This window comes from Hevea brasiliensis, chromosome 2, assembly GCF_030052815.1.
Source record: "Hevea brasiliensis isolate MT/VB/25A 57/8 chromosome 2, ASM3005281v1, whole genome shotgun sequence".
In the NCBI taxonomy this organism is placed as follows: Eukaryota; Viridiplantae; Streptophyta; class Magnoliopsida; order Malpighiales; family Euphorbiaceae; genus Hevea; species Hevea brasiliensis.
The window spans coordinates 7,612,881-7,684,969 of NC_079494.1; the positions used below are offsets into that span (position 1 = coordinate 7,612,881).

Sequence of the window (72,089 nt, forward strand, 5' to 3'; positions counted from 1 at the left end):
TTTGAATTAAAGTCAGAAACTGAACCCAAAATTCAAATTCTAAAATGGTATTATGGTAGAGAGGGAAAGCTAAAAAATTGGATTAGCTTTTTCATACCAAATGTTTTCCAACTCGATTTGGTGGCTTTGTTTTGCGGTGTGTTTATTTTAGGAGTATGGATATGCTTACTTTTATTGATCATACTCTGAATTTTGCTGGTTTTGGTCTGCAAATATCATATGATCTTCCCAACTCTGTAATGGTTCTCATATTTCTGATTTTTCTTTGCTTATAGTGATGGTTATCGGATTGGATAAGTTCGCCCAGTTGATGATGGAATGAGATAAAGGGTAAAGAATATTTTGGGACATCTGTGGCTCATGGGTTTTTGATATTTCAGGATTTTATCTCCTAAATTCTTCAATTTAAACAGAATATATAGATTGTGCTATTTTGGAGATTCCCTGTATGCTGCCATGCAAAAGCAGAATATTCTATATTCCAAGGCCTCTTTCGGCTTTGGAACCAGCCTTGATAGGCAATTTGGTTCTAGAATTCTTTATGTAATTCCAACCATGAATCTTTGTAGATGTAATGTGAAATCGTTTCTTGTACCACCCAAAATTCTGCCCATCACCAGGACTGCAGGGTTGGATTTTCTGAAAAACGGCGAAGCTTTGCAACCTGGAAGAATCAAAGGTGTAGCTTATGGAAATCCTGGGGAATTATCTGATGAAGACGAAGATCTGTGTCCTGTGGATTGTGTTAGAGAATTTAAGAGTGATGAGGAATTCTTCAAAATTCTTGAAAATGCCAAAGAAACTTGTTCATTAGTGGTGGTTGATTTTTATCGCCCTTCTTGTGGAAGCTGCAAGTATATAGAGCAGGGATTTGCAAAATTATGCAAGGGAGCTGGTGATGAAGAGGCTGCAGTGGTTTTCTTAAAGCATAATGTGAGTAGTTTTGTAAGCTGAGTTTGTTTGGGTTGCACAAGACCTTTATGGGTATCACCTAAATTTTCAAAGACTTAATTTTACTAACAAGGACTGTATATGAAAAGGACATAGTGTTTGGAAACTAAGAATAATCTAATGTATTCTAAATGATCAATGTACTTGCTACCTAATATGATTCCCCTAAGAAGGAATCAACCAAGAAAGCAGGACACCTCTGATCAATTATAATCTTGAGTTCTTGTGCCAAGTCTGTAATTTAAAACAAGTGAACAACTGACAAGCACTTTGTATGACAGTGTGGGTGTGAATTCTCCAGTGCAGGTTGGGGCCTGTCTTGTTTGGCAAAATCAGTGTCATAAAGTTCTAATGTTAACTGAATTTTTGGTGCTATTTATTGCAGGTAATTGATGAGTATGATGAACAATCTGAGGTTGCCGAACGGCTTAGAATAAAGGTAATATGTAGTATATTTATTTTTATTGATTATTATTACTTTTTTATCTGAGAGTATGTCCTGAATATTGTTGTCAACTTATTATTAGTATTCTGGTCCGTGCTACTCCTTGATCAAAACTACAATTCATTATATTAGATTCACGCTGATACAATCTTGAGGTTTCTCTTACTTGATGCAGACGGTGCCCCTCTTCCATTTCTATAAAAATGGAGTCCTGTTGGAAGCATTCCCTACCAGAGACAAGGAGAGAATTATTGCAGCAATTCTTAAATACACATCTCCTGCATCTAAATCCCACATGAATTAATCAGGTTATGTTCTCAAAATTTGTTCCTGCAGGAAAATAATAAAAATACTTGGAATGAAAGTACATGTGGTTGACTACTACAGAATAGTCGTATGTAATAAATACTGGGTATACCTAAAAGATACTGTCTTTTGAGTGTGAAAAGTAAAATTACGTGTCTTCATACTTGCATTCATTAGCTATTGGATTAATACCATCTCATGCTAGTTTATTGTCCACTGTACATGGGGTTATTCTATGTTGATGTGAAGATGATCCAATGAAGATGTAGATGATCATTTGAAGCACAATTAGATATGAAACCAATAGTTGATTCGGCCATTGTAGTAGAAGTTGCATCTGTTCCAAGGAAGTAGGACAAGAGTAATTTGACTCTGGCAGGATGCCAGCAAAGAAATGGTTATATTGAGCTCATATCTTGTTATGTTCCTTTGTATACTGCATAGTGCTGTTAGTATATGTTTCTTGTTGACATGACCAGATGTTCTTTAGCTTCTGATTAGGAGTGCAGGACTGTGAATGAGTGATGACGAGATTTATTCTGAAATGCTAGGAGCTTCAATATAGGGAATAGGATCAATCCATGTGTTCACGCCCTTTATGAATTCTGAAAAGTTGTCCAAAGTTTTGTTGAAGGCAATCACAAAGACGAGCCGTTTGGCTTCAGTTAAATTGATCTTACACAAAAAAGACTACATTGAAGGATGCAATATGAAAACTTTCAGGAATTGTTAAAAGGGAAAACTGCTGCTGCTTCTTCTTCTTCTTCTTCTTCTTTCAAATCAAGCTAAACGGGTTAAGTTTTTATGGGGAACATGTTCTATGCATACAACCTTTTGTCATTTCCTTTTTAAAAAATAACACGTTCGTACCTGTATATAAGTGGTCTTTAAGAAACATTTACCAAGTTAAATATAGCACCAAGAGGGAACATATGTTGAGAATTAAGAAAGGAGGAGGGCTATCTCTATTTTGTAGTCTTGTTTACAAGACTACGTACACATGTCATGTCTCATTAGGCTTTCGCATAAACCAAATATATAAACGAAGGAAGAAGAAGAAAGAACAGATCAGTCCCTGTATAATGTAAAAGTTGTCCAGGTTGAAGGAAGGCACTATAATATTAGGTCTGCCTTCTAGGAAATCATTTCATCGAGGTTCTGGGTATCTATAAATAGAAAGAGGCCAATCTCACATTATAGACATTGTTAAGGATATGGGTTATTCATGTATCTGCAAACCATGCTTAAAATGGCACAAGGAAAAGCTGCGCTGAACTCGTAGCTTAAACATGTGAGTGAACTTTATGAGAGAATGGTAAACTATGAACCTTAGCCATGGAATGTGGTCACTTGTGCTTTGAATAAGACAAAAATGACTCAATCAGCAGGAGAAAAACCTTGTGCATTCACAGTTATTGGGCCATGGCAAGGTCCCCCAGTTCCTTCAAAATATCATTACACACAGGGTCATCGAGGAAAGTTCAAGTACCATTTAATACTATCGACCTCTAGTAGCCACATCTTTTGTAGGGTCCATACGAAGTAGCAGAATTGTAGGATTCGTAGTCAGCAATCTCTGCGTTCTTTGGAGGGTGCCCTCTCCTCCCAGAGAAGAGACCTTCCCTTTTTCAACTTGGCCAATCACAATATATCGTTTGGCTTTCTTGCAGCCTCCGACAAGTAGCGAGGTGTGGACATGTATCGTCTCTCTTCAAACAGACACGTGGTATTAACAAAAGTGAATGCATTGGATTGCAGCCATCCAAAAAAAGCAAAAAAAAAAAAAAAATGATTCTTGCTAGGAAATTAGATTGATTCTTGCTCCATTATAATCCTTTGAAAATATTACATATTATAGATCAATGTAAAAGATACAAAATAAAGAAAGGGTTGAATAATCATGATGGGATAAGACTAAAATGGAGAGTAGTAAAAAAAAAAAAATCTAAGCATCCACATATGAGTTGTGATTTGGGGATTGCTTGACCCTAAGTGGCAAAAACTAAAAATGCATAGCAGAAAAGAAATACAATCATTATTTTTTTGAAAATGAAATACAATCATATTTGTTTAAAAGAAGGTGATGGCATGGCATCTCAGCTTATTAATTATCTTGAGCCTTCCAAAATCTGGCTGGAAGTCCATTCAAAGGCACTGGGAATGGGCCATACTGAATCTCATTTTGAGATCCTACCACTTCCCACCTGCAATCAAAATACCAAAAAGCCCTTGTCAGTTACTGTACATTTAGCAATCCAAAGAAATCCTCTTTCCAACTGCACCAATAATCTTAAATTTTCTTTATGTTTATTTGCTTTTAAAATAGGCTTTTTTTGCAGATATTATATGCTGCTGTTATTGTGAAGTTCAACAATACCTGAACTTGGTGGTTAAATGGTGGGTAATGATAAGCATTTCCAACTTGGCAAACTCATTTCCAGGGCAAACATGAACTCCACTCCCAAATGGCACAAATGTATTGGGTTTTGGTGCAACCTGCTCAAATTTAGGTAGAGGGAATGAGGGTCTAAAAGCAGATAAATGCATTAGACAATGAAGGTCATAACCACTATCTCTAAAGGAAACAAGATATAAATGTCAATTTATCTGTACCTCAAATCTTGAGGGATCAAAATTATGAGGATCACTAAAATATTCTGGATTGTGATGAATGTTCCTGAATAAAGGCATCACCTTCCAACCTTTGGGAATCAGGTACCCTGTCAAGTAATGTCAATGCAAGTCATTTTCCTTAAATGTGCTTTTCTAAGATAAATAATTAAAGAATTGTGGCAAGTTCCAATAGAATTCAATTTGACCACTCCATATCATCAGCAGGAACATCCAGGGTCTAATATTCCATTGGTTCTTCAGTTCAATTTGACCATCCGTTGAGATTTATAGCTATTTATTAGTAAAGTTTTAGATTTGAATTTCTGTCAGAGATGAGATTAGCAAGATTATTCTTCTTCTAATAATAAGAAAAGCTTAATTGGAGCTATTTCTCTTACCATTGTATTCCACATCAGCCACTGCTTCTCTAAAAGTAAAGGATATAATGCTTGCCATTCTCAGGCTCTCTAAAACAATCTGAAAGTCCACAGTTTTCCACCATGAACCACTCATATAACAAAATCCCAAAAGGCAATTACATATAATAATAACAAAAAATTCCATATTTTTTCTAGAAAATAATTAAAAAAATAAATAAATACCTTGGAAGTAAAGGGCATGTTTCTAGTTTGATTCCAACTCAATGGCTGACTACCTTCACCATTCATTTTGTAAATCTCCTTCTGTTCAGCCTGTAAAATTAACAATCACCAATAATTAACTGTGTTCTTAATTACCAAAAAAGGAAACTCAAAGACAAAGACGAGAAATGAAAGAAGGATAGAATTGCCGCTGGTTTGGCTTTATATCCAGAACATATTCACACCTTTACAGCCTCTAGAAGTTTCGGATTGTCATGGAGGTATTTGACAATCCATGTCAAGGAACTGGCTGTGGTGTCCTGAGCTGCAAAAAGAACTCCGATAATGTTATCGGCGATTTGATCATCTGTTAAGACCTGTCCTTTCTCATCTTTTGAGTTCAGTAGACAACCCAAAAGATCCTTTTCAAGTAATCTTTTCTCCTTTCTTTCGCTGATAATGTCACTGAGAATCTTGCTTAGCCTCTCTCTCGCCTGTATGTGGTCCAGACTCAAATTCAAATGGAGAAGGTTATGATTGAAATATAAGGTAGAATAATTGTTTTTAAGCTTACCGTCTGTGCCTTTCTGTAAGTAGTTCCGGGAAGGCTTGTTGGAAAGGAATTGTAGCCTTTATCAACTATCCTGTAGTTCTTTTTCAATTCTTCTTTATAATGGATCTCCAAATGCCCAAAAATTGCCAGAATACCAACTTCAAAAGAAAACTGCAACACAAGGTGAAGGACCCATGATGAGAGTTATATTGGATACTGGCAGATAATATGTCAATTCTTCTCTGTAATGGGTGTAACAAGCTCTTAAAAGTAGAATAAAAGTACCATTAAAATCCAATCATTTTATATATCAAGTGGTGTTGATATCACTGAACCAAAACTAATGCCAACCTTTTTCAATTCCTGAAAGGTATTTATAACATGTCCGCCAATCCACGAGTCCAAGGCGGAGGCTGCTAGGGCTGAAATATCGACAACCAAGTTTCGAAGTGCATCCAGAGACAAGGAGCCCTGAACCAACTTCCTTAGACGCATATGGTAATCTCCTTGGTGAAAAAAGAGGGCTGATGGGCCGATTAGATGTTCCTTGCTTTTGGGATACGTTGGCTTGAACAATTGAGCTTGGGTCACAAGCACAAACCGAGCTGCCTCAGGGCTGGCCAGCATGACACAAGGGCAACCCAGAATATGGCTCTTGAAGATTTCTCCATATCTGTTTCAGCATATGAACCGCATTCAATTTCATGCAAAAAAACAAAATTAGAAAAAAAAAAAAAAAAGAAGAATTCGTGCTTACAACAAAACAAATGAATTATCATGAAAGAATTAAAAAATACAGAGAAGAAACAAACAAAGAAAGAAAAACCTCTTCTGTTTGTCTGCAAAGAATACATTTGGGTCTCGAGAGTATAGTTGAAGAGTCTCTCCAATGTAAGGCCAACCCATTGAACCTGGAGGAAGCTCAACTCTTTTATAGAGTTCCTTCATGCCTTTTCTTTTGGTGATAAACAACAGCAGACTAAGAACAAAAATGAGAACATAAACAAGAATCCCAACCATTTCTCTTTCTTTGGGATTGTGTTAACTAGAGTGTTTTGTAGTAACAATCCAGGGATTTGCTCTAGTGATCCTATCCTTGACATCGAGAAAGAGGCAGGGTAAGTGAATTTATATAGGTGCACATAGGATGAAGACAAAGAAAGAACAAAAAAAAAAAAAATGGTGGAAATCGCACTTGCCATGTATATATGGCAATTAATATTCGTCCAACACCAACCACAATACAGGAATTTATTTGTCAGAAAATTTTCACCACCCATATAACTTAAGGCAATTAATTAATTTCAAAAAATCTGTATTGCAATTCAATTGTAGTTCACATTTATTTTGGACTTATCACCTAAAATTCTGATTAACAGTATTTTTACGTTATTTATTAATTGTTAAGATAAGAAAACAAAAAAGATAGAAGAATATTGCATACCAAATTAAAATTGTGATTATATATATATATATATATAATTTATTATGGAAATAATTATTTAGAGGGTGTTTGGTTGATAGCTGATGGACATCCAAACAGGTAAATTATAGTGTTTCGTAAGCTTAAAAAAATAGAGCTGATAGTTGAAGGGCAACTGATATGATATTCATCAGCTGCAGTTTGTATCAATTTTATTTTTAGAGCTGTTTCTCATCAACTGATAGCTGATTTAGTTTTATTTTTTATTTTGACTATATTATCCTTTTTTATTTAACTTGAAAATTAATATTATTAATGTTTTTATTTTTTATTTGTAATTTTAACATTTTAATTAACATATTTTAACTTTACTAAAATATTTTTTATTAATAACATAAAATATAAAATATTTATTTATATCTAAAAAAATTATAAATTTTGCTATTAACAATAATAATTATTTTATTATTTTATCTATATTTTTAAAATTATTTAATTATCTTAAAAAAATAATTATTTTCTTATTTCAATAATAAAATAAATGATATAATATAATAGATTAATAATTATATATTTATTTAAATAATATAATATATTAATTTAATAATTATATATTTAATTTAATAATAAAATAAATAATATAATGTAATAAATTTATAATTTTATATTTATTTAAAAATTAAATAAATTATATGATATATACCTTTATTAGTCATTTCACATATCAACAGCAACAACTAAATATAATCTTATCAAACACTTAACATAAAACAGTTATCATCAGCTATCAGCTATCAGTTAACAGTAATAGCTAGCTATCAGTTGTATTCAACAGTTAAACCAAATAAGCCCTTAATAATAAAGATGGAAAAATATTATTTTTTTTAAATAGGAAAGATACTAATTTTTTGCATTTAATAAAATTATCTATAATAATTTTCATGGATGATAATTTATAGGGATAATTAAGTAAAAAAATTAAAGTTACATTTAAAAAGTTAAGTGATGTTAGCTATTTTAATTGTGGAAATAGACCCACCCTTTCTGTATTAGATAATATTAATCATAGTAATTATATGGATCACATTATAAAGGGACAATTTAGTTTAACAATTAAAATAATATTTAAGAAAATTATAGTATTACTCATTATAGTTGTGAAAATAGATTCATCCTTCGCAGCGGGTAAGGTACTCGCAAAAATTACGATATTCAAATCTGATTTATATTTTAAATTTTAAATTTGTCTCAAACCTAATTAAAACTTATTCTTAACTATCCGAATCAATTCCAAACTCGATTATTATTATTCGAAAAATACTCGAATCTATTTAATTTTTTATATTTTAATTAATAATCTATATAAAAAATTATTTTTATTAATAATTTATATTTTAAAATTTAATAATTTCATTAAATATTTTAATTTTATTTTATAAAAAATAAATATATACAAAAATTGATAAATATTATTATAAAAATATATTTTTTTATATTTTAATTAAATATTTATATAAACATATTAATAATAAATATTCAACATATAAAATGTAAACTCATTTTATATATTAAATCTAAAATTTTATTCGTTTTAAATCCTGTTATATTATATCGAAATTTATCTAATTAAGCTTCAATCATATGGAATATTTCATAAAAACGTTGACGCGTTATCAACCTTACTCGTCCTAACACTTTTTATTATCTAATATGCTACTGTTCTCTACTACCTTGTAAAACGAGAAAAAAGAGTAAATTTTTGAAGCCACATGTAATCATTTTGAATCTATAAAAAATAGAAAAAATATACAAACCTGAATGACTGAAAAATTAAAGGTTTAGTGCTGTAAGCTAATTCGACAATTATTAATTAATTCGTTAGTGTTAATCCAATTAATCTGAATTTTGACATAAAAAATAAATGAATAAAAATTAAAATTTTTATAAAAATAAGATTTTAATTTGAAATGATCCACAATCAATAGATTGATCCAAATTCGATCTGAAATCTTTAAATATAGTGACTAGATGGATAATCCAAATCAATCCACAATTCAAAATGTTTCGATTCAACTCACAATTTAAAGTAAAAAAAAAAATTATTATTTAGTCTTGAAATTTTAATAAAATTAATTATTTGATCTCTATAGTTTAAAAAAATATATTATTAAATATCTATATTTTATTTTTATTAAACTATTTAGTTTTTTTGTTAAATTTTTTGTTAGTCAATACATGTTAAACTACTATTTAATCCTTTTATTTTAGTTAAATTAAATGGTTGATTTCTGTAATTTAAAAATTACTACTATTTAGTCTTTTTTTTAAATTAATTTGTTTATTCTTGTATGTTGGAAAACATATTCCTGAATTAAAATGAAAAATTTTGTTATATAGAGACTAAATCTAAATTTATATATATATATATATATATATATATATATATATATATATATATATATATATATATATATTTTAATCATTCAAGTATTTTCAATCAATACCCTCTGCTTCATTTTTGTATTCTCTTTATTAGAACTAATTTTCTTAAATTGTCATCTTAATTACTTAGAGATGTAGATGAATTGATTAACTATTTTACGCGTATAGCTTATACCAATTTTTGTCAAAAGATGAAAAATAGAGAAAGAATGAGGGAGAGCAGGGTGTGGGTACAGAGAAGAAAAAATATGGGGAGAGAGAAATGAGGAGATAGTTGAGGCAGTATGAGTATAAAAAAATAATACGAAAGACTTAAAAATTAATAGATCTAAATTATAAGAACTAACTAGTGTGTTTTTCAAAATATAAAAACTAATAATTTCATTAAAATAGAGAGACTAAATAATAATTTGACTGATATTAGACCTTTTATTAATGAAAATTTTGACGGAAGAACTAAGTTATTTGATAGAAATAAAATACAGATCTTAAATAATATATTTTTCAAAATATAAAGACTAAATAGTTAGTATCATTAAAATATATAGATTAATGATAATTTTCCCTTAAAGTAATCAACTTCAACTCTATAAAAATTCTATAATTTTTCTTTATTTTACTAGAAAATGAAACATGGGACAAAATCTACCTCAAGAAATTTGAATGTGAAACTTATTACAAATTATGGTCATGCCAAGAGATTCATATCAAACACAGGGGAATAGATATGGGTAGGTAAGGATCAATGGACCATTTTATTTGGTAGCTAGGCCAGGTAATTAATCAAAATGTAATGCCACCGCCCACTTTCCATATCTCTACACATTCCCCACAGCAAAGAAATAACTAGCATTTTCTTCTCGACTTTGACAGCAAGAAGTCGAAAGAATACGAAGGAATAGATTGCATATTTGATTGGTACATACATCAAAATGGTTGTTTTAATTTCTTGTCTTGCACATATTTTTTATGGTTATATTTCACCTATTGTTTTGAATTTAGAGCACTCCAATAGCATTGACGAAGCGTTGTTATCATCTGAAGCAGCGTGGCTTAAGAAAAGAGCACACTCTACATGCAAAGAGTGAAAATTTTATTAAATGAAAGCTGAAAATCTGAAACTGAAATACTAAAATTTGGAGTTATTTGTAGATTTTTTAGGCTCCTAAATTGAATAGGAGAATAACTCCACTAAATAAAATAGAAAAATTAAACTTACCCTAGTTGAAGTGGGAGATTAGAACTAACCCTAAATAAAATAGGAAATACAAAAAAAAAAAAAAAAAATCTGAATTAATATATATGCTAGATTAGGATAGGATTGCTTTTGGAGGAGTTTCCGACGGAAAAACATCAATTTCTGCTGTTGGACACTCTTCATGCCGTTGGGACAAAACATCGCACGCCTTGGGCATGTGAATAGAACCTAGTACGCCAATGGCATGTACTATTCTATGTCATGTTGCTTGCCTTTGGTGGAATGCCCTGTTTGGCCCTGCCTTCTTCATTTGCTTCTTTCCTTGTTGTTTTTCCCATTTTCTAAAGAATTCCTCACTAATTTATTACACATCAAGCGTTGTTCTTAAATTTTAATTGATAATATAAAGCCATCTAAACATTAATTTCAGTAACAATAAAGTCCTTATAACATAAGATAACTAGTTTCCCAATTAATTTGCCAAAGTGGTAAAATTTTAAAATAAAGGCAAATAGCCTATTTTGGCCTCTAAACTATTGGCTAAAAGTTAAATAAGCTCTCAAACTCTTTTTGGGTTCAAAGAAGCCCTTCAACTATTTAAAATAGCACATTTAACACTAAAATTAACATAATTACTCAAATAAGCCCTTAAACTCTTTTTTGGTTCAAATAAACCCTTCAACTATTTAAAATAGCATGCTTAATACTAAATTAATAGAGTTACTCGCCTGTTTCATTTAAAAGTGAAGCATGCCCATGTATTAATTTAAGAGAACGAAAGTTATTCAGTTTCTTTTCAGGCATCGCAGCTTTTTACCTTCCCTTATGCCTGGTTCTCTTGATCAATTCTACTCTTGTTTTGATTGGTTATCGAGTGTAATATCTCTTCTTAACAAATTATATTTCATCTCTTTCCTATACCCATGTCTTTTTACTCACTATTGTAGCAAGAAACAATATGTGTTGGATCAACATAGTTTGCTATGTAGTTACCATTCAGAACTTCCCCTCTTATAGCCAAGTGGCGGCGGGATTATCCATTAGCTATCAAGGATTAAATGATAAGATACATATAGTACCTATCGATGCTTTGTTCTCTTAAGAGCTAAAGCTTATCATCTTCTTAACTCCATCTTATCATTTTTGGTTAGTGTGCTAGCTACACCGATAGTTAAAGACATTAATATTGGAATTGGTAAGAACACGAAAAGTGGGTTCATGGTAATGTTTATTATAACAATAGCCATTGGAATTTATGTTGTGATCACTTGTTTGAGGTCCACACCAAGTGGGTTACCACCATTTTGTAATGCAATTGGTGTTCTGGTGTTTCTCTTGGCTCCCATTGTAATCCATTGGCGATGAAGATCAGAGAAATTTTAAAAGCAAAATAGGGGTTAAATAGAGAGACGAAGGTGTATAATTTTTCTATAGAAGAGAATGTTAATGTGGAAAGACTTGAGAATGGGTTGAAAGAAGGAGATGATATAAGGGAAGCTATTAAGCTTATGATAAATAGCTATAAAGCCTTTTTTTTTTTTTCCCCTTTGTATTTGTTACAATTTTTTTCAAGTACATGCATAAAAGGTATCTTGAAGGGCGGCAAACCTAAAAAAGATGAAGCACAACCTATCATAGTGTAAGGGTGGGGGGCGTGAGGCGAAATATCATCCATTGGAATTATATAAAATGCACCAGGTAATGCCCAGGAAAGATGGTGGAGTCACAATGGTCTCACTTAAGTACCACCTCCTTAGACAGCATTTCCTAGACATGCACTTCATACAACCCTAATAGAATCAAACCACTGATAAGTACCGTTTTCCCATAATACTACCACGGTACTAAGGATTTATGCCACGAATGTATAGATAAACAGGAGTCGCCACCCGGGTAATAACTGGGACATATTCAGTGTTTCTTCCGAGGGTCATGGATGGCAACTTACTCCTTGCAGAGTTTCCACAATCGTCATTACCATAGCCCAATGTCCAGGTTCAGGATAGTGGGTACGTAAGGGGAAGGTGTTAGGCACCCCTTACGCCTGGTCTAACCTCATTGATTTGAGTGCCAGTCCTCTACTAATGTTTCTAGAAGTCTTATTTATTATTCATTTATTAAACTTTATCCTAAAAAATGCAATTCTAATCCCACACATGCAAGTAATTCACAAAAGGGTTGTTGTTTACACACAATTTTCATGCACAAGTAATTCCTATCTATGGGGTTACTAATTATTTAAATAATATTTACCAGATGACTAAAATTAATTTATTATTGAGAATTTAATTTACAAACAAATTCAATTTCAAATAACCCTACGTTTCTATTTAACCTAATTAATTAATTTTCACTAAGTTACCCCAAGGATAATTGAACTAAGTTAATTATTTACATGTGTAATTTATTTTAATATCACATAAGGTCCAAACAATCACAACCTAATAAAGACTTTTAACATGCAAATTTATTTTACAATTACCAAGTATTAAATTAAATTTATTTACATGCCAATATTAGTTTAATTTACAAACAATATTAATTTTAATTTATAAAGTATTTATTTAAATTAATTACATGTAAATGTCAGTTAAATTAAAAACAAAGTTAATTTTAATTTACCAAATAAAAGTTCTATTATTATTACAATTCCATGCCAATGGTTATTTGAGAAGTTTAGAGCTACTTACCTGTTGATAAATGCAGTTGCCATTGGGGCAAGCTACCCTTAAAAAAGGGTCTTCTCTTCTAGTATGGCAATGATATCCCTGGCTTACTTCTGTTTAGCTCTATATAAGCTCCACGCAAATGCCCTCTTTGGTACTTACCTTAGAACTATTTACCAATTTTGTTTGTAATAAAAAATAAAGAAACTAAAGAAAATAAAAGAGATAAAGAAAATATTAATAACAATTTACATTAGATTCTAACTCTAGTCTCCTAAAGGGTTAAGATTCCTAATTAGTTATAATTACCTAATGGTCTAAGTCTTCTAACATGATCCAAACACTTCATAACACTTCTTGAATTAAAAGAACACAGGAAAATAGATCAAATATCAATTAAAACCCAAGAAAATACAAGAACATTCATAAATATATGATTTCTAAATTCTGGCAGATTAACGGTAGCAAGAAATTCGATTTTTTAAAAATAGTTATACATGCCTAAAAATCATAAAAAAATTTCAGGAGACAGCCTACATATCATACAAGATCATAAAATTTATAAATCAAATAAAACCCTAGCCGAATGGTCTACATAAATCGTAACTTTTCTAAATGATAGAATCGTACTATTTTTTTGTAAAATTCATAACTCATTAACCACAACAGATATGAATGCAAATCCAATTGGAAAAGATTCATAAGATTCCGAAGTTAATTTTAGATACTAGATTTACACAAAAATATTAAGGAACAAGGGAGATATGGGCTTCACAAATCGGATATCCTGCAAATCAGATTTTACAGGAACCCTAACTTCAAACATCCATAACTTACAAAATATTAAAGTTTTTTTAGTGATTCTTGAGCACAAAATTAATGCAATTTTGTGTAGAATATGAATATAAATTTTACAAATTTTTTGCAGATTCAGAAAATAAAGAAAAATAATAAAAATACAAGAGACAAAAACTAAATATGTGCAGAGTTGTGTATCCCCTCAAATTAAGCATGATTGCATGATCTATATGAACATATAAAATAAATTGAAGACAAAGAGCATAGAATTAAAATATTGTGTGGCATAGATCTTGAAAAGAAAACAATAAAAATTAACCTTCCAGAAATCTTGTATGAAAATCTTCTTGAAGAGAAGAAAAAAATAAGGAAGAACTCAAAGAGTCTTGAATATCTCTAAATTTCCTATAGCTCTGAATTTTCTCTCCCTCTTTCCTCCCATCATCCTTCTTCCCTTTTCTAGTAGGGTACTTATAGGGTTTTGGGAGAGAGGTGTGATAGGGTTTGGAGTCTTAGGGTGATAAAGTTTAGATGACTTAAACAACTACGATTGTAGAATTTGAATAAGACTGGGATATGGGTGAGGTGTTTCAATCAATAGGAAGACAGGAAAAAATGAAAGTCACCAATAGGGAGTGAGGAAGAGGTATGGTAGGATTTGGAGTCCTAGTGTGATAAAGTTCAAATAACTTAAATGACTAGGATTGATGAATTTGGATGAGACTAGAATATGGGTGAGGTGTTCCAACCAATAGAAAGAGAGGGAAAGGGAGTGACACCAATAGGGAGTGAGGAAGAGAGTGGGGCCAAGGAGGAGAGAGAAATTTTTATTATTTTAATTTTTAGAAAATAATTAAATGGGTTCCATTTAAAATTCCTAACTAGGCTTTCTTAGACCCATGGAGCCCAATTAAACTTAATTAGTCCATTTAAGAACTACCCATATTAAATTTAAACAAAATTAAATTTTATTTAAATTTAATTAAATTAATTTTCCCAAAGCTTTATTATTATTATTATTATTATTATTATTATTATTATTTTTTTTTTTCAAGATCATGCCACAAAATTAATAATTTAGCTCCATGCCTCCAATTACATCTTACAGTCATATAATTTTTCATCATCGGGTTTCCCACGGCCTCAATGCACATACTCATCACAAAATAAGGGTCTACACATAGCAACAGAACATGCACGTATCTCCCATAGTTAACGAGCTTTCCATAGTCTTTGTCATAGTAGATGATCTCTTCCTCAATAATATATGATGCTGAGCATTTATTACTCCTATTTGTTAAGTTGCTTGAGATAGCATATGCAAACGCTAAAAAGGATACACAGATGGAGTTGTAGCAAAAATTTGTTGACTTCTCAAGTTTCTGTGGAAAAACCAGTCCTTTTTCTTGTAATGACCCAAATTAAAGGCCATTACAGGCGCTAGAGATCGGGTCAGCTTAAGACTATCAAAACTCATAGCAAGCCTAAAATTTGAGAAACATACATATATTTCTGTATCTCACCATTTAAACATAATTCAAGCTATTACACCTTAGTCTTTTCATCCATAAATAAACATTCATAACATAATAATGGTTTATAATTTGAACCTTAACATACGTAAGATCCAAAGTGTAATGGTTCAATATGTGCACCCTCAAAAGGGATTAACACAACATATACATTATCATACTTAAACAAATATTACATATTTTCTGTTTCTTTTAATCACCAGTACAATACAATTCATTCATAAATTACATGTCCATCTATCCAAACATCTTACATAAAGGGAAAGGTTAAAGCTACTACTAATGCTTTCTCTTCAAAGCACTCTGCAACCCTGCACTTGGGGGTTAAGGGAATAGGGTAAGCTTACACAAGCTCAATGAGTAAACTAACCATCATTAATTATATTATTCATTCATACATGTGCAATGTATCATTCATATGGAATTTCACATCATAAACATTTAACGTAAGATGGACGTTATCACCAGTAACTCTCCAAACTTTTCCTTTTAAACATGACCTATGTCACATACCCTGCGACAAGTTACAAATCTCCCTTGAAGGGAAACTTAAAAGATCTCCCGATAGGATTTACATTATGGATCCATAACATAAGTAACGTTACGTAATCATAACATGGGTGGAGTTAGTGGGTTATCCAACATCCATCAATGCACCAACAATAAATTATGCAATTATGCAATATCTTCGTTTTCTAGATACATATATCCTAAAATAAATATAACATGATGCAGGAGGATGCTCATTAATTACTTGTAAATAATTTTCATTTTATTATGGTTAAAGTTACTTACCTCTTGTAGCCTATCAACCTCCTTACTCGAACAGGAGCTATCCTCGGATCCTTACCCTTCCACGTCCCTAAAGCCGAATCCTATAAAATCGGATCCTACAGTGTTACACAAGGTTCTAAAAATTTATACATATCATAAACATCCTATTCTAAGCCCATGGAATCATGAAACCATGTTTTGGAACCTTAGAAAAAAAAGGATGAAAAAGTCAGGTAGAACCCACTTCTGCTGCCAAAGTCCTGAACTTTGGCTGTCGAAGTCTTAGGCTTCGGACAGCACTTCTGTCCAGTGTTAACTTAGGCTGCTGAAGTCTGTTGAACCTGAAAATTTTCCAGATTTTCTGAGAAACTACATGTTTATGCTGCCTAACCTCCTGCTTTCGGCAGTTGAACGTAAGAATTTTCAAAATTCTCAAGTCCAAAACCTGTAGATTCCTTCTCTCATCAACACCCAAATTCATTTCAAGGTTCCAAAAACATAATCCCATCGCATTTACTCATCTTTGGAGCCTAAAAAAACTTGAAAACACACTTAAAACCCACATATATTCATCAAAAACTCAAATCCTAGGTTTCCCCAAAACTTAACTTAGCATATACATGGATTTCTTCAAATCTATGAAGGGAAACTAGACATTTAAGGCCCATAACTATTTTAACTATAAAACATGCAACTTTAATAGAAGATCATAAAACCACCCTAACATTCATAAATTTTTCCTAAAACTCAACTTAAAACAATTTTTTTCATGAAATTAAAGTTATAGAAATCTCATCCCTCATTAACTTTTTTAGATCTGCCCACTCGATCAAGAAGAAAAGAAAATTACCTCTTTTCTTGGAGCTTGGAGGTGAGAGAACCAAAACTTCAAAATTTAAATCTACTCTACCACACTTCTAAATGGAAGAGTCACCCTCTAGATCTTCAAAAATCTAAGGAAAACTCTTCTAAGAGCTCCATGTATGCCCTAGTAGTTGAGAGAGAAAAAAAAAAAGAAGGAAAATGCAAGAAAAAAAAAAGAAGGAAAATGCAAGTGTTTGAGGTAGAAAACGAGTTGTGGTCCTTTTATACCCTTGACAGTCGAGGGACTTTTAGCTGTCGGAGTCCGTTCTGTCCAAATAGCATCCAAACCATAAAAAGGACTTCAGCTGCCGAAGTTCCTTCTGCCCAAAACATCCACTTTATGAAATAAAACTTTTAAGCATTTTTTGTTTTTAAATACATTTGAACACATCACACTTACATAAACATATTTTCACATCTTCCTGCCACTCCCTTGTCAATGAAGTTTTTCCTTTAACTAGAATATCCTATCAATGACAGATATTTCGATATTAAAAAATAATGGGTATTACATTTTCCCCCTTTTAAGAACATTCGCCTCGAATGTTAAAATAAACACATAAAAAGCAAACATAACATACCTAAAAAAGTTTTTATCACAGGTTTCCCACGTGCACTCTTCTATGTTGTTACAATTCCATAGTACCTTAACTATAAGTATCTCTTTGCTCCTCAACTTCCTTACTTGAGTGTCTACAATCTGGACAGGCTATTCAATATAAGAAAGATCTTCCGAAATTTCCATGTCTTGTTCAATTATAACCTTATTCGGATCTGACAAAAACTTTCTTAACATAAAAACATAGAACACTGGATGGATTCTCTCTATTTCTGGTGGCAGAGATAACTTATAAGATACATTTCTGACCCTTTGCAACATTTCATATGGTCCAATGTACCTTGGAGCTAGTTTGCCTCTTTTTTTAAATCGGATGACACCCTTCATTGGAGATATCTTCAGAAGCACCATGTCCCCTTCCTTAAAAACCACTTCTCTCCTATGGAGATCTACATAACTTTTTTGTTGACTGGCTACTGTCTTTAACCTCATCCTAATTAAGGGTATGGCTTGATTGGTGACTTCCACTAACTCCGTTCCCGCTAAGGCTCTTTCACCTACTTCTTACCAACACACAAAAGACCTACATTTCCTCTTATACAGAGCTTTATATGGTGTCATTCTGATACTAGAGTGGTAGCTATTATTGTATCCAAACTCAACTAGGGGAAGGTAGTTTTTCCATGATCTACCAAAGTCAAGTACACACATTCTTAGCATATCCTCTAAAGTCTATATGGTCTTTTTTTATTGTCCATCTGTGTGAGGGTGAAAGGCCGTGCTGAAGTCTAACCTGGTGCCTAACTCATTTTGAAGATAGTGCCAAAACCTTGAGGTGAACTATAGTACTCTGTCGGAGACTATTATTACTGAAGCTCCATGTAACCTTATTATCTCTGCCATGTACACTTGAGCCAACTTATCCATAGAATATTTAGCTCTAATAGGAATGAAGTGAGTAGTCTTGGTCAACCTGGCTGCTATAACCCATATCGAGTCATGTTTGTTAGAGGTTACTAATAACCTTATAACAAAATCCACAACTACATTTTTCCATTTCCATTTTAGAATGGGTAATGGGTTGAGCATTCTTACTAGCTTCTGATGTTCCAGTTTTACTCTTTGATAGACCTCACAAGCAGTCACAAACTATGTAATCTCCTTCTTTATAGAAGGCCACAAATACATCTTCTTTAAGTCCTAGTACATTTTGGTGGCTCTAGGGTGCACACTATACTTAGCATTATGAGCTTCCCTCATAATGTCTCCCCTGAGTTGGAACCTCAACACCCTTTTTTCTTTTAAAATGGAACTCACTGCTCTTACCTTTCTATACCACTTCTACTATTTTCACCTCACAATCTTCATGCTGCTTCTCTGCTATTTGCCTTAGGTACACGGGTGTTAACTTCATTTGAGCTATCTAGGTACCCTTAGCTAATAACTCCAGCTGCAACCCTTTTCCAATCAACTAGTGTAACTCCTTTAGGATGGGCCATCTTTTTATGGATACATGAGCCAAAATGCTAAATGATTTCTGACTGAGGCATCTGCAATAATATTTGCCTTTTCTGGATGGTACTGGATTGTACAGTCATAATCACTGAGTAGCTCTACCCATCTTCTCTATCTGAGATTCATCTCTTTCTACTTGAAGATGTACTAGAGATTCTAATGGTCTGTGAAGATCTCGCATTTTACTTTATAAAGATAATTTCTCTACATCTTTAAGGCAAAACCTATAGCTGCCATCCCTAAGTCATGAGTGGGATAATTAGCTTCATACTTCTTCAACTGTCTAGAAGCATAAGCTATTACTCTTTCCTTCTGCATGAGAACACATCCCAAACCCACTATGGAGGCATCGCCGTAGATAATGAAATCTTTATTGCTTATAGGCAAAACTAGTACTAGTGCTAAAATCAGACACTTCTTAAGCTTTTGAAAGCTCTCTTCACATTCATCACTCCATTCAAACTTCCTATTCTTCTAAGTTAACCTAGTTATTGAAATAGCTATCTTAGAGAAATTAGGTATAAATCTCCTACAATGGCTAGCCAAACCTAGGAAACTCCTGATATCCGTCATTGTGGTTGAGCTTGGCCAATCTACCATTGCTTTTACCTTCTTAGGATCCACTTCAATTTCATTCTTTAACACTATATGTCCTAAGAAGGATATACTCTTTAGTCAGAACTCACACTTAGAGAACTTGACACATAACTAATGCTTCCTCAACATCTGGGAACTATTCTTAGGTGTTGTACATGCTCTTCTGGACTTCTGGAATACACTAATATATCATCAATAAAGACGATTACAAAGTGATCTAGATATTGTCTGAATACCCTGTTATGAGATCCATGAATGTTGCTGAGGCATTTGTTAACCCAAATGGCATCACAAGAAACTCATAATGCCCGTATCTAATCTGAAAAGCAATCTTCAGAATATCTCTCCTTAATCCTTAATCGGTGATATTCGGACCTCAAATCTATCTTTGAAAAATAGCTAGCTTTAGCTAGCTGATCAAACAAATCATCAATACGGGATAGAGGGTACTTGTTCTTTGTGGTTATCTTATTCAACTGCCTATAGTCAATGCACAATCTTAAGGATTCATCCTTCTTCTTTACAAACAGTATTAGAGCACCCCAAGGAGAAGTACTCAATCGGATGAATCCTTTATCCACTAATTTCTATAGCTGTTCTTTCAATTCTTTTAACTCTATAGGAGCCATCCTGTAAGGAGGGATAAATATGGGTCTAGCATCAGGTACCAAATCAATTTCAAAATCTATCTCCCTTTTAGGTGACAGACTAGGTGGTTCCTCAGGAAACACATTTGGAAACTCTGTTACCACAGGAATTGATTCTGGTCCACTTTTATTCTCCATAACCTCTCTGACATGGGCTAAGAACCCTTTAAATCTTTTTTGAAGCATCTTGCTAGCTTGCATTGTGAAGATCATCCTTTTCACTACTAATGTCTAATCTCTTTAAAAAACTACCTTCAACCTATCTTGTCCTCTGAATCTTACTACCTTGTTTCTATAGTCTAAGGTGGCATAATTGGCTGAGAGCCAATCTATTCCTAAAATGACATCAAAATCTATCAATTCTAGGACCATAAGGTCAACTAAAAAATATTTATCCTCCACCATCACTGGACAGGCATAACAGATCATCTCTGTCACCAAAGGATTACACTTGGACCCATTAACAAGCAATGGACATTGTAGACTCAAGACTACTAAACCTAATCTTAGAATTGCTTTGAGTTTAATAAAAGAATGGGATGTACCAGGATCAATCAAAGCATGCACATTGAAGCTTCCAAAGTAAAAGCTACCTAACCCCACAGTGTTGGAGGTATTGGCTTTCTGTTATATCATAGTAAAGATCTGTGCAGATGCTATTGAACTCTTTTCTTGAGAACCTACCATAAAGGAAGAAGAACCTCATCCTCTACCCTATCCCCTTCCTCATGAGGGACCCTCAAAAGTCTGTCTCACTGTTGGTTGAGCCATACTACCTGACCCAATCTGTTATTGTGAAGCTATCCTTTCCATATTAGGACTCTCACTAGACATGTGCCCCTCCTAACCACACCTGTAACATTGAGAAGTTCCAAACCTATAAACTCCTCGATGGGGCTTCCCACACCTAACATAATCAGAGGCATCCAAACTCGAACTAGATCTGCCTTTTATCCCAAGGCCTGACTTGATTTTGTTTCAGAACTTATTCTTCTTTTGTTTTTTGCCTAACTTTCCTCTTTATCTTTTTAGTTCTAGATGAGGAAACATTCTTAGTTAAGTGATCAAACCTCCCTACATCTGTAGCCCTAAGAATTATGGATTGCTTAGCTTTTATACTTTTTAGCTTTAAACTCTCTTCAATGATAGTCTATCTTTACTATGGAATAGAAGCTAAGGGCTTCTATAGCCAAAATCAATGAACAATATCTGGAGTACAACCTCTGAGTGTACCTCTTTGCCTTCTTCTTATCGATATCATACTCTTGCCCCACATACTACAGAAGCTCAGTGAACTTGTCCGTATACTCATCCACACTCATATGAGTAGTGTATCTTAATTGTTCAAACTCCACCACCTTCAGTTCCCTAGAGATTTTAGGAAAAGCCTAATTTGTAAACTCTGTCACAAACTGAGACTGCATCATACTATAAGCTCTGTTAACAATATAGGACTTATACCACTCTTTTTGCCTTCTTACATTTTAAGGTAAAGTCCGCTATCTAAATGGCCCTACTATCATTAGCATCCAATTCATTGACTATCATTTTGACCGCCCTAATGTACTCGAAAGGATCGTTTCATTCCTTGCACTTAGGAGCATCCAACTTTAAGTAGTTTATCATCTTTGCTTTACTTCGATTGCTTATCCTAGTATCTTATGTAGGAACTATTAGAGTTATAGAGAGTGGTGGTGGTACTTACTTTTTTGTAGGATTTTGAGTTCCTATGGTGGTGGAAGAACTTTGGGGGTGCTGTTATGGGGGCTACATGGGATATGGGTAATATTGTGGAAAGTAAGGTGGGTAGGGCATAAAAGGAGCATATTAGGGGTAGCCCATGAACCCAGGGTTTTCAAAACTCCCCTATTATGGGTATTGATATGCAAACCCATACTCCAGTCCTAGCTGTGAAGGAGATACAAACTCTAGCTCATCTTCTCAAAACTATCTTCTCCCATTCTTTCCACACCAGAAGGCTTGGGATTCTCATGCTATTGGGAAAAGCCATAAGAACTTCTTTCTGTATCTACGGACATTCTAGGTGCCTGTGCAGTCTCCTTGCTGACTTTAAAGGACCTTTTAGGACCTCTTGAAGATTCTCCCCTTTCACTTCTACTTGCTTTCTCCCTGATAATAGGGTTAGTGAGTAGCGCTCCAATACCCTCATTCTCGAGTGAAATGTTGATTAACCTAGCAGACCATCTTAAACCTTGCATTTCTAAAAGCAAATAAGAAGTGTTGAGCACATAAAAAGTTCATGCGCATTCATATGAATGCATGACACATAATCAAACATAACATGAAACCTAACATGCACATAACATTCATCACATAATGTACAAGGACTTAATTATATTGGACATGTATTTTCCTAACTATGCTAGTCAACATACTTCCTTTCACCTCTCTTCTACACTTTTACTAGCATTTAAGTCTACTCACCTAACTTAGAGCTCTAATACCAACTTTGTAACGAACCAAACTAGGGGCCATTACTGGCGCTAGGGATCGGGTCAACTTAAAACTACTAGAACTCGTAGTAAGCCTAAAACCTGAAAAACATACATATATTCCTGCATCTCACCATTTAAACATATTTCAAGCCATTACACCTTAGTTTTTACATCCAAACATAAACATTCATAGCATAATAATGGTTCATAATTTGAACCTTAATATACACAAGATCTAAAGTGTAATGGTTCAACATGCGCACCCTCAAAAGTGATTAATACAACATATACATCATCATACTTAAACAAATATTACATATTTTTAATTTTCTTTAATCACCAGCATAATACTATCCACTCATAAATTACATGTCCATCTACCCATACAACATACATAAAAGGAAAGGTTAAAGGTACCCCTAATGCTTTCTCTTCAAAGCACTCTTCTAGTCCTGCAACCTTGCACCTGGGGATTAGGAGAATGGTGTAAGCTTACACAAGCTCAGTGAGACTAACCATCATTAATTGTATTATTCATTCATATATGTGTAATGCATCATTCACATGGGATTTCACATCACAAACATTTCTTGTAAGATGGACATTATCACTAGTAACTCCCTAAACTTTTCTTTTTAAACATGACTTGTTTCATGTACCCTGGGAGAACTTAAAGATCTCCCTTGAAGGGCAACTTAAAGATCTTCCCATGGGATTTACATTATGGATCAATAACATATGTAACATTACATAATCATAACATGGGTGGAGTTTGTGGGTCATCCAACATCTATCAATGCACCAACAATAAATTATGCAATTATGTAATATCTTCATATTCTATATACATACATCCTAAAATATATATGACAAAATGCATGAGGATGCTCATTAATTACCTGTAAATAGTTTTCATTCTATTAAAGTTAGAGTTACTCACCTCTTGTAGCCTATCAACCACCTTACTCGAATGGGAGCTATCCTCGGATCCTCACCCTTCTGAGTCCCTCAAGCCTGATATTATAAAATTGGATCCTAGAGTGTTATACAAGGTTCTAAAAATCTATACATATTATAAAAATCCTTTTTTAGGCCCTTAGAACCATAAAATCATGTTTTGGAACCTTAGAAAAGAAGGGAGAAAAAGTCAGGTAGAACCCAATTCAGCAGCCAAAGTCCTAAACTTCAGCGTTTAAAGTCTTAGGCTTCGGATAACAATTTTGTCCAGTGTTGACTTTAGCTATCGAAGTCCTAAACTTCGACTACCGAACCTGGAAATTTTTCAAATTTTCTGAAAAACTACATGATTCGGCTACCAACCTCTGACTTTTGGCAGCCAAACATGGGAATTTTTAGAATTTCCAAGTCGAAAACCTACACATTTCTTCTCCCATCAACACCCAAAGTCATTTCAAGGTTCCAAAACACAATCCCATCACATATACACATCTTTGGGGCCTAAAATAACTTGAAAATACACTTAAAACCCACATACATTCATCAAAAACTCAAATCATATGTTTCCCCCAAACTCAACTTAGCATATACATGGGTTTCTTCAAATCGATGAATGGAAACTAACCATTTATGGCCTACAACACTTAAACATAACAATTTTAACCATAAAACATGTAACTTCAACAGAAGATCACAAAACCCTAACCCAATATGCATAAATTTCCTCTAAAACTCAACTTAAAATTAAAATAATTTTTTCATGAAATTGAAGTTATAAAAACTTTATCTCTCATCAAATTTCTTAGATTTACTTATTATATCAAGAAGAAAAGAAAATTACCTCTTTTCTTAGAGCTTGAAGGTGGGAGAACCAAAACTTCAAAACTTGAATCTACTCATCCACACTTCTAAATGGAAGAATCTGCCTCTAGATATTCAAAAATCTAAGGAAATCTCTTCAAAGAGCTCCTTGTGTGCCCTAGTAGTTAACAGAGAGAGAAAAGAAGGAAAACCCAAGTGTTTTGAGCAGAAAATGAGTTATGGTCCCTTTTATACCCTTGATAGTCGGGAGACTTTTGGCTGCTAAAATCCATACTTTCGACTACCAGAGTCCATTCTGTCTAAATGAAATCCAAGCCATAAAAAGGACTTCGGCTGCCAAAAGTCTATCCTTCAACTGCTGAAGTTTCTTCTGCCCAAAACAACCATTTTTAGGGAATAAAACTTTTAAAACATTTTTGGTTTTTAAATACATTTGAACACATCACACATAGATAAACATATTTTCATGTCTTATTGCCACTCCCTTATCAGTGAAGTTTTTCCTTTCATCAGAATATCCCATCAAGGACAGAAATTCCGACATCAGATAATAACGGGCATTACATTTCCTATCTACTAACCATGTACTAGAAGATATTACAACAAGAAAGAATAGACTTGATGATTAGGTTAGGTTGTAAAGGTAAGACTTCGTAATAATACCTCATAGAACCACATTCATAGGTGTATATGTTATAACCATTTCTATCAATCCCCCTGCTAAGTCAAGGAAATTTGGGACTATGTTTATCAGGTACTTTCAAACCCTTTCACAAATTGCTTTTGAGAATAAAAAAGTTAACAAGAATGACAATGGTAGTCTTTGCCGTAATTAACGAGAATTTACCTCTCAATCTACATGTATCTCTTAAAAGGCATCTTGACCTCAGAAGGTGCGTAAGTTGTGGTAGCAAAAAGAGGATAAGAGCAGTGTATTAAGCATAGAAAAAAGTAAGTTCTTGTAAAGATGTTAAGGGTGGGTACCGTGTCAAAATTTTGCACGGTGATTCAAGTATGGCCCACATATTTAAAAGTGAAACATAATTTTTTACACTATCAATTGAAGAAATCATGGTAAATTTTGGAAAAAAATGAACATTGGTTATCACATGACTACGTGACTAACATTTGGTCTAAAGTGAATTGATATTATTAATTTTGGTTTTAAATGTGCTATTTTAAATAGTTGAGGGGTTTTTTTGGACCCAAAAAGAGTTTACGGACTTATTTGACTTTTAATTAATAGTTTAAGGGCTAAAATAGGCCTTTTTCCTAAAATAAAAAATGATCTTATTACTTTTGACTTACCCCACCCATCGGCCTTCTTTCTTTCTTCTATGTGAGAACACCACTTGCCTCTCTCTCCTTCTTCTCCTTCTCACTCTTCCAAATTCCTTAAGTCTTATCGTTCTCAAAACCTACTTCCTTCAATTCCCAATTTAAGCCTTTTAGTGCCCTCTCTTTCTCTTAATTGGCAAGTCACATCTTCAACTGAACTTTGATCAATGGTGTAAGGATGTTGACAAAATGATTTTTTGCTTTGGAGAGTTTGAGGTTCTAAGAATGAGGCAGATGGAGGATGATAGTACAAAGTCTAGGGTGGAGGAATTGGACCTCTAAATGTGAACTTGAATTTTGTCGGCCATTTGTTTCAAATTTAGTGCAAAGTGGGCCTTGGTTGGTGCCTATATAAGCGGATCCCAATGTATACTTATCTCATCTTGTTCCATTCTACATCCATCAGATCTCTTTACTTACTTAAGCATCAAAGAGGTTAAAATTAACCCACAAGATTATCCTTCTTGTGTTATAGGTCCATACTAGTAGAGATCCCTAGACAACATCACTGATTTTGGATTATTTGAGAGGTGCAGACAAAAATGATAAAAGATAAAAGAGGGTGAGAGAAAGAGGAAAAGAAGAATGGAAATGTAAAGAGAAAAGAGGTTGAGAAAGAAATGAATATGGAGAGATGGAAAGAGAAAGAGAAATAAAAGGGGAGGAGAGAGAGATGAACGAATATGGAGAGACAAATAGAGACAAGAAAGTGATAAAGAGAAATACGAGAGAAGGATATGGGTCGTTCAGGGAAATTTAAGTCTTTTTTTTTTTAATTTGTGAAGTGATGCTAGTAACCGATTGAGAAATTAGTTATCTCAAATTAAAAAGAATTTATTATTATTTAAATTTGGAATTTTATTTTATAAATTAAAGGACGGTATTACAATCTTCTAAATTTAAAAATGACAAATAAAATTTATCCTATTTTTTAGGGTTCAATCTTGGGCTAGATAAGTTAAAGGTTTCCTCCATCTCCAACAATCACCTCTCATAATTTTCCTTCGTTGTAGCTAGCTAGCTAAGATCGATCTCTGGAAACTTCACATGTAAAAATAAAAGAACAAATTTTTATTTAGTCTATGTATTTTAATGAAACTAATTATTTGATCCTTATATTTTGAAAATTATTCTATGTAGTCCCTATATTTTGCTTCTGTTAAATTGTTTAATCTCTCTTTCAATTTTTTTTTGTTATTCAATGCTAGTCAAACTATTATTTAGTCCCTCTATTTTAGAGAAACTAATAGGTTAGTCCATGTATTTTGAAAAAGAGATTAGTTAGTCCTTATAATTTGGTTTCCTTAACTCTTTAGTCCCTCTAGTTATTTTTTATATCTAAACTATTTTGACCCTCTTCTCCCTTATTTCTCTCTTACCTTCCTTATTTCTATCTTCTCATGTTTCTTTGTACTCATACATTTTTCCCCTTATTCTCTCTCTGTTTTTCATTTTTTGATAAATAATAGTACAAGTTATTTACACAAAAAGGTTAATCAGTTCCCCTAAATCTCAAATTAGTCAAGGTGATAATCTAAAAAATTATTTTCTAATAGAAAAAACACAAAAATGATATCCAAGAAATTGAATAAATATTACAATAATTTAAAAAAATATGAATTCAGATTTTGTCTTCACATAGGAAGATTTTCATTTTCATTAAAAAATATGTTTCAAAATGATATATATATATTTTTTAAAATACCAAAACTAACTAATTAGTTTTATTAAAATAGAAGGAGTAAATAATGGTGTTTTTTAAAATATTACGATCAACTCATTAATTTTCTTAAAATAGAGAAACTAAATAGTAGTTTGACTAGCATTGAATAATGAAATTGATTTAAGTATCAATTGAATTATGAGGAGCAATTAATGAAAAATCAAGCACATATTATAATGTTATGTGTTAATTATATGGAGTTAAGGTATGCATAGTAAATTTAATTGTAATATATTTAATAATTGGTTTAAATATACTAATTGAATTATAATGAGCAAATAATGAAAATTTTATCACATATTATAGTGATATGCATTAATTATATAGAGATAAGATATGCATGGTATATTTAATTATAATATATTTCATAATTGATTAAAGTACTAACTTAATTATAAGGTGTAATTGGTGAAAGATTTAGCGTATATATTATAGCGCTATGTACTAGTTATATAATGTTAAGGTATACATGTCACATTAAATTATAATATATTTCATAATTGATTTAAATGCTAATTGAATTATAATGAGCAATTGATGAAAGATCTAACGTATATTATAGTGTTATAAACTAATAATATGAAACTATAATTTGCATAGCACATAAAATTTAAACATATGATTTAATCCATACACTATTTTATATTTAATTCAATATTACATTTAAGAAAAAAATGTACAGTATTAGTAAATTAACATTTTAATTATGATAATTTATCATTTTTTATTTTTATTATAACTAAAAACATGTTATTGCCTTATTCTTGAGTAGAAATATGATCTATTATTATCAAAATCTATTAGTGTCAACTATTCAATAGCATTTATTAAATTGTACCATATAGTAAAGATATACACAGTGCATCATCTTTCAAAAGAAAAAAAAATATTTACATAATGCTGCAATTTCAAAATCATGATTTCAAATTTTTTTTAAATTTACATAACGCTGCAAGAAATTAGGACAAAAAATTATTTTTTTATTGGTTTTCATGGATATAATATGAATTAATTAATTCAATAAAAAAGAGTAGCTAATAAATTTTAAAAAGTTGTTTCATTGTAAATATACTGCATTGAAAACAAGCATTTTGATTAAATGCTTCAAATATTATCTTTCCCCAAACTAAAAGTTATTAATGTAATTACATAATAACATTTAATTAATACAATTTTAATAAATATAAATAAAACGTGAAAAATACTATTATGCTCCTATTGATCTGGATCAATTTGATCCGTGAAGCATTTTTGTTTTTAAAATATAGAAATTAAATAATTAATATCATTAAACAAAATTGTTCAAGATAATATCAAGTGATGAGAGGGTGATTGGCACAGTAAATATTTCAAGTTGGATCTCGAGGGAAAGAAAAGGAAGCAAGAAAATTTCTTGAAAATGCAAGAATAGACATGTATCAGACATTTGTGGATGCTTTTGGCGATACACACACGCACTAACGTCCAAAGCTTAAGATTTGGCTTGGACACTTGCATATCATTCATGCATTGCTTCCAGTTCCACACTACTGCTTGTTAGTATCAGACATTTTAATTAAATTATTATTTTTCTGGTTTATTAAATAATAATAAGAAGAAGAAGAACAATTTCTCTTTATCTTTATACAAAGAATTAATCATTTAATGCTTAAAAAAAAAAGCATAGTTTTGTTTCCACTAGTGCCATATGTGTAGAGAGAAAATTTTGAAAAGTTCATCTACGATACACATCCAATTTGGGAATTGAAGTATCGAATGGACACTTGTGGTGGATGAGGAAAAAAAAAATATTAGCTAGAAATTAAGTCATGATCTATAACGAGTAGGAGTTTCAACCATTTGATTATTATACTTTAAAAAATATTATTAAAGGAAGAGGAGAGAGGCTAAAAACCTAAAGTGCTGCCAATTCAGTAGGTAAAAAGTGAATAATTTTTGGGTAAATTATAATTTAATTTTTAAAATTTGACAAAATTTATAACTTAATTTTTATTTTTTTTTAAATTAAATAATTTAATCTTAAAATTTTGACAAAATCTATAATTTAGTCTTTTATCCAGTTTTTCATATTATAGTACAAATAATCAAAATGCCATTAGCTATATATATTTTTTAATTTAAACAATTTAGCCCTTGTATTATAAATAAAATAGTTTAAATCAAGGGACTATTTTATTTATAAAGTTTAAATTAAGAGATTATTTTGTTTATATGATAAACTTATATAGGGACTAATCAGTTAGAAAATATAGAATTAAAGGCCTTTTTAATCATTTTTACTATAATTAATAGTCAATTAGATGAAAATTGGATAGATGAATTAAATTATCGGTTTTACTATTTGGTTTTAAAAATTTATAGATTAAGTTATAAGTTTTGTCAAAGAAAAATGCTAACTACAGTCACTTAAAAAAATGACTGTCTAGCAATCTCTTCCTTATTAATGAAAGAGTATTTATTAAATTTTTAGGTAACCTGTTACCTATTATCAAGATAACAAAAAAATTATTAATTTTTATTTCTCTTTCTTCTAATTAATTACTCTTTCTCTCTATTTAATTAATTACTTTCTTTAACCTTTAATTTATTCATTCTTTTTTTTTTCATTGGGCCTTTCAAATCTTAATTTAAATTAAATTAATTCTAAAAATATTTTTTGATAGCAAATTAATTCAAAATAATGAAACTCAAAATGAAAAAACGTGGTTAGAAGAAAAGAAGCATTACTGCTAACAAAGCTCTTTTTTATTTTTTATTTTTCCAATTAACAAAATAATCAAAATACCACTTTTTTTCTTTCTAGTAAATAAAAAATATTGTTCAAGCAATCATATATCGATATGATTCAAATAAAAATTTTTGAAATTAAAGACAAAAAAATGTTGAAAATAAAAACATTGCTTAAAGCACAAGAAAGCAATTTAATTACATGCCCACTCCAAATTAACCAAATACATCACTCATGCTCTTGAACAAACTCTACATTAATTTTCGTACCAAACTCAACAAGCTGTTCAAGCAATCTATATCAACATGATTCCAAAAAAGAGAAAAAAAACATGGATCAACATCTCAATATTGGTAAGAAAGATAGCAGCAAAAAAATAGGGTAACTATCTGAAATATATATATATATATATATATATATATATATATATATATATATATATATATATATATATATATATTTGATGAAAAGACTAGATGTCACCTTAGATTTAATAAAAAAAAAAAAGGGATTGAGAGTATGAAAAGCAACGTTTTGATATCTAACAAAAAACATTTTTTATTTATTTATCTCATTGTTCAACTTTCAATTTACCTACAACAAATTATAAAATATTCAAACAGATCGCAAATTATTGCACTCCATTGAGGGTTTTTTTTTTTTCAATGAGTTTCAGTTTTTATAGAAATTAAGTGGATTAAGCATATTTATTATTAAAAAAAAAAAAAACAAAGTGCCCAACAAATTTTTGCCTAAATCTACCCTCTACAAAAGATTTAAAATTCATTAGAAGTTCTTTTAAATTATCAACATATATAAATTGTATACAAGTAACTGTGGATATACAATAAAGTACTCGGAATAATCAATTTAAAAAAAAAAGAAGTGCCCAACATAATTCATTGAGAGTTCTTAAAAAAAAAAATCAATTTGTGCCCATAATAATCAATTAAAAAATAGAGAGTATAAATTATATATGTATCTGTCGAAAAGTTTCTTTTCTTGAAGTTCTTGTCCTTTAGCAAAAGATTAGCCTCCAAAACATTAAGTTGTACGGTAAAAGGCTAATACAACATAGAAAAAATATAAAATATTTTAAGAAAGAAGAATATGATAAAAAAAAAGGGAAAACGACAGGAGAAAAAAAAAAGTGGAATGACGGGAGAGGGGTTTTGTTTTATCTGAGATAGAAAAAGAGTGAATAAATTAGAGATAAGGAGAAAGAGAAAAAGGAAAGAGAAAAAAAATAACCTGTAATAATAGGTAATAAATTACTTAAAATTTATTTAATACTCTTGTAATCAATAAAAAAAAGATTATTAAATAGTTATTTTTTCTAGTGATTATAGCTAGCATTTCTCTTTGCCAAATATTACGGACTGAAGTATAATTTATCCAAAAATTTTTTATTAATAATTAAAAATAAAGAAAAGTCATTATTAAGTAACATTTTAATTTATTCTGCCATTAGTAGGAGTGGCAATTTGGGTTGATAGGTGTTGTTCGTGCTGTGTCAACACACAACACGAATACGATTAAGGTCGAATTTAAACATGAACACGACCCTTATATTATATGGGTTACACAACACGACACGATTAATATTAAATTGTATTAGGTTTATTCAACACGACACAACCCATTTAACATGAAATAGCATATTTAACACGGTTTGACACGATTTAACCTATTTAACACGCTATATAAGTGGATTCATGGGTCATAGTGGGTCAAATGAGTTAGTGAGTCACGAGTCAACACGTGACACGAATATTAAATCATGTCAAGTCGAGTTAGCGGATTAACCCGTGACACGATACCATTATAACTGTGTCATAAATGGGTCGACACGAATTTAACACGAACACGAATAAACCTAACTCAAACATTATATTTTCATGTCGTATTCGTATCATATTCACAGGTCGTATCTAAAATTGTCACCCCTAGCCATCAGTGGCAGGCAGCATTATCCAAAATTTCTAAAATTTTGAGTCCTTCATTTGGGAGAATCTTGAGCAAGCGGACCCCTCGAAGTGGCATCCAGCTCAACTCTCCAAAAATCTTGAAAGCAACGTGTGTTAAAAAAAATTGCGGCCATAAAAAAATATTTCATAAATTTAATAATTATTGTATTAAATATTAATATTTTAATTTATATATCTATTATATATATTTTAATTAATTTTATATAAACTTTAATATAAATATTTATTTAATAATTATTAAATTTAATTTTATATAAAACCCAGTTTATATTAAATAAGAAAAAAGAATTGTAGAGATTTAAAATAAAATATAAAATTCTCAAAATTTATTGAATTTAATATTTAAGATATTTATAATTTTAAATTTATAAATAATAATAAATATTATGCAACTTAGATGTATGATATTAAAATTTTTGTTTCAAATAATTTTTTTTTTTGTAAAATGTCATATATTAAAATGAGAACCTTTTAAAAGTATATTAAAAAAACTATGTATAAAAATGAAAATTTATTTTATATATATATAGTAAGCAACCATAAATCTTTTCTCCGACCAAACTTTGCCAAGACCTCATAGCTTCCAAATCGGATTTATTGGTCACTAGTCCAGTGCTCCGCACCGTTTTTTTGTGGGTCCTTCTCTTGTCAGCTTCTATAGAATTAGTTAGGGCCAACGTGCAAGGAAGTCCCTGGATGGTCCCGATCCCACAGACTCACTACTTTTCACAATCCTGGTGGTCCATTTCGAGAAACTTCAAATATCATACGCTCCCATTTCGCTGCATATTCTCACCCGAGCTGGCTTTGAATAACACATGGACTCGTTATTTTTTCTCTAAATTTAAATTTAATTTTTTAAATACACTAAACGCAAATTCGTTATTTAACTTACCCAAATAGCTTTTAACAAGAAGCTATTGATTGGAGATATATGAAATTTAAATGATAACATTGATACAATATTAAGTAATGATAAACTGTATTAAGAAAATAGTTGAAAATATGTTAAGCGTATTTAAAAGTAGAGGACCACACTTGTTATTGATAGAGCCACATTATTATATTGAGTGAAGTCAATTGACGCATTCAACTTTATAAAAAAAAAAAATTTAAAATGATGTATTATATAAAATATTTTAAATAATTTTAATAAATAAATTTTACTGAACTTAATAAAAAAATATAAATTGGGGTCAATTTTATATTTTAAATGTTTTTATAACTATATAATTTATTTACATAACATTTTAATCTTTTAAATAATATATAAAGATTTGAGATATAAATAAACATATTTTATATTTAAATATTATCAGATAGCATAAATAAGGAGACAACAATTTTTAATGTGTAATGATTACTTTAATATTTTGATGTACAAAAATAATGGTAAAATGTCTTGATTACTAAAATTTATTTTTATATTAATTTTTATTATAATTGATTAATTTATTTTAAAATTTAATTGTGATTAAAAATTTAATATATTATGTCATATATTATTTTACAAAATTTATTATTATTATTATTATTATTATTATTATTATTATTATTATTATTATTATTATGTTTTTAAAAATGTTTTCATAGATATAATGCTACAAAATTGAAAAATCAATAGAAAGAACATCATACATTTTTCTAACACAAGTTAAAATTATTTATAATGATGTTAGTAAGTGATGATGATACTAATAGTTATAATGACAATATGTGTTGCTTTGTGAGTTGCTTTATAAGGTGAATTATGAAATTATAGTGGGAATTCATTATTTTTTATTATTTATAATAATATCTTCATATCCTGCATAATTATAAATTTAAAATAATAATGAGAATTATTATTTTGTTATTTTATGTATCTAATTTTCTTTTTTACTCTATTATTATGACCTATTGAAAATTTATATATGTCATTTTTCATTTCAGTAATATATATATATATATATATATATATATATATATATATATATATATATATATATATATATATATATATATATATATATATATATTTCTCTTAAATTAAGTAAAATAAAATTGTGACCCCACTTATTCAAATTTTTGGCTCCACCTCAAGTAGGTTCAAAAAGCTATTGAGATGAAAATAGAATGGTATATAAAGTTACCAAAGGCAAAATATGGGGGGTGTCTTTGAAAAATATAAGTTGGCAAAGAAAGAAGCTAAAAAATCAGTTAGCAAGGCTTATAACACCCTAACCCTATCTGCAGTTAGAGTAGTGTGTACATGCCCCTTAAACACACCTAAGAATATATCTCAAGGGATTAACACTCTCTCTGACAATTCCTAATTTCCTTATTTTCAATTTTGCTTCATATTAGAGAAAACAACTAAACATTTAAAAATTTCAAATTTATTTAAGTCATAAGAAAACCAAACTTATAAGTTTTCCATCTATTTAGAATTTCTGAAATAATGAAATTTAATTTCAAATTTTAAGACAAAAATTTGACAGAGTTTCCTTTAAAATTTTAAGTAATTATAAGTGACCTGTTAAAATACCTATCAATATTTATCATATTATTCTAATAATACATATGAAACCTATGTGGTTTCATTTACAACCCATCTCACAATAACCACAATATATACACACATCTCATTAATTGAAAATAAATTTTCATACTGAGCAATTTACAATATATACATATGAAAGTGTCTACAAGATGCAAGACTTGTTACAACATTCATATAGTTTGTAGATTTTAAATAATTACATATTAAAGGATTACATTACATAATTAAAAATGCCTAATACAATGTAATCTCCTAATGTGTACAAAACAATAAGGTGTTTTCTCAAGTCTTGAACAAAATGTCCACTTTCGCCTTCACTCCCATGTCGGCTCCTTATCCTTACTTTTATTACCAACAGAAAGTTCAAAGAACTCTCCACTAAGTAAACTTGCTTAGTGGTGCTATAACTTAATGATTTTATTTCATACAACATGTGTGCAAGCCAATCATACATAATCTCATTAATCATGTTTCTAACAATTTTATTTCAATAATGTATATGTGCAATCCTGCACAATTTAATGACACATGACATAGTTTTTATTTATAAAAAAATTCTTACTTGATCAAATTAATAACATATAAAATTAAGGTGCAAAGCATTTCATGAATAACCTTTATTACATACCCCTTTTCACTTATTTTCTTAGCCTAATTGCAATGTCTAGACAATTTAAGTGACAAATGTTCTCATCATGGCAAAAGCCAAGTGTTCTCATCATGGCATAAGCCAAGTATCCTCATCATAACATAAAACCAAGTTATTGTGCACAATTTCAGCTATTGACTAGTCAATTTCCTTATGCCACCTATTTCTAGACTTATAATGAGCATGCACATTATCAATATTACATGTAATTTATTCAATCAAGACATGCTTACTAATTCCCTTTTATTCACAACTCATTCATAATCAATATCATTAAAAACACACAATTACAAATTTCTAATTAATTCGGGTAAACAAGTGCAACAAATTTAAAATTCTACCAAAAATTATAGAAACAGGGTTTTATTGTCATATTTTTCAGAATTCAACTTTCATATGTCTATTTCAATTTCCAATTTGAATCATATCAAAATCAGGTCTACATCTCAAGTTATTAACAAAAATGTGTAACTTGTTCCAGATTTCAATCACATCTAGAGCAATAATAGAAAATGTAAAAAATATCACTATGCAGCCAGCAAAACCAATTTTGGCCATAACTACAAAATTTTAGGGTATTCATTAAGCTTTCCAATGGTTCAAGAATCCCATTTCAAGTTCTATAGCACAAGATATGAATTTTAAAGTTGGTTGTCCTGCTTCTAGAAACCATCAGATCAGTCTTCTAGATTTAAGCAATAAAAAATTTACCTTCAAACACTATCTTAACAGGGGAATTAGGTCTGACACAAAACTTCAAAGTTTTAGGGCATTCATCAAAGTTTTCATAGACATAAAGATCACAACAATCCAATTTTCCTAGCTCAAGTTATGAATTTTTTAAATGTGACTGATCCTGCAGCCTACTGGCAGATTCAAATCTCCCCCCAACACACACAAGCTATTATTTCTATCAATTTGCATATCTTCCTTATCCCTAATGAACTCCTTACTCAAATATGATAAAAAAACATGGGTTATAGCACTAACCTTAGTTGTGAACTAGCTGCTGCCTCTCTCCCCTCTTCCCCCCCACCCCCCCCCCCCCTCGGGTCCTTTTTCCCTTCAAATCTCCACCAAACCCTTTAAGGAGTTAGGGTTCTTAAAGCTTGATTCACCTAGTCTCTTGCTTTCTTTGCTTAAGCCTCAAAAAATGGTGTGATTTATGGTTTTGCTGGGTATTCCCTCTTTAAATTTGAGAGAATTTGGGCTGTTGAAAGAAAATAAAAGAAAAAAGGAAGAAGGATGAATGGCCGGCAACTTTGGGAGGAAGAAGATAAGGATGTTTTTATTAGCTTTTGACCATTTGTTCTTCATCCTTTACCCATTGGTCTATGAGGTATTTTCTATTTTTTTTAATCTTTCTCCAAAAACTTTGTAATTTATTCAAGTTAGTCCTCCAATCTTTTATTTGTCCCTTAACCTATTAATTAATTCAATTTGGTCCTCTAACCTTTGGTGGCTGAATTCTTAGGTATGCATAGAGGCAATTTCACATACAAATAAATTTTGAAATTTATATGAATACCTTTTAAGGTAAATTGAGGATGTTACAACTCTACCCCACTTAGAATATTTCATCCTTGAAATAAGAACGTATCTCATTCTAAGAAGAGATGAGGGTATTATTTCTTCATGTCATCCTCGCGCTCTGCACTGAATGGTGTCTCTATAATACTTTAACCAGGGGTATCTACTTATTCCTCAGCTGTCTCACTTCATGTGCCGAAATTTTCACGAGTTCTTCGTCATAGCTCAAATTTTGGGTTCACCTCAATTTCTTCCACTGGTAAAATGTGTGATGGATTTGATCTGTACCTCCTCAACATGGAGATATGAAAAACATTATGGATTTTCTCTAACTCCTAAGGTAATGCTAGTCTCTATGCTACTGGTCCAACCCTATCAATCACCTCATAAGGCCCAATGAATCTGGGACTTAATTTGCCCTTGTACCCAAATCTCACAATTTTTTTCCATGCAGAGACTTTCAAGAATACCTTATCTCCCACTTGGTACTCGATCTCTCACCATTTTAAGTCTGCATAGGACTTCTGCCTATCAGAGGCTGCCTTAAGTCTGTCCTTAATCAATCTCGCCTTATCCTCGATCTCTTAAACAAGTTCAGGGCCCAACATCTTCCTTTCACCAACCCAACATAAAAGCGTCTTGCATTTTCTACCATACAAAGCTTTATAAGGAGGCATGCTGATGCTAGTCTGATAGCTATTGTTATAGGCAAACTCCACTAATGGTAGATATTTATCCTAGCTACCTTTAAATTCCATTACAAAAGCCCGTAAAATGTCTTCTATAACTTGGATAACCCTCTCTGATTGCCCATCTGATTATGGATGAAAAGATGTACTAAAGTTCAATCTAGTCCCAAGGGCCACCCCAGAATCTAAAAGTGAACCTTGGATCTCTATCAGATACAATGGACACAGGTACTCCATGTACAATATACAATTTTGCTAACCTTTCCAGAGAATAGTCTATCTTAACTGGTAGGAAATGTGTAGACTTCATCAAACAATCTACTATGACCCATATAGCATCATGATTCCTTTGAGTACAAGGTAGACCAGTGATAAAATCCATGGTAATCTGCTCCCATTTCCATTCGGGCATTATCAGAGATTGGAGTAACCTAACTAGTACCTAATGCTTGGCCTTGATCTACTGGCACACCAAACACTTGGAAACAAATTCTGCAATGTCCCTCTTCATTCCTTTCCACTAGTAGTTCTCCTTCATATTCCAGTATGTTTTAGTACTACCGGGATGCATGGAGAAAGTAGAGCTGTGGGCTTCCTTCAAAATTTTCTCTTTTAATTCTGGAACATCAAGGACACATATTCTACCTTGATACTCAATTACTCCATCCTCCCTCAGAGAGTAGACAGATTCTTCACCATTCTGCAAATTAAGCAAAATCTTTATTAATTGATCATATTTCTTCTATGCCTCTGCCACTTCATCAATTAAAAGTGGCTTCAGAGTCATCTGTGCTAGGATGGAGCTATCATTTTGCAACTCCAATCGTGCCTTAAGTGCTTTCAACTCAAGTAGCAAGGGTAATGAAAAACTTGACATCCCTGCCATGGACTTCCTACTCAAAGCGTCTACAACCAATATTAGCTTTACTCGGGTGGTAATCTATGGTGTAGTCATAATCCTTAATAAGCTCTAGCCATCTCCTCTGCCTCAAGTTAAGTTCTTTTTGTGTGCCCAGATACTTTAAGTTCTTATGATCTGTAAACAAGTGACATTTCTCACCATCAAAGCGGTGCCTCCAAATTTTAAGTGCGAACACTATTGCTGCAAGCTCCAAGTCATGAGTGGGATAATTAAGCTCATGTGGCTTGAGCTATCTAGAGGCATATGCTATTACCCTACCATCCTGCATGAGTACACACCCAAGCCTATTGTGTAAAGCATCATTGTATACTATATAATCTACTCCTTCCATGGGCAACTCAAGAATAGGAGCTTCAGTCAACAAAGCCTTTAACCTTTCAAAACTCTCCTTACATTTATCATTCCACACAAATTTTGCATTCTTCCTCAGCAATTTAGTGAGACGCAAAGCAATGATTGAAAACCCCTTCACAAATCGCCTATAATATCCTGCCAATCTCAGAAAGCTTCTGATCTCTGTTACATTCTTAGGTGGCTTTCGTTCTAATATCGCCTTTATTTTGTTAGGATCCACCCTTATTCCCTCAGCTAATACAACACACCCAAGGAATGCCACTTGCTTAAGCCAAAATTCACATTTGGAGAATTTGTCATAAAGCTTTTTTTCTCTTAAGGTTTGCAAAACAATTCTCAAATGTCAGCAATGCTCCTCCTTAGGCTTAGAATCTATAAGAATGTCATCAATGAACACCACCACAAATGAATCCAAATAGGGTTCGAAAACTTATTCATCAAGTCTATAAATGCAATAGGTGCATTAATTAACCCGAACGGTATGACAAGTAATTTGTAGTGACCATATCAGGTCCTAAAAGCAATCTTTGCCACATCTTAATCCTTCACTCTCAACTAATAATACCTCGACCTTAGATCAATTTTGGAGAAAACGCTAGCACTCCTGAGTTGACCAAATGGCTCATCAATTCTAGGCAATAGATATCTATTCTTAACTGTGATTTTATTCAGCTGCTGGTAGTTAATACATAATCTGAGACTACCATATTTCTTTTTAATAAAAAGAATAGGTGCTCCCCAAGGTGAAGAACTAGGTCTAATAAAGCCTTTATCAAGTCGCTCTTATATGTAATACCCTCACTATAGCAATTTCGTATATTCTACTGTTCTAGTGACCGGTGTCGGTTCGGACAACTAGAACATCTGGAAAAATATTTAGACTAGAGTGAGGAGTCATAAAACACTCAAATATTAATAAGAAAAATTTAGAAAAAATTTTAGAAATAAAATACAACCAAGTTAAATGAGCCGGTGCCCTAGTGATGGGTGACCTAGTGGGAAGTTGCGGTCTTCGCAACTAGAAGCCCTAAACCCAGGAGAAAATTCATGAAATAATTTTTGGGACTCCAGAGAAGAGTCATTGAGGTTTCTATGGCATTAGAATGCCAAGAAAAGGCTTAGAAAAAATTTTCAATCAGTACAGACAATTTTAGTCTGTTAAGCCAAACGAAGGGCATTTTGGTCATTTCGTCTTCAGAGATGATTTTTGGCCGACTTGTCCAGTTAAGTAAATAATTATTATGATCTAAATATGAATAAATATTGCAAAAAATTAAATTGAAAATGAGTAGAGAAAAGAAGAAAAGAAAATGAAAGAAAATATCTAATTATGACATCATATGATGTCATTAAAAACCTATCCACCAATCACCATTCAACAAGCTTATATAAAACTAATAAAAAGAGATAAATGAGACCAAAAATTGGAAAAAATATTCTACTCCTTTCTCCCTCAAGTTACCGCACCACCATGGAAGAGTTCCTCTTCCATTTTTCAAGCTTCCAAGCTTGAATTCCCACCCTTTCTCACCCTAAAAGCCCTTAACCACCTTCACTAAAAATTACACCCACACCAAGGAGAAGTGTTTGGCTACCAAGAAATTTGAAGAAAGTGAAAAAAATTCTAAGGTTTCAACAAGCCAAGGGAGTGGTTAAAGAGGTTAGTGCACTAACTATACCCTTTTTCTTTCCTAAGCATGAAAAGCATGCTTGATTAAGTTGAAATAGCATGAAAAGAAAAGAAAACTTGGAATATATTGAAGTTTCAATTTGTGACAGCCTTGGGAAGTAAATAAATTTGATGGTTTTGATGATTTTGTTTTAGTTAGTGAAGTTTATTAATGAAGTTTAAGGCATTGGAAATCAAATTGCATGGATGTATGATTGAGATTGAAATTATAAGTTAGGGTTTTGACCTAACTTAGGGTTTTTCTATTATTGCTTGGAATTTGATGATGTTGAGATGATTTAATGACCATTAGAAGTGCCAAATATGTCAAATGAAGTTTGTGGAGTTGGGAGAATTGAATTTGGGAGTGTTGATCCTTATGCAGGAAATTCGGACCTTTGAGTCCAATGTATTGTTTGAGCTATAACTGGAGTTGTGTTGCTCCAATTAGTTTGAGGCCAATTGGATATGAAACCTAGGACAAAATACCCCATTTTTCATGAAAAAACCATGCCTAAATTTTGTCCAAAATTTGACCAATTTACTATCCCAATCAGGAAATCCAAACACTAAACCTAGAAAATTGACCAACCTGTTCATTTGGCCATAACTTCATCTAGACAGGTCCGAATGACCTGATTTTTGTGTTATTGGAAAGCTTAGACAATTTAGAACAACTTCCATTAAGAACACCAAGCCTAGAAATGCTTCTAACCAAATGAAATTGCTAGCCCAAGTGAGGTTACCAAACTAACCAAATCCGGGTAGCACTAATTCTACCTGGGCAAAATGACCAAATGAATATTGTTCATTCATTTGGTCATAACTCACTGTAGAAATATCCAATTGACCTAAAATTTATATCAATGGAAAGATTAGAAAATTTAGAACAACTTTGGTGAAGAAACCCTGCCCAAAAAACCAAACTAAGTTGACTTAAAAATTACTTTAATCCGGGTGACCAACATACTATCCTTGGAAAATGACCAAATGAACAGTATTTGTTCAAATGGTCATAACTCAGTGTAAGAAAGTTCAATTGATCTGCAATTTTACTAGTGGAAATCTGAGACATAGAACTACAACTTTCATGAAGAAAACAAATCCAAATTTTGACCATAACATGTTCAAAAACTGACCTGCAGTCAGTTTACAAAAACTGAAAAATTGGTTTTGTTCAGAAAATCTAGAAAATTTGCAATCCGGCCAGTTATGGTTTTTAGGCCATAACTTGAGCTACAAAACTCCAAATGGAGTGATTAAAAAAAGAAAATGTAACTAGACACAATAAGGAACAACTTTCATAGAGACAATTTTATCAAATTCCTATTGTACAAATGACCAATGAAACAGTAAACTTAGTGCTTGAATTCTGAAAATTGTAAAGTAACCAACACTAAGCTTTGAAATGGTATTGGCAACCAATACCAACAACTTTAGAATGAAAAATGTGATATCTTGGTGAACTTAGGTTCAATAAATTTATTATGTATTAAAAAGTCAATAATTTGAGTGAATAGTAATGCGAATAGTAATATAAAGACATAAAGTATAAGAACTATATTGTTAAAGGGATATTAAGGCCATAAATTTGAAATCCATGAAATGTTCATGGATTGCTTGAAACATGAAAAGTAAGCCACCTAATTGATGTGAATAGGTAGTTAGGGCTTATATGCCCATCACAAATAGAATTCATAAAATATATAAATGAGAAAGGAAAAATGTTTTGAATATAATGGTACATGTGAACCATTGTGTTGAATTTTGATCAATATGAATAACATAATGAATAAATAAATGAACCATATTAATGTATGAATGAGATATTAGTTCTCATTATTGTAAAAAGGAAAAGTACTTTGAGTACAATAGTGTAAAAGGATAATTGATGTGAATTGTGATCATATATATGATCAAATGAATGTATACATTATAATTGAAATTTATTATGAAATAATAAAGTCATAAAGCACAATATATTAATATTTAATAATATTATGTACCCTTGTATTGCTTAGACATGTGTGTCAGATTGAATAGTTTGGCATGCCAATAGGGTATTGTTTTAGTAGTACTGCGAAAGGCTTTATGCCTGTATTCATAGCTTTACACCCGTATTCATGGCTTTATGCCCGCATTCATGGCTTTATTCCTACACTCATGGCTTTTATACCCGATTATGTGTTATCATGTCTTTTTAGCCATACTGACTGCATACGTGGTTGACGTTCTGCTTCCCATGGTATGACGGCCTGAGGCACCGCGGTGTCCAGTGCCAACGACCCATTATCTAGTTTAGTTAGCCTGTAGTAGGTTACTTGGGTAATCTAATTTATTAAAATAAGTTACAAATATTAGCAATTAAAAATGCTAGAAAGTAAATAAATGAGAAGAAGTTTTGAAATAAATTAGATTAGCTCCAAAAATTTGTTCCTTAGAATGATCTGAAGTAAATTAAATTAGTTCTAAGATATTACGAAATGATTGTAAACAACTTAGAAAGTATCAATGAAGTGATAAAAAGACTAGTAGAAAAATTATAACTTAAATAACAATATAAATGTGACTTTCAAAAGAATATAAGTATAAATTTTAGATTTATTTGTACATTATATAAATTATTATTGTAAACTTATGACAGAAGAGATTCTAGAGAGCAACATAAATGATAAAAAATATACTGTATGACAAATTTCATATGAACCCAGTAAAATTCTTGAGTATAGAAAATATGCTCCAATTATTTTTATTTTTGTACATTATTTCGTGTTATATTATTGCACCACTAAGCAGCAACGCTTAGCGCGATGGATTTGTTTCCTTGCGCAGGTACTGAAGTTAAAGCCCAGCAAATACTAAACAGAGATTTTGGAGTTCTGATCTGCAGAGTGTCAAAGGTTATCATCTCCTCAGCAATACATGTAGATAGGGCCCATATAGATTATATTATGTATTTTGTACATTATAATTAGTTATTATTTGTAATGTAAACTATGAATTGTATGTTGAAATATAGATCATATAAATTATGAATTTATGTAATCAGTTTGTAAATCATGTAAATTAATGAAAATTGAGAATTTATATATATAAATTGTGCATGAATGGAAATGCATGGAAATGAATTTGAAATTAAGATATATGAATGAGATGGGGATTATGAGATGGTTATGAGAACAATTGATGATATTTTTATTGTAAAATATTATTAAAATTTTCAAACAGGTGAATAGTAAAACATGTCAAACGATAATAAAATAGGAGAAACTCCATTAGTTTCTCGCTCGAAAAATAATCGATATTAAATATAACGAGAACAAAATTTTTAAAGAAATAAAGTAAGATAAGTTAGGGTGCTCAGGCACTGAATGTAGCACACCTCGCTCGGTTACACTGTAGTCGGGTGAGGGGTGTTACATTGTAATTGTACCTTCAATTCCTTCAGTTCTGCTGGTACCATTCTATATGGTGTCATAAAAATGGGATATGTCCCAGGTAAAACTTCGATCCCAAATTCTACTTCCGCTCTGGTGGTAGCCCATGCAAGTCTTCTAGGAAGAAATCCTCAAGATCACACACAATAGGAATATCCTTGATGCTAGGACTTTCCACCTGTGTATCAACTACATGAGCCAAGTAAGCCATACATCCACTCCTCATCATCCATTTAGCTTTAGCTACGGAGATTACATTAGATGGCATACTATGCCTTTGACCTTAAACCATAACACGAGCACATTTTGGGGTTTTGATGGTCACCTGCTTCAATCTACAGTCTATTACTGCCTGATGCCTATGCAGCCAGTCCATTCCAATGATCACATCAAAATCTTGAAATGGCATTTCAATCAAATCAGCGGGAAACTCTAACCCCTGGGTAACTAGAGGACAATCTCAAAATATTTTATTAACCACAACCTCTTGCCCCATAGGGCTAGAAACAAGCACATCATAACTCATGCAAACTAACTCCATATTAGCATGACAAGACAATGCAGCACTAACATATGAGTGTGTGGATCCAGGATCAAACAACACAAATACATCTGAATTAAAGAGAGAAAATTTACCGATAACCATATCCAATGCATTAGCATCATCCTTCTGATGGATAGCACAAACCCTCACCTGTGTACCAGAACCTCCTGGCAGATCAATGGTGACTTATGGAGATGCCTGTGAACTGCCCCCTCTACCCCTCCTCGGTCCATGAGCGGTAAGAGTCTGTGATCTCCTTGTGGACCCTTCTGTCTAAACTGGGGCCACAGTAGGTCTAAAATTTGGGCACTCTTTAGCAAAATGGCCCATCTGTCCACATGAGTAACATCCCCCAGTAACACTCCTGCAAACCCCTCTTTGAAGTTTTCCATAGATATTGCAAGTGGGGATATGGAAGGGTTTACTTTGGTTAGTAGCAGGAGAACAAGCATGAGAGTACGTAGGCCAACTAAACTGTCTCTGTGGTAGTGGTAGAGGTCTAAAACTCCTTGACCTCTGATGATAGGAGGTAGCCTAGAACTTCCCTTACTTACTGGATGAATTACCATGCTTAAAAATGGTTAGCTTTTGTGCCTTTTGCCTTGATTCCTTCTGATCATCCATCCTGCAATCAATCTCCTCTAATTCCTTTACATGGTTCACCATTTCAGCAAAGGTAACATTCCTTCCTGCAGCTACCCATTTTTGTAACTCCTTACCCAACCTATCTCTGAACCTCTTCATGCACTTCTCTTCTGTGTTAATTAAACTCCCTCTGCACCTGCTCAATATGAGGAAGTCCTGCTCATACTCAATCATTGTGCATCCCCTCTGCTTCAGGTCAATGAACTCCTTTAGATTAGCATCCATATACATTGAAGACACATACTTTGCATTGAATTCATTGAGGAAATCATTCCATGTGAGGATTGGCGGTCTTGCACTGCTGTTGGGACCGTCTTTGTAACAGCCTGATCCTTCTCCAGTTAGTATTGTCCGCTTTGGCCCATGGGCCTCACGGATTTGTCCCTTGGGAGGTTTCATTCCCAAAAGCTCGCTGACCAGGTGAGGAAGGCTCCCACATATATGGCCCAAATCTTTTCTTCCCATTTCCGATGTGGGACACGAAGTTTCCACCCCAGTGCGTAGCTGGTTGAACAAGCACGTCCCAACCCCATCCCTGGGTCGTGACAAGCCCACCAGCTTCCGCCTGGTGCGTCCTCGCACCACACACCATACTAGAGGGAGTCCAGCTCTGATACCACTAAATGTGACGCCCCTTACCCGTCTATTGTATAGCCGAGCAAGAAGTGCCACATTCGGTGCCGGAGCACCTTATCTTGTCTTGTCATGTCTATTATAAATTTTAATGTCATTTAAAACATGTATTCTATGTGTAGAAATTTTTTTTTTTTTTTATATCTTATTTCTATGGAGACCCGGACAGAGCCTCCCTTATTTTATTAGCATCTGGCGGATTCTACTAATCACCTGTTAACATGTTCATATTTATTTTACACATTTCCATATCATATTCTCATGTATCATATCATTTACAATTATTTATGAGATCTCAAAATGAAGTATTATCTATTGCATTCATATAGAAATTCATAGATAATAAATTACAAGTTTTCATTTCAATCTCAAAGTTTAATTACAAGTCCAAAATGAAATACATCACAAACTAGTAATTACATCATGACTAAACATAATGAACCAAAATACTAGTCTATACATGGGCCCTACCAAAATACAACAGACCGGTGAGGTGACTCTGATCGGTGGCAGATCTGGTCGGAACTCTGTCCAAATACTACTGTGGCGACTGCTGATCTTCAGTACCTACGCGATGGAAAACCAACGCGCTAAGCATAATGCTTAGTGGTGCATAATTTATAATAACAATAATTAAACAATTGAATTAATATTTACAAATCATAATTTCTGGGTCTTTTACATTTTTATTGCTCTTTGGAAACAATTAACATTATTGGGATCTTTCATGTTTACTTATTGTATATTCAGTATTAATTAATTATTATCAATGCCCATGAAACCTATAACAAATTATAAAAGCTGGATACACGGGAGTATACGGGTTAGACAGCCATATGTCTACCTCAGATACATCCATCAGCACGAGGCCACCGTCAGCACGAGACTCATTGTCCAGCTTGTAAAGCCGTAAATAAAGTAGGCACAATGGCCAGTAAGTAGGCATATAGCCTGTAGAACAATCACACCAGACATATATTACCAGTTCATGATTTGCTCTGTAAGCAGTACTGCTATCTGTGGTCCCTAATTGGTATACCATATTTATCCAAACTAAATAAATAAGTCTAGGTATACTATGGGCAATTAAACATTTTTAATTATTTTAGCACTATTCACTGTTACTATTTTCTGGTACTGTTAATTAGTACCATAAATTTCATATTAATAGGACATTAGTCCCAATTTACATATTCATATCATTTTTAATATTTAATTATCCTTATGAGTATTTTAATTATCATATATAGCATTTTTCCCATGAACCTTTCTTTAGGTTCATGTTGATGTATTATCTTTATCTAAGAATTTGACTAGGTTAGGATGTCTATTTAGTCACACTTTCTTCATAACAATTGCTCCTCTATGTTTAAACTTGAATTTCAGTTTTTGAATCACTGAATTTGGAGTTATAGAACTCAAGTTATGGTCAAAATACCATAACTGGTCCCTTTGCCTCTAAGCTGTCCAGAATTTACAATTCCTGGTCAATAAACTTTGACCAGTCATTTGATCATTTTATGGTCATTTTTAGACTTAGGTTCCTTCACAAGATATGTTCCTCTATGTCTTAGGGACTCCCAGGTACAATTTCATAATTTTTCAAGCTTGGTATAGTGAGTTATGGTCAATGTATTAACCTAGACTCTCAGTCCTATAAGGGCAAAAACTAACTTCAGGGCAGTATGTTTGACCCTCTTTTTAGGGTCTTTACACTTGGAATTTGGCAAAGGTGTCTAAATCAATATTGTAGCCCTAAGTATCATGTTTCCAGATCATATTGGCACATCTCAAATGGAATTTCCTAGTTGGAGTTATGGCCAAATGAACACACGGGTATCAAATGGCATTCTGGGTTCAACTTAACATTTTCCAGATTTCAATTCCTAATTTTAGCTAATATTTTCCCTAGGATGCAATGGTTTCTAGAGCTTGGTCAAAACATAAAAATTGTTGTGCTATGTCTTATAAAACTTTTGGCACTAGTTTCACTCAATTTGCAGCTTTGGAGACCAAGTTATGGCATTTTTGCCAAAATTGGTCAAGCATACCAAAGGAACAGTATTTTGGACAATTTCTGGGTTGGCAGTTTTAGTGACTCAACTTGTGCTAATAGTTTGATTTGGTTAAAAGCAAAACTGGGTTAAGTGGTCTTCATGAAAAATGTAGCCCTATGTCTAAACTTTCCATTGGTAAAATTTTAGGTCATTTGGACCAGTATAGAGAGAGTTATGACCAAATGAACACGTACTGTTCATTTGGTCATTTTCTGGGTTGGCAGTTTCAGTGACCCAATTTGTGCTAACAATTTGAATTGGTTAAAGGAAAAAAATGGGTTAAGTGGTCCTCATGAAAAGTGTAGCCCTATGTCTAAACTTTCTATGGTTAAAATTTTAGGTCATTTGGACCAGTATAGAGAGAGTTATGACCAAATGAACACGTACTGTTCATTTGGTCATTTTCTGGGTTGGCAGTTTCAGTGACCCAATTTGTGCTAACAATTTGAATTGGTTTAAGGCAAAACTGGGTTAAGTGGTCTTCATGAAAAGTGTAGCCCTATGTCTAAACTTTCCATGGTTAAAATTTTAGGACATTTGGACCAGTATAGAGAGAGTTATGACCAAATGAACACGTACTGTTCATTTGGTCATTTTCTGGGTTGGGTTGCAGGGAAATCCGAATTTGGGCAGTATTTAGGTCAAGTTTTGGACAGAATTTGGGCATGGTTTCTTCATGGAAAATGGGCTATTTTGGGTCTAGTTTCACCTCCAATTGGCCTCATACCAATTGGGGTCACACAATTTTATTTATGGCCTAAAATGTACACTGCCCTCAACAAACACAACCTGCAGAAAATTGACACTTCCAAAACTCAATCTCCTCTAACTTCCTTACTTCAATTTGCATGCAATACACTTCTATAAGCAACAATCTCATCCCAATAGATCAATTTCAACATTTTGCACAAAGTCCTCAACATTTACACAAACCCTAGTTTTCAAAGTTTCAAATTTACACAAACACTACACAATCAAACACCCAAACATTTCAACTAATTACACATTCTCATAGAACCATTTTTCATCACTTAAAAGCAATAAATTTCAAGTTCCATGGCTGCCAAAAATTCTAGGGTTCTTTCCTCTAGATTTTCTTTTTGTTTTAATGGTATTTATGCTTAGCTAAACATGCTTTTCATGTTTAATAAAGAGAAGAAAGGGATTAGTGCACTAACCTTTTTGGGTGTCTTACCAAACTTCAATTTCTCTTCTTCAAATGGGTATTTAAAGCTTCCTTAGGGTGTAGGGAGTATTTTTTGTAAAGGGAGCTATGAGTTTTGGTGTGTGGAAGCTTGGAAAATCAAGCTTGAAAGCTTGACAAAAATGGTGGAGAGGGAGCACAAGGGTGGACGGCAAGAGAGAGGGAGAGTGGGGAAGAAGATGGAGAGAAAAGTAGGTGGGTTTTGTCTCTTGTGCTTTATATATTTATTTTTTTATTATACTTAATTTTGTTTTAAATTTTCATAAGCTTATTTTTTTCTTTTCTTTAAATGCCATAAGTCTTTTTATTTTCCTTTCTTTTCTTTTCTTTCCTTTTCTTTTCTTGCTCTTTCCATTTTCCAAATTCAAATTCATATAATTAATTTATGTTAATTATTCTATTTCCAAATTTTAATTTGACATTTAAGTCAAAATTTACCTCTAGGGGTAAAATGACCAAAATGCCTTTCATGGTGCTCATCGGATTATTTTTATTTTTTTATACCAATTAATAAATTCTCTAAATTTTATTTTATTTCTCAAAATTTTTCCTATATTTTTTTTAATATTTATTTCATTAATTTATGCCTCCTCACTATAGTTTAAGTGTAGTTCCAGACATCCTGACTGTCCGAATAGACATTAGTCGTCAGAACAGTAAAATGTATGGACTACCTACGGTGAGGGTGTTACAATTCTTCCCCTCTAAATAAAATTTCGTCCTCGAAATTTACACAGTGTAATTAATCGAGGGATCGCTATCTCCTTGTCTTTTCACCTTTTTGTGTTATAATACTTTACTTTTTTTTTTTAGTCTGTCTTATTAATCCTTATTCTACAATCTTATCCTTATCTCGATTTACTATTGAAAATACATAGCTCTACACAATAGTTCCATATCGGTACTGTAATCTGCAGCTTACAGCACAAACATCAAGAGCATTGCATAGTTACTACGGTATATCCCAATAAACTAACTCTTTTTTTTTTTCAACCAGTTCTGTACTCATCTTCTTTCATCTCATATACAGCCTCCTTCTCATTTCCATATATTATCTTTAACACGATCCTTTTCGGTTGATAATCTACAATCACCTGGTGACCTAAAGGGTTGGTGACAAGTATGTCATCTTCTGACCCATCTATCGGTATCCTCTTTCAACAGGAGGTACAATGCATTTATAGGGGTGAACATAGTTAGGGTTTATCAATACATACTTAAAGGTATTATAATTAGGAAATGTACCTCTGATAACATCTACCAGATTTGGCTCCTCTCGAGCCATAGCGTACACGCGGGATGCTACTTCAGCCTCGGGGTGTTCTATAGTCTTAGAAGCTCTCTGTGATGTACCAGCTATCTCTGGTCTCATCGGTCTTCTACCCCTCTATACTGTCGGGGCAGACTTCTGAGTCTGTGGTGGAGCTGTGGGAGCACTCCTCTGTGGGCAATCTCTCAAAAAAATGCTCAATGGACCCACATCTGAAACATCCACCCGTTAGCAATCTACACTTTCCTCTGTGGTTCTTCCTACAATGTGTACAAACTGGCATCGGGGTTGATCTCCGTGCTATAGGACCCACAGAATTGCCAATTGATATACTCATCTGACCTCCTCTCCTCGGGGTAAATCAGAACCTCTGCCTCTGTTCTCTGCTCTGAATCTAACCCTAAGACCCCCTGGGTCTCTTGCTCTCTGTAGCAGCTGCGCTGGACTGGCCAGGTCCAGACCCTCTCTTGCATTGCCTGTCTCTCCTAAACTGCTCATCATTTCTAACTCTTTCTACTGGGGTCCTATATACTAGCTGGGGAGGTGGTGGCATAGCTCTAGTGACCTGACGGAGCAATTGAGTCATTTGCTCTAGGAAGGCCTGTTGTGTCCTTATTAAAGTACCCAACGATGGTTTTGCTCTACTGCTACTGCACCCTTGATTAAACGCAGGTGCAGGTGTGTGACTCTCTACTTCCTCCTCTATCGGTCTTGGAGGTCCGTGCTCTGAAGGATCAGATGTCATCGATCCTATAGAACAGACAAAGAACAGATCTGCATTAGTGTCACCTCGACTCTATCTAAATACCCATGCATGTGATGCAACTATTTCTTTCTATCTATCTAGGTCTAGGACCGCCTAAACCTCTGCTCTGATACCACTAAATGTGACGGCCCGGCCCACTAGTGATATTGTCCGCTCTGGGCCAAAGCCCTCACGGTTTTAAAACTCGTCATTAGGGGTTACAAACCATCAACTTATAAACCCAGCATCTCTCCCGTGTTTTGTCGATGTGGGATTTGCCTAGGGTGTTACAGTCTTCCACTAGTCGTATGAATCCCCCTAAAGCAAATATACAACAAAATCAAACTTTCGCCTATCATCACAGTGCATGATGTCAAATATCCTCTCTAATCTCTTGAGCCACCACTCAGCCTCCTGAGGATCTATCGTGCCTTGAAATTCTGGCACCTCATACTACCTAAACCCCTTATAATCTATCCTATTGTGATTCTGAATTTGAGCAGCAACCCTCCTCAGAAGCTCTGTAATTGGATTAGCTAAAACTTCTTGTTGGCCTTGGTTGCCAACCTCAGGATACTGAGGTGCCACACACCCCACCTCATCATTTATCTCATTCTGATTATTAGTGACCATCACATTTGCTCAAGTACCTTTATCAAGAGTAGATCACAGTCATTAGGTTCTTTTAACCATGGAGTAAACATGGATGCAAACAAGTCTTTCAATTTCAATATCAAATATTCAAATAATTTTACAAGTATATAATTCGATATTAGTAATTAAAATCAAATCTAATCTCAAGACATCTCCTCGTGTCTTGTCCTAGGACTCTTTAACCTAAGCTTTGATACCACTTTAGCATGTAATATCCTAACCCTATCTGTAGCTAGAGTAATGTGTACATGCCCCCGAGACACATCCAAGAGTATATCTCAAGGGATTAACACTCTCTTTAACAAATCTTGATTTTCTTATTTCCAATTTTGCTTCGTATTAGGGAAAATAGAAGATTTAAAAATTTCAAATTTATTTAAGTCATAAGAAAACCAAACTTATAAGTTTTCCATCTATTTAGAATTTCTCAAATAATGAAATTTAATTTCAAAATTCAAGACAAAAATTTGACAAAGTTTCCTTTAAAATTATAAGCAATTATAAGTGACCTATTAAAATATCTGTTAACATTTATCATATTATTCTAATAATACATATGAAACCTATGTAGTTTCATTCACAACCCATCTCACAATAACCATAATGTATGCACACATCTCATCAATTGAAAAGAAATTTTCATAGTGAGAAATTTACAATATATACATATGAAAGTGTTTACAAGATACAAGACTTGTTACAACATCCATATAGTTTGTAGATTTTAAATAATTACACATTAAAGGATTATATTACGTAACCAAAAATGCCCTAATACAATGTAATCTCCTAATGTGTACAAAACAATAAGTGTCTTCTCAAGTCCTAAGCAAAACATCCCCTTTCACCTTCACTCCCATATTGGCTCCTTATCCTTACCTTTATTACTTGCAGAAAGTTCAAACAACTCTCCACTAAGCAAACTTGCTTAGTGATGCTATAACTGAAGGAGTGGAAGCATGAAAAACACAAGTTTATACTATTGAATACAAAAATTTTCACCTAAGGTCACATGTATCATGCAAGATTTATTTTTATCTATTTGATTTCAATGATAAACAATATATTAAAACTCTTTTAATATGTTTTTGGATCTGTATTTGCCATTTAAGATTTTAGAATTAATTAGATTAATTTTAGAATCCTAGATTAAATCAAGAACAAATACACTAACCTCTTGATGCACTGCAGTGTATTTGTGCCTTTGAGATGCATCTTCAGGATGCCAGATGTTGTCCCTCTAGCTTGTCCACACCAAGAACACCTATGGCAGCCCTTGAACAGCTTCTAAAGCTTTTCTATTAATTAGAAAATCAAGTTTTAACTTTTAAGAGATTAAAGATGTAAACAGGACACTAGAAATAATTTCTAGTATTTTTAATTCAAGAGATTGTTTGCTAATCTCTTGGAATTGATGAGAGATGAAGAAGATGAAAGGGAGAGGTGCTTTGGGGCGGCACCAATGAAACAAATAGCAGCTAGGTATTTTTCTTTTCATCCTTTCCCTTATATAGCTAGGTCACCACTTAAAACCCTTGCCACATGTCACCTTCTGATTGGTTCTAGGTTTAATTGACCCAATCACATTGTGCCAAGTGTCAAACCTATATTTAATCTTAATTTTAATCATCTTACATGATTAAAAGACATTTGGTAAGCTTATGTGTAGTACCATGTGTCACCATCTCATGGTGCCACATGTCACCCTGTGAAATGACCAAAATGCCCATGTGTCTTAATTTTGAGTTCTCAACCCAAAATAATTATTTCTCTTCTTCTAATCAATTTATATCAAATATAAATCAATTGATTAATCTTTATTAATTAATTTCTCATTAATTAAATTCATATTTAAACATTTAAATATAAATTTTCTTATACTATACATCCAATAATCTAGATTTGGTTTCAAGTCATGCTAGGGACTTTGCAATCTAATTACAAACCAAACCTATTTAATTAATCAATTAAAATCTTTAATTAATTAATTAATTAAATCATATTTAATTAGGTGATAACTTGTGTATGTGTGTGACTCACTAGGCTCATCACTAATTGGCAATGAGATATGATATCAACTCTTAATATCATCAGAACTCTTTCTTACCATAATTGATTTCTCTAAATCATTTTATGCACCTCATATAACATGGTTAATACCTAGCATAGCATGCCATGGCCACCCAATCAGTAATAAGGTTTACCTTAAATGAACCTATAATCATATGTTACCATGCACTAGAATCTCTCTGTTACAAAATCTCAACTCAAGCTGGAGTCATGGTTTTATGTCAAACCCCATTTGCTATGAATATTATGTTCTCTTTTAATTCCAGTTCTTATTAAAAAGATTTTCTCATCAGAAACTCTTTTATGATTAAATCTATCTGTCCTGGCCAGGAACTTGAAACATCAAGAACAATTAAATGAACATAGGATTTTATCCTTATTTACTTAGAGGAACAGATTCCATCTTGATCAACACCTACCTCCATAATATAACTAGTAGGAGCCAACACATGCCCATATACCCATACATAGTACAAGTATGAAAGCAATATCAAACTCAAACCACCTATATATAAGATAACTGTGCTATCTCAGGTCTAAAGATTATATGCACTGATATGATTTATGACAATATATTGACAAGAGTAAACTCCATGTGCTTGTTATAAGTGTTACTGGTTCGGCCTACTTATCATGTATAAGTGCCTATCATGTTTGTTATATGGCATGAGACTCACCATTCCATCTTATTTACATCTCATATAAATAACTTGGGAACAAACATGATTACAATCTTTCTGGATAAGTTATGTCCTTATTATGAAGTATCCTCGATTGTGAACCTATTTATGATACTTTATGCTAGAAATTCTGTCACTCATATTCTTAACAACTTAAGAATAGAATTTCTAACAAAATATCAATGAACATTTTCTATTACACATAAATATGTTATGTAAACAGAAAAGTGAAAAATGCCTTTTATTAATAAAATATGTACAAGATACATACTAAATGATATGCTCTAGGGTATAATACTAACAATAACTTAATGATATTATGTCATGCAACATGTGTGCAAGCCAATCATACATAATCTCATGAATCATGTTTTTAACAATTTTATTTCAATAATATATATGTGCAATCTTGCACAATTTAATGAGACATGACATAGCACAATTTATAAAAAAATTCTTGCATGATCAAAGTAATAACATATAATATCAAGGTGCATAGCATTTCATGAATAACCTTTATCACATACCCCTTTTCACTTATTTTCTTTGCCCAATTACAATATCTAGACAATTTAAGTGACAAGTATCCTCATCATGGCATAAGCCAAGTATACTCATCATGGCATAAAGCCAAGTTATTGTGCACAATTTCAGCTATGGACTAGTCAATTTCCTTATGCCACCTATTTCGAGACTTGTAATGGGCATACACATTATCAATGTTATATATAATTTATTCAATCAAGGCATGCTTAACAATTCCCTTTTATTCACAACTCATTCACAATCAATATCATTAAAAACACACAATTACAAATTTCCAGTTAATTTGGGTAAACAGGTATAGCAAATTTAAAATTCTACCAAAAATTATAGAAATAGGATTTTATTATAATATTTTTTAGAATTGAACTTTCATATGTCTATTTCAATCTCCAATTTGAATCATATCAAAATCAGGTCTAAATCTCAAGTTATTAACAAAAATGTGCAACCTATTCCAAATTTCAATCACATCCAGAGTAGTAACAGAAAATGTAAAAACATCACTATGCAGCTAGCAAAACCAATTTTCAGCCATAAATACGAAATTGTAGGGCATTCATTAAGCTTTTCAACGGTTTAAGAATCACCTAATTTCAAGTTCTATAGCACAAGATATGAATTTTTAAAATTGATTGTCCTACTTCTGAAAACCATTAGATCAATTTTCTAGATTTAAGCAATAAAAAGTTTTGCCTTCAAACACTATCTTAACAGGGGAATTAGGTCTGACACGAAACTACAAAGCTTTAGGGCATTTATCAAAGTTTTCATAGACATAAAGATCACAGAAATCCAACTTTCCTCGCTTAAGTTATGGATTTTTTAAATGTGACTGATCCTGCAACCTACTGGCATATTCAAATCTCTACTACCACCCCCCAACCCCCCCCCCCCCCCCCCCCAACACACACACACAAAAGCTATTATTTCCATCAATTTGCATATCTTCCTTAACCCTAATGAACTCTTTACTCAAATATGATAAAAAAAAATATGGGTTATAGCACTAACCTTAGTTATGAACCATTCTTTGCCACCACAGCCCCTTTTCTCTCTTTCTTTTTTTCCTTCAAATCTCCACCAAACCCTTTAAGGAGTTAGGGTTCTTAAAGCTTAATTCACCTAGTCTCTTGCTCCCTTTGCTTAAGCCTCCAAAAATGGTATGATTTAAGGTTTTTGCTGGGTATTCTCTCTTTAAATTTGAGAGAATTTGGGTTGTTGAAAGAAAATAAAAGAAAGGAGGAAGAAGGATGAATGGCTGACAGCTTTGGGAGGAAGAAGACAAGGATGTTTTAATTAGCTTTTAACCATTGGTTCATCATCCTTTACCCATTGTTCCATAAGGTATTTTCTATTATTTCTAATCTTTCCCTAAAACTTTGTAATTTATTTAAGTTAGTCCTCCAATTTGCCCCTTAACTTATTAATTAATTTAATTTGGTCCTCTAACCTTTGGTGGTAGGATTCCTAGGTATGCATAGAGGCAATTTCACACACAAATAAATTTTGAAATTTATATGAACACCTTTTAGGATAAATTAAGGATGTTATAAGGCTTGTGATAAGTCTCTAGCCAATTTGTACCAAAAGTTAAAGACACAGGAGGAAGGTGTAACATCCCGAACTTCTGAACTCTGAAAAGTACTATTTTTAGTCAGTGAATAGTACTATTTAAAGCCAGTTTGAGGACAAAAAGTAGGATGAAAATAAATTGAAATAAGTATAATAAAAATCAAAGTGACTATCCGGTTATTGACTTAATCGTCATTACCGAAAAGGATTGACTATAACCCGATGAGGGACATTTTGATCAATTCACTCCAAGAATTGATTTTTGACCTAAATGTCAATTAAAAAGTATGAGATTAAAATATTGAAAATGAATTCAAAACATGAACATGTGTATAGAAAAATAAAAAGGGACACATAGGGAATTAATAAAATTGTTAAAATTATAATAATTAAAATTAATATTCAATTAATATATATATATATACATATATATATATATATAGATAAAATTGTAATAAAAGATAAATGCAATTAATTTCATCTTATCTTCTTCTTCTTGTTCCTTTCCTTGGCCGAACCACCCTTCTTCAACCCTTCTAACATTGTTGTGTCACACCCTACACTATCGTAAGACATAACATGATCCCGTACTACACTTAATAAATTACCGAACTTCGTCTACCGGTAACCCATTAAATATACTACAAGGGATTTTAAAACAATTTTCATCCATTTTTAAGCTGGTGGGTAATTTTTTTTTTCAATTATTAAAACCTTTATTTGACAATAAGTCATAAATCAAATTTTTGGATATTTAAAATTTTTGCAATTTTTACAAAAATTCTAGCAGATTACCGACTGCATTTTGAGAAAACAGTTCTTCAAAACCTGAAAGAAAAATACTTTCAATATGTTTTCTCAACCACAACTCCAATAAACTCAATTTCATCTCCTAAATCAATACAAGCAATTCAATTCAATTTTTAAGTCAAACTCATCATAGAGGAAACCATTCATTCAGTAAGATAATAAAATTAATATTATAAAACTATACAAGTAAATAAAAATCTCAAATTTAAATTACAATAATTTGCATTTAATTACATATCAAAATATTTTACAAGAGTTTTTGTACAACTGTTTAAATAATTTACATACATATTATTACATAAATACATCAAAATCTAATATACAAGGGTATACCTATGATATACCTGGAGCTAATCCGAATTTGACTTCAAGGCGCAACTACAGGAAATCTCACTCTGCTGGTCTAGCTTTACTTTCACCTGCGACAGCATACAAAGCAATCGCTGAGTGGTGAACTCAGTGGTGCACAACTATAATTTAAAAAAAAATATACAATACCTTGCCAAAATTTTAGCAAAGAATTTGGAAATCTTGAAATTCAATCAAAATTTAAAAAATCAAAATATTCGTTGCCAATAAAATAAATCATCTGTTAAAATGACTCTGCTCAAGAATTTCAATTTATCAAATCATAACTGAACATTTAAAGTAATTTTAGTAATTTATGGAAACAAATATTAATTTCAATAAAATCAATTATGCATAAATCCAATTTGAAATCACAATTATTATTATTTAAAACTCATTCTTTATCTCACTAACTATGCACGATTAATCCGTAAGGGCCATCTTCGGGGCAATTCTAACTCCCTATGGTCGGGGACATCGAATCGAGATTCTAACTCCCTATGGTCAGAGAGTTCGAATCATCATGAACATTACACACCACAATAATGCAACTTCCGAAAGGGCCAATGAAAAACTTAGATCCAACCTCTAATAAGAGGAGAATCTAAGCATATGCACGTACCATGGTAATCAAAACAAAGCTAACTCCATTGTCTCCTCAACAAATAAGAGAGACGGGTAATAACCTAGTCAAGCATCTATAGTGAGATATAAAACAATATCATGAATCTCTTTGTCCTTTTTGTGAGCATAAATCACAACACAATTCAATTCAAAGTCAATTCCAATATTCAATAATTTTTTTTATGCCCGTCACAATTCAAAACATATTTAATCCATTTCCCATGTTAAGTATAAACCATTTTTCAAATCAAATTTTCCATGTAAACGTATTTCAATAAAAAAAAATTTTTTTAAGCCAGTTTCATTCAATTCATAACAAAATAAAATCATAATTAATTTCATTTTCCAAAACTAAACTCATTCATACTATAACACATTTCAATAATCATTGAAATAAATTCAATAATTAGTAAACATAATAAATAAAGAAACTAAAATCATTTAATCAAATAAAATATGCAAAACATGAATAATTTAAAACTAGTTATGCACAAACCTCTTTCTTGACTAGTTTACTCTAATTTTCGATTTTTCCTCGAAGATCCCTTTCCAGTATATTTTTCAACTAAAACATACAATTTACAGTGTTTTAGTATCATATCCCATAATTAATCCATTAATTTATTTCCTGCCTACTTAATTGTAGCCTTAAATTTGCTTAAAATGGTATCTTTTAAATTTTGCATTTTGGATCACTATTCATTGCACTATTCAAGTTAAAATATTGAATTTTTCCCACTAAACAGGTTTATTAATTCTAATTGTACTCATATATGACATTTTGGGTGTCAAATTTGTTGGCATTGATTGCCAATTAAATTTCCAAACTACCTAAGTAAAATCCAAAAAATTTAGTTTTGGCTCATAGGATTCTACTATTCCATTAGTCTGTCTATAGTGGAATTTTAGCTAAATTTCCTTCATCAAAGTTGTTCTTTATTGTCTTAGATTTAATTCCCTTTTTGAATCACTCCATTTGGAGTTTTGTAGCCCAAGATATGGCCATTTTCCTAAGGCTGGCCGGATTGGTATCTACCCAGAATTTTGGGCACAATTTTGGTTCTGGCAGTTTTGGTATGCCGACTGCAGCTCACTTTTCGGATGGGTTATGGTCAGAATTTGGGTTTGTGTCCTTTATAAAAGTTGTAGTGCTATGTCTCAGCTTTCCATCGATATAAAATTTAGCTAGATCTTCCTACACCAAGTTATGGCCAAATGAACAAATATATAGTCATTTTTGTACATTGGCAGTGTGCCAATTTCGGGTTTGACCTAATTGTTCACTATCTTAATGTCATTTCTAGACATGGTTTCTATATGAAAATTGTGAAATTATGTGTATAATTTCATATCCAATTAGCCTCGTACCAATTGGAGTAGCAGAATTACATTTTTGGTCCTTGAAGTAGACCAAGGTCAAACTACCCAATTTGGGACAACATCACATTCCATTCCCAATCCAATTCCAACCATTTAAACACATGCCAATTGACTCCAATTGACCATTTCAACCCTCAATTAGGTCAATTAACAACAATTCCCAAAATCCCTAATTTTTTTCTCAATTTTTCATGGCTCAAGAACCCTAATTTTTCAATTGACATAATCCATGGAATTTAAGCACACCAATCACCTCTACACCTTCAATTAAGCTAGTTCACTCTTTTAATTCAATCAAAATCCATCAATTTCAATTCCCTACTTGGCTGGCCGAATTTTCTAGGTTACCAATCATGCATGATTTTCATCTTTCCCAACATAATTACTTCATTTTTAGCATTAATTTTAAAGTTGAAATGTAAAGAGTAGCTCAAAGTGCACTTACCTTAATTTGTGACTTTTCTACTTCTTCAAATCTTCTTCCCTTCCTTTTTTTTTTTGTTGCCACTATTCTTGCCAAGGTCCAAGAATAAGATTTAATTAAGGGAGTTAGAGAATTTATAGAATAAAATCAAGCTTTTGAAAGCTTGCGATAGGTGTTAATGGTGGAAGATGAAAGAAATAAGAGAGAGAATTGAGAGAGGGTTGGACGGCCACTTTTAGAAGAAGAGTGAATTCTATTTTTTTTTCTTTAAATTGATCCTTTTTTAGTGGTATTTATCCATAAATTTTAATAATTAAAAATTATAATTATTGTGTCATGCTTACCTCACTAGGATGATATCATTAAAAATTTCTTTTAATATCTTTTCTTTTTCCTTTCTTTTTTTCCACAGTTCTTTAATTTAATTTTATAATTCAAAATTTTAATTTCTCATTTGTTATTGGACAGTTAGGCCATGACTCACCTCTATGGGTGAATTGACCAATTTGCCTCTTGTCGGTCTGATCCGATTTACTAATAATTTAGTATTTCTTCTGGAACTCTGATCTAATTATTTGATCTGGTTTTCTACATTTTCCAGTGATTTTCACATTTCCCTTAGCTTTGCAATTTTTCTTAGGCCTGCGGTGTCACAATGCCCCATATGAAATTAGCGTTTTTACTGATCTCGCAGTCTCTTCCATGTGCAGTCACCCATCGTTGTAACCCCCGGCTCATTTAACCTTTTATGTTCTATTTTTCTTATCTGTATTTGACCTTCTTGTAATCACTATTAATTTTTGTTCAAGGCTTTTCTAGTTAACTTAAACATGATTCTAATCCTCTTAATTTTCCGGACCGACATTGGTCATTGGAACAGTGATTTGCACAGGGCTATGCATATAGGGATGTTACAATTCTCCCCCTCTTAAAAGAAATTTTGACCTTGAAATTTTGCTCACTGTCAGTCCTTAATCATCCGTATGTGTCGTTTTCTCATGTCTCTCACATTTCCATGTAGCCTCATAATCTAAATGATGGTTCGTTGCATTTTAGCCAATAATATTTACATATCGATTGCTCACCTCGTCTGCCAAGTTCCTTATGAGCTTCTGTCATAGGTTAGATTTGAATTCATTTCAATTATAGAGGTAAGCAAATCTGTGTGCTGACGGATCTACTCTTTCTAGGACCTTATATAATCCTATGAAGTGAGAACTTAGTTTTTTTTTTTTTTCTTATAATCATCTTTTCTTTGAGTATGTGTAAGACTTCTAACTATCTACTACAACGTTTAATTTGTGTGTACAACACTAATCTTCTCTTACTATTGTTCTATTTAATATTTTGATTCATGTTTCCTTATTGAATGACCATTGTGGTCATAGTAGAATTACTTATCTAGTCATTGGCCATAGATTCATAACTGTTATCTTGCCAACTGTATTTCGAATCTAGGTCTAAGTGCCATTTTACACCATCTTGTTTGCTTTTGTTTAACTCATTTTTTACTGTTCTATTTGTTTCTTTTTCCATTCCACAACTTAACTTTAATTATTTTATTCCTCAATCTTATCTTCTTCCTTAACTTGACTGTTGAGTCATGATTTAGCACCTCTTATCATCCCTAATAAATCCGCTATACTTCAATATTACTTTGATTTGGTCCTCTGACCATTCTAGTCAACACTTTTGCTAATATTCGTAACATTTCTTTGTTACATTTGAGCCAATTATTCCAATTTTCATTTACACCTTTCTTTTATCTATCGATATTTTATAGCTTATTTTTCACTGATTTACAATCATTACTTCCTCTTGTACTGAACTATAACCTATCCTTTAATACCCTAAGAAGGGAGTATACAGAACTGTCCTTTTTCTCTTGTCCTGTGCCAATCATAATCTATTCATTATGGTCAGCACAATAGAATTGTGCTCTTTCTAAGAAATACTTGGCCAATTATTCTTATCTTATCCTTGTCTTAATTAGAACATCATTTTACAAATTATGATTATCATCTATAGCATCCTATCTCCTTCAGAGGGAATAAAATTTTTCTTTATGCCTTACTGTTATACTATTATAATATTGTTTTTTCCTAAACTTTAGGTGAAAAATCCATAACAATACCAAAATAATTATAACCCCATATCTGAGATTGGATGACCTTGCACTATCAATGTTATCTTTAATTTATGACTATACCGAAATAGCAATTTCTAACGTATCATAGTACGGGTTAGATAATTGAGTCAATGACTCTAGCTATCTTATAACTATAACCTTTCGATATTCTAACTTTAGAGTTTTAAATCCCTACGTAGGAATTTCAACCTCATTGCCAATAAGAAAACTCTATCTTGTCATAACTATACCAAAACAAATGCCATTTGCAACAATTTTTATCTTGGTACACTATCGGGTAGTACGTAGGTCTACACAATAATCCTAAGTCGGTACTGTAATTTGCAGCTTACAGTACAAATATTAAGAATATTGCATAGTTACTACGATACACTTCAATAGTTCAAACTTTCTTACATTTTATTCTTTTCAAACTTACTAATATTTGAAACTCATTTTGATTACAATATCCTTTAACAATTACTAATAGTAACATTTTTTGCCCTCATCCAGAGCAATTCTATTATTGTAACTTACTTTTAGATCCTCTTGCCTTACATTAAATGGGCTCACTAATTAGCTTTACAATTTATGATGTGTTAGAAAATACTTTTTGCTAACAAACTCTTCCAAAATTAATGTCAATCACAATTGTTGTCATATTTTATTCCTAAAGGACTAGTTACTAATACATCAAAATTTATTCCCATGTAAAGGAATAATAGCAAAACATATAATTCTAACACTAACATACAAACAAGTAGTGCTGGGATCAAATAATAACTAATTGTTTCTTCCAAAAATTAAGAACTTATTAAGAACTTACTAGCCACCACATCTGAAGTTTCTGCTCTTTCCCCCTGGTGCCTAGAGTACACCCTGGCTGGTTCACTACACTGTTCAGGTTGATTTACTATGCTTGGATTACGAGGAGTACCAACTCTATTTCTATCTCAACCTCTACTGACTGTCAGTGAACTTTGGAGAGCAGATCAAGGTTCTCTAGTACAATCTTTAGCAAAATGTCCAAGCTTTCCACAATTGTAGCAAGCTTCAGTGGTTTTACGATAAATACCCCCGTGTAACTTGCCACAGACCTCACAGACATGGATAGGGTAGGACTTCTGATTCTTTACCAACTGATTCTCGATTGCTTCTGTCCTGAAGATCCGCCTCTGTTATATCCATGAGTTCGGGGTCCTTCAAATTCTTTTCTCTTCCCCAAATTACTACTCGAACTCTGACCCATAGGTTTCTCACTCTTCTCTATTTCATGCTGCCCTTGTGGGGGTTGGGTTTGTACTTGAGCTTGGGCTGTAGATGATCAACCATTTGTTGAAAGAAAGTGGCCATTTGCTCTGCCATTTATGCGGTAATTTGTACCATTGGAACTGGTACAGTCGGACCTTCAACACTTTGAGAAGCTGAGGCCTCCCCTTGTGCCTCAACTGTAACTAGTTGTTCTACTGTTTTATCTCCCTCTTCCATTTCTATTCACAAAATCTTCTTTTCCTAGGACACCTACATAAGGAGATTTCTCTCCATTAGTTTATATTTATGATGTAAATGTACTATATGTATCAAATATTTGAGCAGTTATATTTATCGACAAAATATTTCAAATTCACAATTCAAAATTTACTTTAAAACCATTGCTCTGATACCACTAAAATATGTCACGCTTACCCCTCTGTAAGGCATAACATGATCTCATAGTACACCTAATGAATTACCGAACTTCGCCTACTGGTAACCCATTAAATATACTACAAGGGATTTTAAAACAATTTCCGTCCATTTTGAAGCTGGTGGGCAATTTTTTTTCAATTATTAAAACCTTTACTTGACACTAAGTCATAAATCAAATTTTTGGATATTTAAAATTTTCATAATTTTTACAAAAATTCCGGCAGAGTGCCGGCTGTATTTTAAGAAAACAGTTCTTCAAAACCTGAAAGAAAAACACTTTCAATATATTTTCTCAACCACAACTCCAATAAACTCAATTTCATCTCCCAAATCAATACAAGTAACTCAATTCAATTTTTAAGTCAAACTCATCATAGAGGAAACCATTCATTCATTAAGATAATAAAATTAATATTACAAAACTATACAGGTAAATAAAAATCTCAAATTTACATTACAGTAATTTGCATTTAATTACATACCAAAATATTTTACAATAGTTTTTCGTACAACTGCTCAAATAATTTATATACATATTATTACATGAATACATCAAAATCTAATGTACAAGGGTATACCTATGATATACCCGGAGCTAATCCAAATGTGTCTTCAAGGCGCAGTTACAGGAAATCTCACTTTGCTGCTCTAGCTTTACTTTCACCTGCAACAGCATACAAAGCTATCACTGAGTGGTGAACTCAGTGGTGCACAACTATAATTTAAAACATAATATACAATACCTTGCCAAAATTTTAGCAAAGATTTTGGAAATCTTGAAATTCAATCAAAATTCCAAAAATCAAAATATTCGTTACCAATAGAATAAATCATTTGTTAAAATGACTCTGCTCAAGAATTTCAATTTATCAAATCATAACTGAACATTTAAAGTAATTCCAGTAATTTATGGAAAAAAATCTTAATTTCAATAAAATCAATTATACATAAATTTCATTTGAAATCACAATTCTTACTATTCAAAACCCATTCTTTATCTCACTAACTATGAAAGACTAATCCATAAGGGCCATCTTTGGGGCAATTCTAACTCCCTATGGTCGGGGAGATCGAATCATCGTGCACATTACACACCACAACAATGCAACTTCCGAAAGGGCCAATGAAAAACTTAGATCTAACCTCTGACAAGAGGAGAATCTAAGCATGTGCACATACCATGGTAATCAAAACAAAGCTAACTCCATTGTCTCCTCAACAAATAAGTGAGACGGGTAATAACCTAGTCAAGCATCTATAGTGAGATATAAAACAATATCATGAATCTCTTTGTCCTTTTTGAGAGCATAAATCATAACACAATTCAATTCAAAGTCAATTCCAATATTCAATAATTTTTTTATGCCCATCACAATTCAAAACATATTTGATCCATTTCCCATGTTAAGTATAAACCATTTTTCAAATCAAATTTTCCATGTAAACCATGTAAATGTATTTCAATAAAAAAAAAAAAATTTTAAAGCCAGTTTCATTCAATTCATAACAAAATAAAATCATAATTAATTTTATTTTCCAAAACTAAACTCATTTATACCATAACACATTTCAATAATCATTGAAATAAATTCAATAATTAGTAAACATAATACATAAAGAAACTGAAATCATTTAATCAAATAAAATATGCAAAACATGAACAATTTAAAACTAGTTGTGCACAAACCTCTTTGTCGACTAGTTTACTCTAATTTTCGATTTTTCCTCGAAGATCCCTTTCCAGTCTATTTTTGAACTAAAACATACAATTCACAGTATTTCAGTATCATATCCCATAATTAATCCAGTAATTTATTTCCTGCCTACATTGTAGCCTTAAATTTGCTTAAAATGGTATCCTTTGAATTTTGCATTTTAGGTCACTATTCATTGCACTATTCAAATAAAAATATTGACTTTTTCCTACTAAATAGGTTTATTAATTCTAATTGCACTCGTATACCACACTTTGGGTGTCAAATTTGTTTGCAGTGATTGCTAATTAAATTTCCAAACAACCTAAGTAAAATCCCAAAAATTCAGTTTTAGGTCATAAGTTTCTACTGTTCCATTGGTCTGTCTATAGTGGAATTTTGGCTAAACGTCCTTCATCAAAGTTGTTCCTTATTGTCGTAGCTTTAATTCCCTTTTTGAATCACTCCATTTGGAGTTTTGTAGCCCATGATATGACCATTTTCCTATGGCTGGCCGGATTGGTATCTACCCAGAATTCTGGGCATAATTCTGGTTCTAACAGTTTTAGTGTGTTGACTGCAACTCACTTTTCGGATGGGTTATGGTCAGAATTTGGGTTTGTGTTCCTCATAAAAGTTGTAGTGCTATATCTCAGCTTTCCATCAGTATAAAATTTAGGTCATTTGGACCTTCCTTCACCAAGTTATGGCCAAATGAATAATAATATTTATTTGGTCATTTTTGTACAATGGCAGTGTGCCAATTCCGAGTTTGACCTAATTGTTCACTATCTTAATGTCATTTTCTAGGCATGGTTTCTATATGAAAATTGTGGCATTATGTGTATACTTTCATATCCAATTGGTCTCATACCAATTTGGGTGGCAGAATTATAGTTTTGGTCGTTGAAGTGGACTAAGGTCAAACTGCCCAATTTGGGACAGCATCACATTCCATTCCCAATCCAATTCCAACCATTCAAACACATGCCAATTGACTCCAATGGGCCATTTCAAATATCAATTAGGTCAATTGACAACAATTCTTAAAATCCCTAATTTTTTCTAAATTTTTCATGTCTCAAGAACCCTAATTTTTCAATTGACATAATCCATAGAATTTAAGCACACCAATCACCTCTACAACTTCAATTAAGCTAGTTCACTCTTTTAATTCAATCAAAATCCATCAATTTCAATTCCCTACTTAGCTGGCCGAATTTTTTAGATTACCTATCATGCATGATTTTCATCTTTTCCAACATAATTTCTTTATTTTTAGCCTTAATTTCAAAGTCTAAATGTAAAGAGTAGCTCAAAGTGCACTTACCTTAATTTGTGACTTTTCTACTTCTTCAAATCTTCTTCCCTTCCTCTTTTTTTTGTTGCCACTATTCTTGCCAAGGTCCAAGAACAAGATTTAATTAAGGGAGTTAGGAAATTTATAAAATAAAATCAAGCTTTTGAAAGCTTGAGATGGGTGTTAATGGTGGAAGATGAAAGAAATGAGAGAGGGTTGGATGGCCACTTTTGGAAGAAGAGTGAATTCTTTTTTTTTTCTTTAAATTGATCCTTTTTTAGTGGTATTTATCCACAAATTTCAATAATTAAAAATTATAATTATTGTGTCATGCTTACCTCACTAGGATGATGTCATTAAAAATTTCTTTTAATTTCTTTTCTTTTTCCTTTCTTTTTTCCATAGTTCTTTAATTTAATTCTATAATTCGAAATTTTAATTTCTCACATGTTATTAGACAGTTAGGCCATGAGTCACATCTAGGGATGAATTGACCAATTTGCCCCTTGCCAGTCTGATTCGGTTTACTAATAATTCAGTATTTCTTCTGGAACCCTAATCTAATTATTTGATCTGGTTTTCTACCTTTTTCTGTGATTTTCACATTTCTCTTAGCTTTGCAATTTTTCTTAGGCCTACGCTGTTACAATGCCCCGTACGAAATTAGGGTTTTGACTGATCTCGCAGTCTCTTCCTGGTGCGGTCACCTATCGCTGTGACCCCTGGCTTATTTAACCTTTTATATTCTATTTTTCTTATCTGTATTTGACCTTCTAGTAATCACTATTAATTTTTGTTCAGGGCTTTTCTAGGTGATTTAAACATGATTATAATCCTTTTAATTGCCTGGACCGATACTAGTCACCGAAACAGTGATTTGCACAGGGCTATGCATATAGGGGTGTTGCATGTTGTCCTTCCAAAGCTCCATTTTCCTTAGTTTCTTCTCATATTTTCCATAGCCCCTAGAATAAAAACTTGATATTTGACCTCAATTTGAAGATTGAAAATAAAAGGAAATAGAAATTTGAAGAGTTTGGCAAGCTAGGAAATTCATCTAAGTGAGGTATGGGCACTCCTTGCTTAAATTCATGTATAATCTTTGAATTTAAGTATAATTATGAGGAAATTCTTTGAGAAATGAAGCAAAATATGTATGAATGGTTGGGTACAAATCTCGGTCAACATGAGGGAGATTAAGCTTTTAATGTTTTGATGGAACTAAATATGCCTCCTAGTGTAGATTAAAGTGTATACATGCTTTGTATGATTGGAACTTGCTTGGATATGGAAAATGTGAAATTAGGGTTTTGGAGGAATTAGGGTGTTTGTGCTATGAGGTGTAATTAATGTGTATAAGGTCATATAATGACCATTTGATGAGTATTGAATGAGGAATGATGATAGGTTGGTGAAAGAATAAATGTGATTGACAATATGCATTATGCTGTGAATCTGGACAACATGAGTCCAGTAAGCTTGAATGCCTATAAGTTGAGCTACATAGCTCTAATTGGTATAAAACTACTTAAAGATGAAACTTAAGATATAATGCTACAATTTTCATGGGGAGAGCCTGCCCAGAAAATGACTATAAGTTACTCTAATTAAGCCTCGAATCCGGAATGGCAATTCTGGACCTGGGCAAAATGACTATATAAACAGTACTTAGTAAATTTAACATAACTCACTCTAGAAAACTCTAATTTAGATGATTCTTGAACCTATGAAATTTTGGGACATAGGAGAACATTTCATATAAAGAACTTAAAGCCAAATTATGAACCTAACTCAACTAAATTGCTATTCCCATTTGGTCTAGAAACCTACCCTGAATTCTGGACTGAACCTGGAAAATGTCAGTAATTGGTCATTTAACCAGTTTTGGAAAAATTGCCATAACTCAAGCTACAAAATTGAAAATGTAGTAATTCCAAAGCCAAAATTCATATAAGACATAGAACTACAATTTCTCTCTTTTGACCTAAACCCAGATCTTAAGGCAACTTAGGGAAATTTTTAGAGTAATTTAGAAATGACAATGTTGGATTTCCTGCAATCCAGCAAATTTTCCTTATGACCTCTGAATGGTTATCAGGCCATAACTTTCTTGACAAAACTCCAATTGAAGTGATTTAAAAAGCTTTGGAAACTTAAGACAAAGGTCTAAAACTTTGTTTTAGGGACCTGATGCCAATTTTGAGCCTAAAGTGCTTGGATATTAGTTGCAAAATTCGGTGAAATTTTAGAAAACAAGGAAAGAGTGGGATTTAGTACCCTGGAATAGTACTTAGTAATTTTATCATAACTAGAGCTCCAAAACTTCAAATTGAATGATTTAAAAAGGGAATTAAAGTTAAAACATAGGGGAACAACTTTCATGAAGAAAGTGAGGCCAAACTGATCCTACATCTTAGCCAAATTGCTAGGGAAAATTAAAGCATCAATTCTGGAATACATTAAACTTTCACAAATTGATTTGAATTTTGATATGTACTTAACATAAATGGTTTGATGAACACATATATCATATGAATATGTAATTGGGACTTATGTTCCCATCATGAATGGAATGAAAATGCTATGAGCATGAATAACATATGAAATAAATTAATGAGTATAATGATACTAAATTGCCCATGTATACCTAGACATTAGTGTATGGGTTGGATATATTGGCATGCCAATTAGAGACCACAAATGCAGTACTGCTCATGGCTTTTGAGCCTACTTCATGAATGATCATTGATAGACAATGTATGTTTAATATGGTTATTTTTCTGGCTTTATGCCTGCCCTTTGGCTTTATGCCTGACATGTTTTACTAGCTTTTATGCATGCTCATTGGCTTTATGCCTAATAGATGTATACCTAATAGGCACATGGGGTGTCTAACTAGTATACTCCCATGTATCCAGTCTTAACAGTCTGTTCTAGGTTACTTGGGCATTGTAATGAATTAAGAAGATTGGTTATCCAATAAATGAATGGAAAAGATCCAAATGAACTAAATTGCTCCGAAAGATCAACAAAAATGTACGATGACTCATAATTAATGAAAATGCATTTCTTTCATGACACTACACACATGAAACATGTACTTTCATTTATTTAGTTTATTTTCATTTTATTATTGCACCATTAAGCAATATGCTTAGCGCGATAGATTTTTCTCTCGTGTAGGTGCTAGAGATAAAGCCCAGTAAGCAGTGGATTGGGATTGGGACTACAGATCTGCACTAGAGTCGATGTCATCTCAGTAGAGTATTTTGGTAGGGCCCAATGAGTTACAGAAATTTTTGCCCTTGTAATTAATTATTAAGTTTGTAATGTGAATTCAAAATTTGTGTAATAATTTGTACATCATGTAGATTAATAAATTTAGTAAATTCCATGTATGAAATGAGTTTGAAAATTTGATAGGGAACAAGATGGAAATGTTATGGATGAAGATGATATATGATTTGAAATTATTGAAAATGATGATGGAAATTGAGATTGATATGGAATTATTTAAAATAGGTTATTGATTTTAACAGGTCAAATGTTAATAAAACAGGGAAAACTCTGGTAATTTCTCCATTTAAATATTATGATTTAATTAATAATGAGTTTGAAACTAATAATGAATAAAGCGAGATAAGATAAGATACTTTGGCATAGAATATGGCACGCCTTACTAGGCTACACTGTAGATCGGATAAGGGGTGTTACAGAAGGGATGTGCAGTTTTGATTCGATTTGGGTCTACCTAAGAACCGAAACCAACCGAACTAAAATTTCGGTTCAGGTTCGGTTCTTCATTGTTTTGGTTCTGGTACAGTTCGATACGGTTCCAATTCAGTTTTTGATTTTTGAAACAATTTTTTATAATTATTTCCTTAAAAAGTCATATTTGAATTAATATTTAAGTTTTGAATTAGATTATTAATACATAATATATCATATAATACATATTTTAGCTATTTCTAAACTATATAATCCTTAATTAAAGTGCATATATAATTTAGAATTAAGTATATTATATAATAATATAGTAATATAAGTATATTATATAATATAAATTTTAACTATTTATTAACTATGTAATACTTAACTATAAGATACAAATATATATATATATATATATATATATATATATATATATATATATAAATCATCTAAAAAATCATAAAAAAACATATTTGTAAATTCAATTCTCAATTCGATATTGTTCTGGTTTGATTTCAGTTTGGTTTCAATTTGATTTTAAGTGAAGGGCCAAAATCGAACCAATGTATTAAAATAAATTTAGTTTGGTATGTTTTCTATCATTTCGGTACGGTTCTTTAGTTCGGTTTGGAATCCTTGAGAATCATGCATAGCCTTAATGAGAGGGGTAAGAGGAGATGTACAAGCTAATATGATTGAAGGAAAAAAGGGATAGAGATCTAAATCAAGTCAAGTGCATTAAAGATGATCATCAGTAAGTTTTGTTGGGAGATTGTGAGATCAAAGAGAGATGGAGATCTATTTTGATTAGCTATTCAATATGAGTCATAAGGATGACTTTACAAACCTTAATGTTCCTTTGATAGAGAAAAACCTAAACTACACTCGTAAAATCAAGTTTATTGAAGTTAAATAGGCCATGAAGAATATGAAGATAGGGAAAGCTTACGAACTGTATGGTATCCATATAACAGTGTGAAAGTGCTTTATGGAGGTTGGAGCCAAGCTATTCAATGACATACTAAAATCTAGAAAGATTCCAAATGAGTGGATGAAATGCACTTTAGTTTCTTATCTTTAATAACAAAGGAGA

General features: G+C 32.2%; 2 protein-coding genes across 3 annotated transcripts in view; one reads left to right on the forward strand and one right to left on the reverse strand.

Annotated features, from left to right (window-relative positions):
• Positions 1-2,174, forward strand: part of LOC110643569 (thioredoxin-like 4, chloroplastic) — a 2,472-nt gene extending 298 nt beyond the window's left edge. The window contains exons 2-4 of one of the 2 annotated variants that reach the window (XM_021796018.2): positions 276-933; positions 1,337-1,390; positions 1,572-2,174. In XM_021796018.2, coding sequence (XP_021651710.1) covers positions 457-933; positions 1,337-1,390; positions 1,572-1,700 — 660 coding nt within the window. In that variant the 5' untranslated portion in view covers positions 276-456 and the 3' untranslated portion in view covers positions 1,701-2,174. Of the gene's footprint in view, positions 934-1,336; positions 1,391-1,571 lie in introns of both variants that reach the window. The other variant, XM_058133512.1, reaches the window with a different exon arrangement.
• A 1,320-nt stretch (positions 2,175-3,494) lies between these two features.
• LOC110643563 (abscisic acid 8'-hydroxylase CYP707A1) lies at positions 3,495-6,576 on the reverse strand. The gene is made up of 9 exons (XM_021796009.2): positions 6,276-6,576; positions 5,801-6,122; positions 5,471-5,620; positions 5,142-5,390; positions 4,918-5,007; positions 4,714-4,792; positions 4,316-4,422; positions 4,080-4,198; positions 3,495-3,906 (listed from the first exon to the last, which is right to left on the reverse strand). The coding sequence occupies exons 1-9, from the start codon at positions 6,467-6,469 to the stop codon at positions 3,807-3,809; spliced, it is 1,410 nt and encodes a 469-aa protein (XP_021651701.2). The 5' UTR covers positions 6,470-6,576; the 3' UTR covers positions 3,495-3,806.
• Positions 6,577-72,089: the final 65,513 nt, after the last annotated feature.

Coding starts and splice junctions, on each gene's coding strand:
- LOC110643563 (XM_021796009.2), bottom strand. CDS start 6,469: ATGGTTGGGATTCTTGTTTATGTTCTCATTTTTGTTCTTAGTCTGCTG. Junction 5,621..5,800: donor CCTTTCAGGAATTGAAAAAG/GTTGGCATTAGT, acceptor CTTGTGTTGCAG/TTTTCTTTTGAAGTTGGTAT. Junction 5,008..5,141: donor AACTTCTAGAGGCTGTAAAG/GTGTGAATATGT, acceptor TTAATTTTACAG/GCTGAACAGAAGGAGATTTA.